General features: G+C 44.0%; 1 long non-coding RNA gene across 1 annotated transcript; it reads left to right on the top strand.

Annotated features, from left to right (window-relative positions):
• Window positions 1-19,187: 19,187 nt before the first annotated feature.
• Window positions 19,188-63,781, top strand: LOC115073166. Its single transcript, XR_003851941.1, has 3 exons — window positions 19,188-19,859; window positions 20,542-20,649; window positions 63,494-63,781. It is a non-coding gene; the product is annotated as an uncharacterized LOC115073166 (long non-coding RNA).
• Window positions 63,782-72,089: the final 8,308 nt, after the last annotated feature.

The raw sequence follows: 72,089 nt of genomic DNA, 5'->3' as shown, positions 1-72,089 counted from the left end.
TAGATAAGATCCCAAGCTGCTTATCCCAAGAATAAGCAATGGATTTCTGCAACTCCACCTTAATAATGGTTAATGGACTTTCCCCCCAGGAACTTGTGCAAACCTTTTTTAAATGCAGCTACACTAATAGCTTTCACCACATCCTCTGTCAATGAATTCCAGAGCTTAATTTTGCGTTGAGTAAAAAAATATTTTCTCTTATTGGTTTTAAATGTATTATCTAGTAACTTTATTGTGTGATCCCTGGTCTTTGTACTTTTCGAAACGGTAAATAACTGATTAACGTTCACTCGTTTCATTCCACTCATTATTTTATAGACCTCTATCACATCTCCCCTCAGTTGTTTCTTCTCCAAGCTGTTAACCTCTTTAGCCTTTTTTCATAGGGAAATTGTTTTGATCCCTTCTCTGTACCTTTTCTAATTCTGCTATATCTTTCTTGAGATGTGGTGACCAGAACTGCATACAATACTTATGAGGTCACACCATGGAGCGATACAGAGGCATTATGATATTCTCTGTTTTGTTCTCCATTCCTTTCCTAATAATCCCTAGCATTCTGTTTGCTTTCTTGGCTGCTGCTGCTGCACCCTGAGCAGAAGATTTCAACGTATTTTCAACGATGACACCTACTTCCTTTCCCTGAGAGGTGACTCCTAATGTGGAACCTTGCATTTTGTAGCTATAATTTGGGTTACTCTTGGGCATCGCTTCAGCCCATTTAAATGCTGGAGCCGGGATGGGGGTAAGAGGGGGGCCAGGTTGGGATGTCCCCTGCCCTGGTACTTGTCAAGAATCTGGCCCCAGCCTGCTCCAGGCAGGCCCTGGAGCTAGGCCTTGGCTCCAGGATAAACCATGGCACTGGGCCATCAGAGGCCCTTTTTTTAATGCAACAAATATGAGTCTAGTTTTGGTTCATTCCTCATTCATTGTTGGGGTTTTTTTTTGCATTCTTTAAATATGAATGCACATCCCTAAAATATATTGCACCTTATATAAACACACTTCATAATAGACAATAAAGGAAAACAGCCATAATGCCTGTAACATCTCTCTGTACGAAGAAAGTATTAGACAAATACCAGTGAATACTCTCGCACATCCACACGAATGACGTAACTTACAACTATATTAGCCAGTGCCACAGAATTACTCAATGCCAATCCTTTCTGAAGGGGGAAACCTAACAGGGTCTATTGCATTTTTAAATCCTGATGCATTTTGTGAGAAGAAAATACTGTCAGCTGTGCCAAGGGAGCAGTAACAGACATGATACCATTCTGAGATGCCATCCCAGTGGTGGCACCGTACAGAAGAATAAAAAAAAATCATCCAGTACCTCCTTGTGGTCAGTGCCTGACTGACTGCTAGCTGCAGCTCTGGTCTGGGTTTTGGTGCTTTTTTTTTGTTTTGTTACTTTCCTATTTTAGCCCAGCATGACAGGGTACTGGTCTGACTGGGAGCAAGGAGGAACAGAAGCTGCACAGAAAACTAAACAAGTGTAAAAATGAGAAATGTTTCCAAAACAACAACCACAACAAAAGCGATGAGTATTTTGGTTGATTTCCCTGTCTTGACTCTTCCTTTTTTTTTTATTAGGTTTCGTGGTGCGTGAGCTAAAGCGCCATGCATGGGTGCGTGTGTGCAACGTGGGTGCAGGCAGGGCGAGCGCACGGCAAGGCGCAGGAGCCCGGAGTGTGCCTGGCTGGCAGGGGCCTGTGTGGCTTGTGAGTGTTTAGCGATGCAAGTGCGCCGGGAAGTGTTGGCAGGTCAGTTTTGCAAAGAGGAGCGATGCGCTCGCAATCAGAGATCGCCGAACTACAACCTCGAGAGTGCAGAGAGGAGTGGATCTGAAATGAGATCTTGCAAGATCTCATTCCTGCCGCTTTTTTTTTTTTTGTGCTCCGTTCCAATGGCATACTGGCGTTAAGAAAAGAAGATGCTCCACACTGGTTTCCAGGAGTTTTACACTGGAAGAAACAAAACAATTTATCCCCCACCCCCCCACAGTGGGAGCTGCATGAAAAGTTACTTCATATATTTACTGGGAGACAAATGATGCTTGAGTGTGTGGGCAATTAACTCTGGATTGGCCAGGACAGGGCTGAAAATGGTTTCACTTCTTGTGCACCCCAAATATCTTTACTCTGGTTGTGGTGAATAATTATTCACTTGCCCCAGATAAACTCAAACCACAGAGGTGGGGTGAATCAATTTATATATTCATTAATATTCAGCAGCTATTCCTTCTCTTATTGCAAATCTCTTATTGCAGAATTAATATTTAATTGAAAAAAATATATATATCCCAGCACAGGATGTTAAACCACTCCTCATTAGATTTTAAACCACTCCTCATTAGATTTAATATTACTTGTAATTAAATAGGTAGGTGACGATCTGAATAAAGAAATGGAAAAAAAAAACTGAGTGTGCAAAAGGGAACTGAATTGAAAGTGGAAGTAATTTTGCTCTGTCTGAAGATGCCTGCACAGCTAGCAGGAGGATCCTGGGATTTTGGCCTGGGGCGAGTTGTAAGCACATTCAGAGCACTTGCGGAGAGCGCTTCCTCCATGCAGCAGGAGCAAGCGCACACAGGCGGTGGCAGCCAAATATCTCAGGCGTCAGCTCGAACGGTTTCTGTACTGGCACAGGGCACAATTCCGTGGGTGAAATATCTCCAGTCAACGCTCAGCGCCTCCCCCCCCCCCAAGAAAAATAAAATGAAGAAAACCATAGGTAGTTCAGGAGTTATTGACAGGTGCGTAGCTAGGAGTGGGGGACCTGTGTCCCCTTACGTTTGGCTCAGGCCTTCACCCCTTGCAGGAGAGTCATGTCCCATCTGATGCAGCAGTTAGGGGGCCTGAAGGCAGCGGACTCACTGCCCTGTCAATGACCCCGTGTGCCTATAAAGAGGTTAACTGGAATGGGAAACACCACTGCCCTTGGACTAGACGTGCAAACCTTTTGAGCCCATCCAAGTCTTTGTTTACTTGTGACAGGCGATTATTTATCCTCCTCTCAGCCCCTTCAAAGTTCAGGAATACCTGGGCTGGGTGGAAGCCTATTTACACAATTGCTTTTCAGCAGGCTGAGAGATTAACGGGTGTATAAAGTACACCGGTGCTGCCTTTCACAGAGGGAGAGTGAGAAACAGCAGAGGCCGACCACAGAAAGATTGAAGAGACAGAAGAAAAAGTGTTGCCAGAAATCAAAAAGGATTTGTGACCACAGCCAAGAAGACGGACGTGGGATGGGGGCAGGATGGGAGGAAATAACTCAGGTGGGCACTGTGTCCAACATTGAGACTCCCTCCCAAAAGAAATTTAGTTCTGGTTACACCCCTGCTTAACATAAGAACATGCCATTCTGGGTCAGACTAAGGGTCCATCAAGCCCAGCATCCTATGTCCAACAGTGGCCAATCCAAGTCACAAGTACCTGGCAAGTACCCAAACATTAAATGATTAGATCCTAAGCAACTAATCCTTATTGATTAATAGCAGTTTATGGACTTCTGCTCTAGGAACTTATCCAAACCTTTTTAAAACCCAGTTACTCTAACTGCCTTAACAATATCCTCTGGCAATGAATTCCAGAGCTTAATTATGCATTGAGTGAAAAATAATTTTCTCTGATTTGTTTTAAATGAGCTACTTGCTAACTTCATGGAGTGCCCCCTAGTCCTTGTATTATCCAAAAGAGTAACTAACCAATTCACATTTACCCGTTCAAGTCCTTTCATGATTTTGTAGACCTCTATCATATCCCCCATCAGCTGTCTCTTCTCCAAATTGAACAGCTCTAACCTCTTTAGCCTTTCTTCATAGGGGAGCCATTCTATCCTCTTTATCATTTTGGTCGCCCTTCTCTGTACTTTCTCCAGTGCATCTATATTTTTGAGATGCGGTAATCAGAACTGCACACTGTATTGAAGGTGCAGTCTCACCATGGAGCGATATAGAGACATTATGACATTCCCTTCCTAATAATTCCTAACATTCTGTTTCCTTTTTTGTCTGCCACAGCATCACTGAGCAGACAATTTCAATGGGTGGTAACTCCTAATGTGGAACCTAACATCGTGTAACCACAGCAAGGGTTATTTTTCCCTATATGCATCATCTTGCACTTATCCACATTAAATTTTATCTGCCATTTGGAAGCCCAATCTTCCAGTCTCACAAATTGCTCCTGCAATTTATCACAATCCGCTTGAGATTTAACTACTCTGCATAATTTTGTGTCACCTCACTCATTGTATCCCTTTCCAGATCATTTATAAATTTATTAAACAGCACTGGCCCAATACAGATCCCTGAGGCACTCCACTGTTTACCTTTTTCCACTGAATAATTACAGTAATGCAAACCAGGTTCTATGGTCCCTTTACCCTTCCCGCTGGCCTTTCCAAGAGGTCAGAGGGAGCTGTCTATGTGCACGTAGCCGAAGGAGGAGAAAAGAGCAGGATAAATAAGCAAGACCTCTAAATGGAGCCTGGAGACCTTCTGGAACACAAGTACTACAGTCATTTATCTCATCTATACCCTTTCTTTAAAGGAGAAAATAATCTGGAAACGTGTTTGAATGAGAACTCAGCTAAGTTGAACAATTTTGTATGTATTATATAATGTATAATAATAAATGTATGCACAGTTCTGCAACTTTATCAGCTCCCCTGGAGGAATCAGGGGGTCTTTAAATAGGCTTTTATCAGCTCTGAAAACATTACACAAAAAAAATGGTTACTTCTTGGGCCTTTCATGAGCACTATGAAGATGCGCTACAATCTCCTTGATCCCTACTCAGTCGAGAAACTGCTGAGGATTTGAAATAAAGATGTACATGCTTGAAAAAATCATTCTCAGTGATGGAAATGGAGCCACAGTCATAGGCAGAGCACCGTGGCATCCCCCCTCCTCCCCCGCAGTATACGATTTTAATCACATGCACTGGAGGAAATGACTTTCTTTGCTTCACCGAGCAAAGATAATAACCAGACAACGGGTCTTATTCAGTAAAGATCTTTTTCACAGGCACAAACCGAGGGGAATAGTCCTTTTAGAGTAAAGCCACCTAGTCCCGTGTCTCGCTTGGATGGGCAGTAAGCTGCCCTGGTGTATGTTGCTTCAGCTGAGGGGCTCCAGTTGCACATTGGCTTCTCTCTCTTATAGGGGTCACCAACAAGCTCAATGTCACAGAAAATAGACTGAGCCAGTCCTGGCTTTTACCTTAGTGTATGTGTTGACTTATCTTAAGAACATAAGAACATGCCATACTGGGTCAGACCAAGGGTCCATCAAGCCCAGCATCCTGTTTCCAACAGAGGCCAAACCAGGCCATAAGAGCCTGGCAAGTACCCAAAAACTAAGTCTATTCCATGTTACCATTGCTAGTAATAGCAGTGGCTATTTTCTAAGTCAACTTAATTAATAGCAGGTAATGGACTTCTTCTCCAAGAACTTATCCAATCCTTTTTTAAACACAGCTACACTAACTGCACTAACCACATCCTCTGGCAACAAATTCCAGAGTTTAATTGTGCGTTGAGTAAAAAAGAACTTTCTCCGATTAGTTTTAAACGTGCCCCATGCTAACTTCATGGAGTGCCCTCTAGTTTTTCTACTATCCGAAAGAGTAAATAACCGATTCACATCTACCCATTCTAGACCTCTCAAGATTTTAAACACCTCTATCATATCCCCCCTCAGTCGTCTCTTCTCCAAGCTGAAAAGTCCTAACCTCTTTAGTCTTTCCCCATAGGGGAGCTGTTCCATCCCCTTATCATTTTGGTTGCTCTTCTCTGTACCTTCTCCATCGCAATTATATCTTTTTTGAGATGAGGCGACCAGAATTGTACACAGTATTCAAGGTGCGGTCTCACCATGGAGTGATATAGAGGCATTATGACATTTTCCGTTTTATTTACCATTCCCTTCCTAATAATTCCCAACATTCAGTTTGCTTTTTTGACTGCTGCAGCACACTGAACCGACGATTTCAATGTGTTATCCACTATGATGCCTAGATCTCTTTCTTGGGTTGTAGCAACTAATATGGAACCCAACATTGTGTAATTATAGCATGGGTTATTTTTCCCTATATGCATCACCTTGCACTTATCCACATTAAATTTTATCTGCCATTTGGATGCCCAATTTTCCAGTCTCACAAGGTCTTCCTGCAATTTATCACAATCTGCTTGTGATTTAACTACTCTGAACAATTTTGTATCATCTGCAAATTTGATTACCTCACTCGTATTTCTTTCCAGATCATTTATAAATATATTGAAAAGTAAGGGTCCCAATACAGATCCCTGAGGCACTCCACTGGCCACTCCTTTCCACTGAGAAAATTGTCCATTTAATCCTACTCTCTGTTTCCTGTCTTTTAGCTAGTTTGCAATCCACGGAAGGACATCGCCACCTATTCCATGACTTTTCCTAGAAGCCTCTCATGAGGAACTTTGTCAAACGCCTTCTGAAAATCCAAGTATACTACATCTACCGGTTCACCTTTATCCACATGTTTATTAACTCCTTCAAAAAAGTGAAGCAGATTTGTGAGGCAAGGCTTGCCCTGGGTAAAGCCATGCTGACTTTGTTCCATTAAACCATGTCTTTCTATATGTTCTGTGATTTTGATGTTTAGAACACTTTCCACTATTTTTCCTGGCACTGAAGTCAGGCTAACTGGTCTGTAGTTTCCCGGATCGCCCCTGGAGCCCTTTTTAAATATTGGGGTTACATTTGCTATCCTCCAGTCTTCAGGTACAATGGATGATTTTAATGATAGGTTACAAATTTTTACTAATAGGTCTGAAATTTAATTTTTTAGTTCCTTCAGAACTCTGGGGTGTATACCATCTGGTCCAGGTGATTTACTACTCTTCAGTTTGTCAATCAGGTCTACCACATCTTCTAGGTTCACCGTGATTTGATTCCGTCCATCTGAATCATTACCCATGAAAACCTTCTCCATTACGGGTACCTCCCCAACATCCTCTTCAGTAAACACCGAAGCAAAGAAATCATTTAATCTTTCCGTGATGGCCTTATCTTCTCTAAGTGCCCCTTTAACCCCTCGATCATCTAACGGTCCAACTGACTCCCTCACAGACTTTCTGCTTCAGATATATTTTAAAAGGTTTTTACTGTGAGTTTTTGCCTCTATGGCCAACTTCTTTTCAAATTCTCTCTTAGCCTTTCTTAACAATGTCTTACACAGTTTTAAGTTTTAGGTTACATTGCTTCCTAGTCACTGCACTGCAGTAATACCTTTTGTTAGTTGGCAGCTTTCCTAGAGAGGGCCAGTTATAAAGTTCCCTGCACATCCCAAGCCTAGCAGAGCCCTGGGACTAGGGGAGTGGGGGAGTGAGGGGGGGGGGTGGGATGGGGGTCAGGCGGGGTCCTGCTGTATATAGAAACAATTTTGCTTTGTTTACTAACAAAATTGTCCCATGTCCTGATTAAGCAAGAATAGGATACACAGTCGTCTCTTTCTCTTGAATCTAGCCTGCGAGCGGATAATCTGTTGCATCCAAATCAAGGCCCTGCCACTTCGCAAAAGCCTCTTTTAAAAGTTGCTTGACATTGCCGAGGCTGTTCTGGCTGTTATGTAATCAAGTGCATTGCCCCTTATCAAAAACCTGCATCAGACCCCATTGGTGACAACCGTGTCCTGGCGGCAATGTTGAACCCCAAGTGTATTAAAAAAAAAAAAAATTCTTCAAGCAGCCTCAGAGAGGAACCCTGGCAGTGAAGCTCTCATTCCAAAAGTTATCTGTGGAAATGAGAATTACTGTCGAGCTGATACAGAAAACTTCGCCCACTCTCCTGGGCACGCGATTCAGGAATCCCAGGGATGCAAATTAAGGCCCGCAGTAAAAAGGAGGCACTAGGGACACAGTGCGTCCCTAGCGCCTCCTTTTTGACAGAAGCGACGGCTGTCAGCAGGTTTGACAGCCAATGCTTAATTTTACCGGCGTTGGTTCTCGAACCTGCTGACAGCCACGGGTTTGGAAAACAGACGCCGGCAAAATTGAGCTCCTGTTTTCCAACCCGCGGACTGCGGGCAGGTTTTTTTTTTTTTAAATCTTAGGGGCCTCCGACTTAATATCACTATGATATTAAGTCGCAGGGTGTAGAGAAAAGCAGTTTTTTCTGCTTTTCTGTACACTTTCCCGGTGCTGGCCGAAATTAACTCCTGCCTTTGGCAGGAGTTAATTTCTGAGAGTAAAATGTGCGGCTTGGCTGCACATTTTACTTTCTGTATCGCACGGGAATAACTAATAGGGTCATCAACATGCATTTGCATGTTGCGGGTGCTATTAGTTTTGGGGGGTTGGACGCGCGTTTTTCACGCGCTATTACCCCTTACTGTATAAGGGGTAAAAATAGTGCATCAAAAACACTCCTCCAAATGGGGGCTAATGGTGCGCTCGGCCTGAGTGCACTTTACTGCATCAGCCCGTATGTCCTGCTCCTGTTGCTGTTTCCCTTGCTTCCCATACTTTTCTTCTCCTACCACTGTTCCACTTAATTTCCGTCTCATTGACTGAACGCGTGCTTCCTGAAGGTTTTGCACAGGGTCAGTGCAAGCATAATATTTGGCGCCCGCCTGCCCAACGTAGCCTACTGGCTGCAGCTCCAGCACAGCGCTCCCTCCTGCCAGCGGCAGTGGCTCCAGCACTGGTTCTGGCACAGCGGCCCCTCTTGACCTTGTGCCAGTGAGATTTTGCTGCCCTCGAGCTTCTGGCCCTCTAGGCGATCGCCTAGCCCCGGCCCTGGCTTTGCACGGGGAGGGTACTTTTGTAACAGCCCGGGTAGGGCTGAGGTCTGCCTGCAGAAAGTGCACGTGGACTTCAGCCCGAATTTTCAAAACAGGCTTATGCGCAGAAGTCCGTGCGCACCCCTGTGCAGCCTACGCACATGAATTTATACCTGCTTGGGTATACATTACATGCCTACTTTCAGAAATCAAAAGTATGGAGGTGAATGTTCAAAGGAGTTACGCATGTGAATGTAACAAAGAATTGCAGCAATTTTCAAAAGCTCACGTACATGCGTAAAGTGCACTTACACGCATAAAATCCAGTTTTAAGTGTGTAAATCCTTTTGAAAATTAACCTCCATGGTTTTTTCCCGCCCCAGGAATGCTTCTTCGAAGTACATGGAAAAGTGCATGTGAAACTGCTTCCCGGGGTAATTTTCAAAAAGCCGTTTTGCACAGGTAAATGTCTTTTGGAAGTTTCAGGAAAACTCATCCTCACTGCAGAACGACTCAAAGCAGGCTCTGTCTTGGCGGTCCAGCTGCTACGAGCAATAGCAGAAGGAGAAATTAGGGATGGACCTGCATTTAACAGAAAATGGGTTTAAATGGGACAAATGGAGCTAAATCAGTAAAGGGTCTTTGGCAACTGACGGATGGTTTAGGGAACAGCACGCCTGTACCAAACGGAAAAATGTTTTTCAGAGAGGAACGGTTTACCTTACAAAACCTTTCTCACTCTCTGTCAGAAGCCAAACAGTGAGCCACAGGGGGAAAACACCAATAAATATTCCAGCAAAGGAGATGGAAGGCTGGAACGGACCAAGGCGGTGAGCAGCCACTGGCTCCTGCTGGCGAGGGTTATATATTGACAGCCTCTTGGCTCTGCACGCCTATTGCTCAATCGAGAAGGAGGAAAGTGCCATAACTTTTATGATTCTTCTGGCAGCTTCATTTAATGCTGTTGGCCAGAGAAATTTGTCAATATTTACATTGTCCCACGTAAATATCGTGGTGATGGCCTTAATGCATTCTCGTGTTTACTGAAACTGCCTCGATCCCGGGAGACTCTTGACTTGGCTCTCTCCGGTGCCTCTGGATAAGACCCGCTTACTACTGTGCAGGGGCAATGATCAAACTGCTTCAGAGAAGGGGAGCCCCCTACTGGCTGCACTCCAAAGGAATCCATTTACTTGACTTAATTAAAGCTAATTAGTAATATTTATTTATGGTGCACCATGACTATTTCCCACCTTAAAACAGTGTACATTTCTCTCTGGACGTACAACACTGATGTTTTGTTTTCTATTTGCACAGTTTCATGCTTGGTGTAATCTGAGTGATATTCACCTCGAGTTGTCTTTACAAAATAACAAGTTTTAAAGATTTCATTGTATGGCCATTTTGATTTCGAAGGAAGAGACGGGCAACCGAACACCGATGCACAGAAGCTCTTCAGACAGAAATATGTCACATCACCCAAGGCATTGGTAGCGTAATCTTCCGCTGAGTCATTTTTTTTAGGCTAAGGAGATTATGTACTGATTTAAGAGATTTTAAAGGGGGAAAGGCGGGGAGGAAGACTTTAACATGCATTTATTTTATTACTTGGGGCCTCCAACCGCTGCCAAAGCATTTCTAGGGACAGAATGATTTTGCTGCTTGAGGAATTTAACTTTTAACATTCCTGAAGTCACTAATAGGCATTGGAATGTTTTGCTGTTGCATTCTGTCTTTCCTATTCCGCCATGGTTGTCTTTTTCTCGTGGAAAGAATCAATCTTTGAGTACAAAAGTTCATCATATTTTTATTGTATTTATACTGTAGCTTTAACATGTTATTATTTCTATGTTAAATAGTTAAATTGTATATATTATACTCATATATTTATTTATTACTATGTTAAATTGACATTCGGTTATATTGTTCCATCTGTTCTATGGTTCCATGTAAAGCCCCTTTCTCTTCTGGGCAGTTCATCGTTTTATGTAAACCGGAGTGATTTGTGGTTCTCACAAGAACTTCGGTATATAAAAATGAAAAATAAATAAATAAATAAATAAATATTGCGGGAACCGAGAGATGGGCGCGCAAGTACTTACGCGCCTAGGGTGTACACCCAGGTCTAGGGCTGTGTAAGTTTACTTCTGCTATTGAGGAGGTGCAAGTCTAAATAAAACTGTTTGTAGGCATCTCTCAGGTGTTTGAGGGTTCCGGTTTAACATGGGGGATGCAGGCTAACGAAACAGGGGGGTTTAAAGGATGGCCATACCGGGGGTCCTGCAGTTCTTCTTCATAGTAATCACGCTTCTTATGGTTTCTGTTACTGTCCACTGAAGTCTCCGTACGTTTCTTGAGGTGATTTTCCCAAAACTAGACTCAGAACTTCAGCAAGGACCTTAGCAATATTGAGTACAGTGGGAGGAAATGGGGGGGAGGGGAATTACATCCCTCGGTTTACTAGAGATACCCCAGTATTAGCTCATCAGATTCCATTTCTAAGTCTGGGAATTCCAGGATTGCACAGCTGATAGCTCAGTCACATGCTAAGATTTACAGATAAGACTTCTGGCTTCAGGTTTTAACTGATAAACCCTGATAAAATACCCCCGAAGCAAAAAAAAAAAAAAATACAATTGGTGTTTATTAGATAAAGACCGGAAAACCACCCTTTCCCCTAGTAATCTTTCACTCCTCTCTTGCCTACTCTGGATCCTCTGCTTTGTTTTTGTGTTTTTTCCGTGCTAACGACTCCTCAGCTGCACAAATGTATATATTTCATTCAACTGGAAAAGGTACCAAAAACAATGATAAACACCCATTTTTGGTACTCCCAAAGAAACCCTAATTAGCTGGAAAATAAACACCTAAACTTATAATTTGTAAACACATAGAATCAGAAGCCCTTTTTCTAGATCTTCACCTAGTTATATATATAAATCTGTATTTAACACTGAAATAAAAGATCATTACTGTATCTAGGGAGAAGATGTGGGCCTGTGACTCACTAGAATGTCCGAGTTCTGAAATCAAATCCCACTCCAGAATGAAAGAGTCAGACTTAAAGGTCACCTACATACCTACAGCCAAAAGAAGCAACAAAGAAGTACTTATATTGTGAACTTGACAGAAGGAAGGCCATTTCTCAAAGAATGATAAGCACAGCAAGGAAGAAAGAAAAGAAATGTAGATGTCTCAATCCCATGTTTTCTGTTTCTAGACTGATGGGTAATTTCAAATATCGTGTAAACATCAACATAATCATTAGCAGTGACAACACTTTAGGAACTTGGCAGTAGAGGAACTCATCTTTTCCTGTAATGCAGGGCAAACTTTAAAAGTATTTTTTTGTTTAGTGAAGCTCCAGCACATAAATATGAAATTGCTTTACTTTCCGGAAAACATAGTGGGCCAGATTTTAAAAGGGTTACACCCGTAACCAGCCTTACGCGCACCAGGCCTATTGTAAAAAGGCCCGGCGACGTGTGTACAACCCCGGGAAGCGTGTTAGTCACGGGGCTTTACAAAAGGGGCAGTCTGGGGGTGGGGTGTGGGCAGGGCAGTCACGGAGCGGGGGCGGGACCAGAGGCCTCCAACATAGTGGCCATTGCTGCAGTGTTGGAGGATTGTGTTCTGGCAGGCTGCCGGCAGGCGCAAAAGGTTAGACAAGAGTTAGGGAGGGGGGTTAGAGTAGGGCTAGCGGGGGGGGGGGGGAAGGTTAGGGGAAGGGGTGGGAAGGTTAGGTTAGGGGGAAGGGAAGTTCCCTTCCAGGCGGTTCCGATTTTGAAGCGGCCTGGGAGGGAATGGAGGAAGGCAGCGCAGCTCGGTGTGTGCAAGGTACACAATTGTGCACCCCCTTGCGTGCGCCAACCCCGGATTTTATAACACGCATGCGCCTGCACACGCATGTTATAAAATTGGGCATACATGTGTGCGCGCCGGGTAGCACGCACACATGTAGGCCAGGCGCACTTCTTTTAAAATCTACCCCAGTATTTGTATTTATTAAAATTTCTTAATTGTTTATAACAAGGCCCTAAGCAATATACATAAAAACGTACATAATTAATAAAACATATTTAAAACACACATATACAAAGACTGTGATAATTACTATTAATAACGAAAATATCCATCTTCGTGTTTACATTTAAGTTGCCTGCAGAATCAGTAATAGAGTAAAATCAAAGAGTCAAACAAAAGCCAATCCTAGCAAAAATGACTTTAAGAGTATCTTAAAATTTTTTGTGCATTTTGTAAGTCTTAGGACTTCAGGAGTTGTATTCCATAGCAGGGGTGCAGCAACAGAGAATGCACAGTCCCTTGTCACAATCTTGCCGCTCTTACTGACGGGACTTCAAGGAGGCCTCTCCGTGGAGATTGAAGAGTTCTTGTGGGTTGGTAAATTCGTAACTAAGAATTTACCCATGGGAAGAAGCTAGCACTGAGCAATTTAGTAGTTGATGCTGGCAGAAAAATATCAGTTGGTCCATCCAGCCTGTCCAGTTATCCCTGTCACTTGTGAAAGGTTGACCCCTACATGATAAGAGGAACTTGGTTATTTCACGTGTAATGGATGATTTGTGACATACACGTTTAGCCAATAAATGTGCATACACATTTGAACATCACTAGGGTAGGGGCTTTTCAATCTCAGGAACTCACTTTCAGATGAGATTCGGACCATTGATTGTCAGTCACGACACTTTCAGAAAGGCACTAAAACATTTCTGTTTAATCATACCTATAATAAGAAGTGCCCAAGTTTATCTGCAACTGGGAAGGCCGCATATTGATGATAATAGTACTTGGCTAATGTGTTATGATGTCATGCACAAGGCTCGGTTTTTGGCAGCTGGAAGTTGTATATATGTTGTCCTGTTCATGTTTATTTTATTTTGTATGTACTATTTCATGCATGTTGTCTGAACTCTGTAATCCATCTCAAACTCATGCATTGTGATGAGTGCGGATTATACATTTTTAATAAACTTAACTACACGTGGATTGTTTGACACATCTGGGAACTGAGAAGCCTATCAGATGTTTGTTTGTCTATGGAATGTGCTGAAATGCCCATGCTTTATGGTACACAATGGTAAGACTTTTTGTATGCCAAAAATGAGGATTGTAGAATATAGATGTTCTTGAAGACTTTTAAAGGGCAGAGTACCTTCAAGATTTTCAAGAGCATTACCCAATGATATTCTCAAACAAATGTGTGTGCTCACATGCTGATGCAGTCCCATACTGACTAGTGAATAAAGATGAGATATATTTAAATGGTTCAAAATTTGATAGACTATGATAAAAACATATATATGGCTCAATGTGGCCATTTATTTAAGACTATGTGTTGATAAGGGGCACCTGGCTTTGAAGATCACCTGCCTAATATAATAACTACTCATTATTTTCCAGTACACTGGTATTATATAAATAAATCTTCACATTAAGGCAGTCTATCTACATGATACTGATGGGGAGTCTGAGCAGAACACAACAGGCCTTATCCAAAAAAAGACATATCCCTTTCTGTGCCTATGGAATTGGAAAATAAATAGTTATAAAATAAGGTCCTGTGGACTACATTCTGGCTAGTTGATGTACTGGTGGTCTCAAACTGGTCAACCTGACCAATGGACAGGTCAAAGATTTGCTGCTACTTGATTGGTGGCACTAATCCTGAATCGGAGGTCATGAGATAAGTAAAAGAAATGTCGAAGTGTTATTGTTTTGCTTTGTAAATATGTTGTTCATAACATTTCCATTTCATGATAAGAGTATTTGCCCTGGAAGCAGGCTCTTTGACCCTCTTCCTGGCCATCAATATTCCAGAAGATGGCCAACAGCACTAACAGTCAAATAGCTGAGCTCATTGCACTGATGATTGTCTCCAGATGCCATGGGCAGAGAGGACATAGCCTGGCATAAGCTACATAAACTGTGTTTGCTTTGCAGTATCAGAGTGTAAGACGTGATGTAACCAGGTAACGAAGGAAGTGTATGAGCTGGAAGTCACCAGAGCAGCCGAACAGTGGCAACTGACAATCTTCGTTTTACAAAAGAGAATTTCAGACGCATGGAAGCACCCAAAGGTCGTTTTGAGTGACAGGGTCTGCCTATGCCAATGTTGTAGAGGTCCAATGACCCGCTGGCCCCGCCTAGAATGACCACTTCCGCATTGTTTCCATTGCTGGTTGTTTTGCTATCTGCTTTGTGAAAACACGTCCTCTCTGCTGAACTTTTTCTGGAGGAGGGTAGGCATGAATTACAGCAGCGAGCACCTTGTTACCTACCCCTCCAACCAGCTTATGAGGCTCCAAGGATTTATGATTAAGGAAGAATGCACAGCAACTTTGACTTCCCCTGAAAAATATTTGCCCTCTGCAAGCTTTGCATGTTTTCTGGGCATATGCAATCTCTTTCATCATCTAGGAAAAACCCTGGTGTTAGTCAGAAGAGCAAAACTCTTTCATAACATCAGGAAAGAGACAATTATTTTCTTTTTGGGGGGTGAATTCAAATATCCAAAACTGCTTTAACATATGCAGTATTTCATATTTCCCTGCCAAAACATCACCGGATGCATCTGGAAGCTGTTGGTCCATGGTGCAACCCATAGGGCTCGCTGGGGCTCCTCGGGCAGGGAGAAAACATTGCTTCAGGGCCTTTAGGGATATTGTGACGCTCCAACATTCTTGAAATGAGAACAAGCCACACCAGACTTTGCTGTCTCAAATGAAATAGTTGGGTGGTGGATGGTGGATAGCATGGTGCAGAGTGATACGGTGACAGAAAATACACTCTCATTTGGTTATATCCAAGGAACGCTTTCACCGACATCATATGTACAGATCCAAAACATACAGGGTTCTTCCTTGACTCTAGTTAACCCTTCAGGCTACTCCTATCTTTGGCCTTTGGGCTCTCCTTCAGGCCTGGGTCTCCCTGACTCCACACCGTGTGATCCTCTTTCCCTCCTAGGATGCAGAAACTCCGGGTAATGTACAGGACTGGACACCCTTGATAAGATTCTTGCCCTTCTTTCTTTATATTCTCTCTCACCGCTCATCCAACCATCGACCGGAAAGTCTTCATGGGACAATACATTGAAATCCTCAGCTCAGTGTGCAGCAGCAGTCAAAAAAAAAAAAGCAACTAGAATGTGGGGAATCATTTGGAAATGAACAGAGAATATCATATTGCCTCTGTATTGATGCATGGGGTATTTTGATATTTTGATTCAGGGTGAGTTTTCAGGAGGTGGGTTGGGGTTAGGGGAGATGTTGTAACAGACACATTCAGAGGAATTCATTGTAAAATGATTTATTTTATTTATTTATTAGATTTGTATATACCGTCGTTTGGACTAGCCGTCACAACATCATTAAAGCATTTTAGACCTTATAAGCGATGAAAAGGATCCCCCGTAAGCTCAACCCACCTCCCGAACACTCCCCCTGAATCAAAATGTGCCCTTACAATGGTCAATATATTGCGTGTCAGGCTGAGCCTCATGAAGAGGTTCTCTCTCTCTCCCTCAGCAAAGTTATGTGTGTGCAAGACTTTTAAAATCTACCTCATAAAGAATAGGCACAAGGAGGGTCAGAGTTGGAGTTCTGTATGGCTACGAAACAAAATGGGATTTTCCAATCGGGAACAGGTCAGGCAGGAGTGACTAAGGATTGATCTTGCCCCTTTCTACATCAAAGACCCACATGGAAGGGGTAAATATAGTTCATGGTGATTGGGTTCTTATTATTACTTACATTTTAATATTTTGGTTCAGCATACAAAACAAATCAACATAAACATTAAATAATCTGAAATCTGAATTTAAAATACAAACAAAATAACATTTTTTTCCTGCACACATCCCTATTCTTGAATCAAATGTCTCAAGGTCAGCTCCTCCTGGCTCATTTCTGAATGGCACACGGAAATTTCAAATCAAAGGTTTCCGATGCTTCAGCAGGGTCACTCCTTGCTCTGATATGGATCTTCTTCATATTTTCTTGTGCAGATATATAATATACACACCCAGCAGCGAGAGCAGGCCAGCTTTATGGAGAGAAGCAGGCATTGTTGCCTAACTTGTGATAGATGATCATTTTCTCTCTGACTAGAAATCACAGGAAACTGGTCATAAAAATGCATTATTTCAACATATATATATATATATATAAGTTTTATTTATTTATTTATTTATTTGTTTGTTGAGTTTTATATACCGTCATTCGTTGAAGCCATCATAACGTTTTACAAAATTTAAATTGTAACTCTCTTAACAATTGTGTAAAAGTTTAACAAGGTGCATCAAGAGGGTAAACATTATTAGACCAGAAAGTATTATTATGTGGGAGGAGGAGGGATTGTTTGTTCTGGTTGGAGATAAGTTATTTTGAGGTTTTTGGATGAGAGTTCGATTGGGAGTTAGGATGTTCTGAAGTATGAATGTCAGGGCAGAATTTGCGAAACAGCCATGTTTTTAGGTCTTTTTTGAAAGTTTTGAGATTAGGTTGGGTTCTCAGATCTTTAGGTAGGGAGTTCCAAATTTTAGGGGAGGCAATGGAGAATGCTCTTTCTCTGGTTGTTGCCAGATGTGCATCTTTGATGGGGGGGATATTTAAGCGTCCTGAGTTGTTTGAACGTAGGTTTCTTAGAGGATTCTGGTGGGTTATGTTTAAGCTGTTTAGTCCTTGATGTTCATTGTTTAGAATTTTATGCATGATGGTCATTGCTTTGTGTTCAATATGTGCTTTAATTGGGAGCCAATGAAGTGAAATCAATATGGGCGTTATGTGTTCATTTCTCTTTGTTCCTGTCAGAACTCTGGCTGCTGAATTCTGCAGAATCTGGAGCGCTTTGAGGTTAGAATGAGGTAATCCAATTAGTAGGGAGTTGCAGTAGTCGAAGGTAGTGAAAATGAGTAGTTGTAAGACAGTTCTGAAATCAAAAGGGTTAAGAAATGGTTTTAAATGTCTTAGGGCTAGAAGTCTGTGATAACCTTCCTTAGATTTGTTTGATAACATATATAACATAATAAACAAGCTAACTTGTTGGGGGGAAGGGATTTGTAATTTTTGGTCCTTGCCTGATCCATAAACAGGTCCAGTTTTTACCTTAGGGAGAGTAGACTGCTGCCGAGTGGCACTTTCTGAAGGGATGCGTCCTGTTGCGTACACCCCCTTTAAAGGTACAGGGGGGCTAACACTGTAACATAGTAGAGGAAGGGGAAATAAAGACCAAATTGTCCCATCCAGTCTGTCCAGTTGATATTCTTTCACTTTGTGTAAATGAACAAATCAATTTCCATATGCAACCCAGAATCAACTCTTCCCCCCACCCTCCCCCGTCTTTTACCTGACCTCTCAACCTTTTCCCCACCACTGCCCTCCATGTCTACCCCAAGCAGGCCTGAAATATGCTAAAAAAAAAAAATATATATATATACTGGTAGGACATTTCCGGCCTTCTCATCTTCAACTTTGAGTCTTAGAAGAGCAAAACTCTGGCCTCATCGTGGTCATTGAAGTTTGGGTTTAACCATGGTTCCTTCATGCAGATTACGCCAGCCTTCCTGGAAGCCTGGCGCCGTTCCTTTTAAGGCTGTGATCACTGCTATGTGCAGGCTGCCCATATCCATTCTTAGAAGCCTGATGAAGTTGTATTTGAGGATCAGCATCATTAGTCCCATAAAAAAAGAAATACCACTGACTCACCCCTGCACCTTTAAGGGAAATAGTGCGATGAGACACCAGTGCTCAGTGATAAGGCATCCCTTTCCTCACAACACACATCTAAGCAGGCAGAACTACTGCATTTCTCCCCTGCCCCATCCAGCTCCTACATTGTGGGAGGGGGTACCATCTCCTGCTCCTGCATCTAGGGGCACCTGACAGGTAAGGCTGGCCCTTAATCTCATGTTCATGTGTTCCCAGAAGGTCGGACTCCTTGTTTGGGCATAGGCTGCCTCATGGCACTGTGGCTGGCGCTGGGTTGAAAGGCTTATCCAATTCCCCGAGTAAAGCTTACAGAGAAACAAAAAAAAAGACAGAGGGAATAATAAGAGAGATTATTAAATAGTTCTGGTATTGGTAAATATTTTACTTAGCACAGAGCCACATTCATGGGCTGATCAGAATCCTGGATTACCTGGTCACTGTCACGTCGGCACTGATAAATTGCTCTCATTGGCCATCGGGGACTGGAAACCACCTCAGTGACAGCGAGTGAGCCCTAGGATTCGAGGAAGCCAGGGAGCTGAGCCATTGTTTTTAACACGCTTCAAAAACTTACAATGAGCAAAGAGAAGAAGAGGCATTCAGAAAGGTCATTAGCAGCTCAGCGGACAAAGAAGTGACTCAGACATAAAATGAAGCAAGAAAGTGAGAAGCGGGCAGGTATCTCTGGAATTTCGGGTTGTGTACGATGGTGGTTTTCTGCTGGCAAGAAACGCGGTGAGGTGAGTTTCCAACCCAAACAGGCTAAAGTTTGCACACGTAGCCCTTGCTGAAGAAGGGGCGGGGGAGACTGGCTACTGTGCGCAGCCGACGCGGCCGATTCCTTTGTCCCACTTCACGCTACACTCAGGCTTCTTGGCTCATGTTTTTACCTTTAGGAATAGAATGTGCATATCAGAGCTCTGTCAGCATCACTGTAACAATTATCGTTAGCGTTAACCCTGCACAACCCAACCTGTAGTTAAAGGAACTCAAGAGCCCCTAGAAAATATTATCTATTTTTAGGAATCAGTTTGATTGTCTGATTTTACGCTTTACACCACAGTAACACAGACAGAGAAGTGGGATAGAGATATGCCATAGTCACTGAGGCCTTCCCACTGTGAGAATGGGCGACTTTGTTTATATTGGTGTCACACCCTTCAGAATGCTTCAGTTGACTTGACAGTGACAGCTGGGTGTGAGCTGAATCTTGCCTAGGATGGCTCACCACAATTCAGAGGACTCCACTTTGATGTGAAGCCTGGATGGGTGAGCCACGTTGAGGGGGCACTGAACTGTGGACACTCCTTTGATGTCTAACTGCTCCAAAATCGCCTCTCAGATTCACAGGCTACACAAGGTAAGCGAGAGATCTGTATAAACCATTGGAAATCATCCTGCCTTTCCTTCTTCAGAAAGGAGGGTAAATCTGAGTTCATTAAGGATTGATAAAACAGTTTGGGGCCGTCCATAAATGATGTCACACTCTGACGGGGGGGTTACCGCTTATGTGACAAGGGGTTTTGGAGATTCGTGACCAAGTGTGATGAAAGGGGAGTGGGGGCTGATTTCATGCCAAAATAGTGAGATGTCATTTATGGAAGGCCTCTTTAAAATATTCAAATAGGGCTGCCACTTTAAGCTTTAAACCCCAGGTACTAATAGTTTCAGGGAAATCCAAATGGGTTCAGTCAATACCTTATGAGGGTCCTCAGGGTCTCCAAACTCAACATGCTGATCTAGTCCTGGTTTTACCCCATTGCATGCATATTTATTTATTTAAAAATTTTTCTATACCGTCATTAAGTTAAATACCATCACAACGGTTTACAGAAGGGCACAATAAAGAGAAATATGGGTGGTATAGATTACAAATTACTCGTGTGCCATCATAGTACGGTAACAATGTAAAATAATAAACTAGGTGTGTAAATTAAACCTAATTGTTAGGAACAAATTAGGCAGTTTGATTTTAACATTAATATGCTTATGTAGGTTACTAAAAACTTCTAACTTGGTGCATCCTTATCGCTCAACTACAGCTGTACTTCTGATCGTCCCATTGATGTCCCTATGAAAATCAGAACTACAACTCCATGCATGCAGTGGGGCAAAAGCAGGACTGGATCAGCACATTCAATTGACCTGAGGTGAATGGCAACTCTTTTCTCATACTAAGTCAATCATGTTGTTATTATTTGTGGTAGTTGTGGGTGGATCCTTGGGCCGGGGGCAGATGACCACGCCCCCGGGGGAAGATCCCGAGAGGGACCACCGGTCAGGCACAGAGTATAGAGACTGACACACACACTAGTTCTTTTATTAAACAGTATATTGAACCACCAGAGGTGGCAATGGTGAGCTGGAAGCGCCCGGCTGGGCTGTAGTCCCTCAGATACTGGAACACTGAGCCCAAGATGGCTAAGTTGTGGAGAAACTAAATATAGTGAGTAGGCAGGGTATGCAGAGTTCCGGTACCGAACCTTGATGGTAACACTCACACAATAGTCTCATAGAAGTAGCCCAGGTGTTGGAATGAGTTAGGACCTCGAGGAGCGAGAACCTGGTTCCAGGGAAAGCTCTGAGAGAGAGATGGTGACTCACTGATGAAGTAGGCAGCGATGACTTCCAGGCAGAAGTATTCAGCAACCAGTCCGGGAACATGGGCCCTCGAGGAGCGAATACCGGTTCCAGACTGTGATCTGAAAAACAAAGAGAGAGCGAGGCCCCCGAGGAGCGGGTACCTCTGGTAAGTCCGAGGAGGCAGAGTAGCTTAGGTAGAGTAACCCCTTATCCTTGCTAACTCGATTAGTTAGCGATTTCAAATACCTTATATATCCGGTATGGATGACATCATCTCAGGGGGACGCCCCTGAGGTTCGCGCCACTGCTGGTACATCAGTCGGGGCTGTGCCGCGCGCGTGCGCGCCCGTAGGCCCTTGTGAATCATGGCGGATTGCAGCGTCGAGCCACTCTGGGGACGCCGGAGGAAGACGGCAGAAGGACGCCGTGGCAGCTAACCTTCCACTTTTGCAAGAGGGAGTCGCCAAGGAGGTAAGGAGGGCGGAGTGGAGACGTCGGGCAGCGACGGTCGCAACACATGTTCAGAAAAAAACCCAAGGTTTTCATTTGAAGCAGATTACCACCAAATTACAAATCCAGACAAGACTTCAGCTGGGATGAGCCAATCCAAGCCCAAAATACTGTCAGCTCATCTATCCTGAAAGCGACCAAAAGACAGAAGAAAGCGATGGATTATTGTGTCTACCCATGTCATGCTAACAAAGAAACACTGACACCAAAGGGACTTGCAGCCTACTCCTAGCTCTCTATTTCCAGGTTTCCTCCTCCCATTCCTCTATCATTTTACACCTTGGCCAGGGCAGCTCCACGCTTGCAGCTCTCCGATTTGCCTCCAATAACCCACTTTCTGATTGGAGGAACTATTTTCTTCTTTCTTCATACATAACTCCTTGCTTGCATATCAGTCATACTGGTCCCAGATTCCTGTGTCTTTCTCTATATCTGCCCACATTTGTATTATTGCCTTCCTGTTTGCTCCTATTTTGATTGCCCTTCACTAACTTCATTGTTCTTAAAAAAAAAATATAATAAGGGAAGCCAGCATAAGCCCAGGCACGTGGCAGCCACCCATCCTACTGAATGATTGATTCCAGGGCTTGTGTGCATAGACTGCTTAATGATGCACCGCAAGCAGCAAGAATGCAAAATTCTGCGCAAAACTGTGAAAGAATGCAAGAAACGAGCCCAGGTATTCACCTTGCTACTAAATGAATATGTGAAGCCATCCATATGGAATTCAGGAAATGTTGGCTCTCAGTATTCTGGGAATTAAACCGCTCCGTATATTTGCTCGACGGATGGAACTTTGCAGTCTTGAGATTTAAACCAACATTAATGGAAACTGCGTGTTAATTGACCGCACGAGTGCTGAATTTTATGGTGTTCAACAACTCGGTAAAAAGAAAACCCCCTAAAACAAGTCAAAGACATTTTTTTTTTTGCACAGCTAATCATGGCAGAGTGCTGCAGTCAGGCAGGTCAGTCAAGTCTCCCATCCCTGTGAAACTACTATTGCAATGATTTGATAGCATCGCTCAACTCATTCTGTATGGGAGTGGTCTGGGGAGGGGGTCTATGGTTATTTAAAGTTAAGTAAGGCAGAACTCCCACAGAACCCCCTGCTCTTCCAGCTCTGTAAGAAAGTTTCAAACGGATCTAGCTGGCCAACTCAAAGAGTTAGCGGGCTAAGATTAGTCCCTATTAAAATTTCCCGCTGTTGCTGAGCAGCCACAATGTAGAAAGATCAAGCACAACAGATCTATAGAATTGCAGCTGGAATAAAACTGGCCAGACCAGGAGGCCTATGTATTAAGGGATGGATTTTCAAAAAGCTTAGTCTGCTGGTTAAAAATCCCACTTCCCCCTCGAAAAATGGAGAAATTGACTAAATGAATAATAATAAAATGCATAGTTGGACAATACTTTGCTTGTGGTTGGAACAGGTATGGTAGATCACTCAGCAGCCACACACGTTGATTAGATCGTGTATGACTGGCTGCCTCCTAATAACATGTCATGCTACCTGATACTGACATCAGAACAAATAAGGCATTTATTTGAATGTAAAACAAGAAGGCATCGCAAAACGTTCTAATCACCTTATCCTCTACCTTATTGGTACCGTCTGGCATCTGCTGGCAGGAAAAGAGCATGGACTTGAGAACCTCACCGGGTAATGTCTATAGAAACGATGGCAGGAATCCACCTGACTCATAAGCCAGGCTATGCTGGATATGATCTCGGTTTCTGAAATTCACTGCTAATGCTTTTCTTAATGCTTACATAATCATTCTAATCTCACATATCGGAGCAGAGCAGCGTCGCTGCCAGCAGATGGCACTAGAGGAAGAGAAATCAATGCAGTGAAGCTGGGGGAGCCCCTTCCTGCCTCCCTGTGTTATAGATCCAGGAATGAGCATTCAGATGATCAGAAAAAGAAAACTGAAATGAATGCATCAATTTTCAGTTCATCTCATTGCAAGGGAACCATTAATGTAATACCTACTTTCCACTAATCAATGTTAATATTACTTACAACAAACAGACTAACCTGACACAGATATAGCATAGACAAATAGGAAAACATGTAGTTAACGGAAGTGCAAAGGAACAGGCCACATGCATAGCATGAACAGAAGAGAAAACACATTTTGGGTCATTCATTTTAGCAGTTTGTGTATGCAACTTTCCAAAACAAATGACCTGAATAATCCAAAGGAAAATCTCCCAAAATGAAATTCAGCCAGAAAATGCACCAAAAATAAAAGAATTGAACTGAAACAAAGCCCATACTTGGGAATTATTGCCCAACGCTTAAAGTGATGGATACCTTCATATAGCTGGGGGGAGCCCCTTCCTGCCTCCCTGTGTTATAGATCCAGGAATGAGCATTCAGATGATCAGAAAAAGAAAACTGAAATGAATGCATCAATTTTCAGTTCATCTCATTGCAAGGGAACCATTAATGTAATACCTACTTTCCACTAATCGATGTTAATATTACTTACAACAAACAGACTAACCTGACACAGATATAGCATAGACAAATAGGAAAACATGTAGTTAACGGAAGTGCAAAGGAACAGGCCACATGCAGAGCATGAACAGAAGAGAAAACACATTTTGGGTCATTCATTTTAGCAGTTTGTGTATGCAATTTTCCAAAACAAATGACCTGAATAATCCAAAGGAAAATCTCCACGAAATGAAATTCAGCCAGAAAATGCACCAAAAATAAAAGAATTGAACTGAAACAAAGCCCATACTTGGGAATTATTGCCCAACGCTTAAAGTGATGGATACCTTCATATAGACCTCCAAAATATCCTTCTAAGGTGATGCTTGTGCTGAAAGGGGAAGAGGAAGAAGAAGAGGAAGGAGAAGGAGAAGATATATATAGAGACACAAGACTGGAAGAAAAAAGAGACGGAAGGGATTGAGGTAAAGGATACAACAGGTGGAGAATTGAGAATGAAGGGGCATCCAGAAAAGATTTAAGGAAATAGAAAAACAAGGAAAATAAAGATGAGTTTGAAGAGAAAGAATAAAAACAAGAAAATAAAATGGACAAGCAAGATGAGAGAGAAGCTACATATGGAAAAGTAAAGGGGAGATGGGAGAAACAGAGGTGTAGGAAGGTTGGAAAAATATTTATTTAACCATTTTTGTAGCTTAAACTCTATCTAAAGCCTTCCCCCATCTGCTGAAAAATAACAAAGTGGTAAAATAGTCCCGACTTGACCACCGCATTTATAAGGAAAGTCTGGATCGAAGAGTCAGCTGTGTCCTGGCCTTTGACCCTCGGCCTCGTCTGCTTTCACAAAGGAAGAGGTCCACTTTAACGCTGACTTGTCAAGGTACATTTTCTCACAGATACATGGGTGGCTAGGATTTAGGAAAACCAATGGTTTCTTGAGACTAATTATTTTCCATTTACCCAACAGCCATCGCAGGGACGGAAACTTTCAGACGGGTGGGCGGGCGCACGTGTACGCGAGACTGTCGGCATGCCCCCCCCCCCCCCAAGACGCAACAATTTTATATTACGCATGCACATACGCGCACATGTTATAAAATAGCCCAGGCGCGCGTATGTGTGCGCTCGGCAGCGTAAGGTCAGGTTTGAGCCGCGTAAGTGAGGGAATTTTATATAACAGGCGTGCATCCAGTTTCACCAGATCATCCACCAGTTTGTCCAGTCTACAGCTCCAAACCACCCTGGTGCGTTAGCTTGCACCCCCCCACTTCCAGTTAACCAAGACCCCTTAAATACTTCCTAGATACCTGTAAATGTAATAATTCAAACTTACGCCTCATCCATAGCATAAGAAAAGCTACGCAGCCCAGGCGTGTAGGCACTTGCGCACACATCTCTTCGCCCCATCCCCCCCATATTCTGTCCTTTTTTTTTTACCAATGTGAGATATTCGCCCATCGGGACTTGTGCACACACACGTGAGGCGGCCTTTAAAACCGGGTGGTCACGTTCATGTCCTGCCAATCGCGCATATCTCCCAATTCTGGCGCACGTCCAGCTGTTAAAATTCACCTTTAAGGGAATAATCCAGGGGGTCGGTAGAAATCTCACTGTGAAGCTTAAACCAATTTCGCAGCACGGTGAAAACCATTTCATCCTGACCCCCAGATACAGAGGATGGGTGGGGGGGGGGGGGTAATTTTTAAATCCCATGGGGAACTTACTCCTTTGATTGGTCTTTCTCATTCATATCCCATTATACCGTCAGGCTGTACTACATAATATAACTAAGATTTCATTTACCTCATGCCTTTCCACTCGCATCCCTAAAGCACGTCACAACAATCCACAAAAGAGGCAAGCAGAAAAATCAAACACAGCATAAAATCATCAAAATCATTTTACAATTAAAAAAAGATACAGTTAGCTGGCCATTCAAATTAACTAAACCATAGGATACTAATAAAATCACAACACCAGACCCGGAACGCTGAAAACCAGGAGGCCAATTTTTCAAAGGATTTAGGCACTTAACTATGGAGTTAAACTCCTAAATTGGTCCTTTTGAAAATTTACTATAGCTGAGTGTCTACATTTTTTACCCTAAACGTTGGGTTATCTGGCTAAGTGGATGATGCTGAATAACCAGCTATACTACTTAACCGGATAAGTGATAATCCATCTAAATAGTTAGCCGTATAGCCAGCAGTGGGCGTAACTGGGCAGTGCTACCTATCCGGTTAACTTAGCCCAATAAGTAGCGATATTGAGCCTTATCCGGTTAAGTGGTCCATAGCAGGCCCAAAGTTATCCAGAGATAAGTTTATCCGGCTAACTTTAATACTTACTCGAGTATATTCAGTGGCATTGCCGGATAAGTCTTATCCGGCTAACTTACATAGCTGGATATATTTTGTGATGAATAAGTTGAAATCTGTATTGAAATAATTCAGTATTTGTGAAAAATTTCTGTGATAAATATGGCCAGCACAAATGATTAAATGGAACTGAAAATATGTAATTGGGTGGGAATGTTTACATTGTATTAATAACAATAGTATTTCATGCATATTATGTATATGATGTTAAGGGGAGGTTTTAGTGTGTATTTATTACATGTTGTTTAGAGGAATGAATGAGAGGGTGAATGGTAATTTAGGGTGTGTAATGTATGTTTTTTAATGAATATTGTAATAAAGTATTTAGATGATTTAATGAGGAAATATGGGTATATTGTGTATAATTCTATGATATAGGACACCTGTAGTGAACCCATTGAAGGGAGATATATGTTTGACCATTATGAATACCTGTGGCTGAACAGGACTGAGCCTGGTCATGGCAGGAATAGGAGTCCAGCCATGACGATACAGATGTGCCTGGGCGAGTTCACGTTTTTACCTGGACAATCCAAAACATCCCACCATCAGTTCGGCCGTCCCCTCCTCATAAACCGTTTCACTGTCAGGTAAACAAGGCCACCCAGAGATCAAATAAGAATGTGGAGACATAAAAAGTCGCTGACTCATTCCCCTCGCCAGATCACACACAGTCTCCTGGCCCTGACAATGCAGCTTGCAGCCAGTTTAGGAAGGAGCATTTTATGCTATTGCCTATTTAATAAATAAAGCAGTTGCCAGGGTTACTGTTTGGTTGTGATATTTTTCATTGCAGAAATAAAAACCAAATATCATTATCACCGCCTCTCCCTAGTATTTACCAAATGTATGATTCTAAGATAATTGTTTAACACGTAGCGTGAAATTAAATAGCATACATGCCTTGCCCATCAGGATTATTGTACAGGCTGCATCCCAATCAAAACACAGAAACTGATGGCAAATAAACCCTGAAATCCTACTGTGGTTTGCTTCTTTTCCCTACTAGCTGCAGTTCTATAGGACCTTACATGCTCTCTGGCTTTATCCCTAATTCGCTGCAACAACAAAAGATCCTCTGTGCTTATCCCATGCCTGCTTGAGTTCAGATATTTAGATGTCGCTATCATAATCCTCTTTGTTTCCATCCTTCATCATGCATGTAATCCAGGTCCTTATGCCTAACCTCATAGGTCTTCTGGTACAACTCATCTGGATTGCTCTTACTTTGTTTATATCCTTCTGGAGAATCAACTTCCAGAAATGGATCCAGTATTATAAACGAGTTCTCATTAACAATTTACACAGGCCCTACCAGGGCAGAGTTAGGGAGGGGTAAAAGATAGGGGCTTAGCACTGATTTTCAGTGGTAGGCACCTAATTTAAGAACCTAAATCCAGGAAAACGAATTGCAGGCCGAAGTTTTAGGATCCTATATTTAGGTTTTTCAGCTGAAAGTTTAAGCTTCTTTTTCTTTTTCTTTTTTTTTTAATATTGGCTTCTTTCTACGTAGCCCAGTTTTTCACTGACTCTTCCCACGGCTTTCTCCTGCTCTTTGATCACCTTTGAGTCAGCAGTGAAGACAGTTTAAGCAAGAATGAGAGACTAAAGACATTTTAGGGCATCTTTTGGCCACCCAGCATCAATGGATAGATTTTCAAAGGGCCTAGCCACCTAACTTTCAGGCCTATACAGTATAGTGCACTCCGGCGGAGCGCACTATTAGCCCGCTTTTGGCCGCGCGTTTTCGATGTGCTATTTTTACCCCTTATACAGTAAGGGGTAATAACGCGTCGAAAATGCGCGGCCAACCCCCCCGAAACTAATAGCGCCCGCAACATGCAAATGCATGTTGATGAGCCTATTAGTTATTCCCGCACGATCCAGAAAGCAAAATGTGCAGCCAAGCCGCACATTTTACTTTCAGAAATTAGCGCCTGCCCAAAGGCAGGCGTTAATTTCTGCCTGCGCCGGGGAAGTGCACAGAAAAGCAGAAAAAACTGCTTTTCTATACACCCTCCGACTTAATATCCTAGTAATATTAAGTCGGAGGCCCCAAAATTAAAAAAAAATCAAAAATTTTAAAAAAAAATTTTAAATCGGCTGGTGGCCCGCGGGTTGGAAGACGGACATTCAATTATGCCGGCGTCCATTTTCCGAACCTGTGGCTGTCAGCTGGTTTGAGAACCAACGCTGGTAAAATTGAGTGTCGGCTGTCAAACTCTCTGACAGCCGCCGCTCCTGTCAAAGAGGAGGCGCTAGGGATGTGCTGGTGTGTCTAGCGCCTCCTTTTACCGCGGGCCCTCATTTGCATACTCGATCGCGTGCCCAGGAGAGTGGCCTGGGCATGCGTTGGGAGAGCGGGCGCTCGCCTCGGAGAGCCTGCTCTTCCACGAATTTTACTGTATCGGCCTTTTTGGGAGTTAGGCAGCTAGATTGGCCTCTTTGAAAATCTGTCACCACTGAGCAACTAAATATAGCTGCATAGTTTCACTAGGTGACTAAATTTAGCTGCTCAAATTCTGGGCGGTGTTATTTAGGTCGGGAGACAAAATTGGCTGCCTAGTGCTAATTTTCATGCTAACCACCTAACTTATAGGTGGATTTACTAAGCCGCAATAAAGCAATCTCACATTTTAATGCTGTTTATCGTGCAATAGAGCAGATTTCCTCCTCCTATGGAAATAAGCCACTTTGCATGCGTAAGCATGCATAAAACTTCCTAATGCATGCAAAGCAGCTTATGCATAGGCAATCCTTTATTACCACTTTGGTAATAAAATAACCCAGCTGACTTTGAAAAAAAGTCAGCCCAATTATTTTAACGTGTTTTGAGGAATGTGTAGTTATTTTCCCGAGAGAGCATCAGGGTCTGCGTGGGTCCCCGGTGGTCCCATGGGAAAATTAAAGGTTCAAAGTGCCCAAAACACCCCTCCCCAAACCAGCAAAAAACCACCCCAGGGGCCATTGGAGACCCCTGCCACCTTCCAAGGCAGTTCTGGCACCATGAAATAAATAAAAAAAATAATGAGGTCATTCACGCTGCCACAGCCTGCTCCCTTCCCCTCCACACCCCACCTCTTCCGCTTAAACAAAAAAAAATGGCCCATTAGCAAAAAGATCCCCCTCCCCTCATTAGGCCAATCCCTTCCTTCCAATCCAAAGAAAGTTAAATCCCTGGGATCTAGTGATTCCCCCCAAACTCCAAGCCCCAACCCCTACCCTCCAACCCTTAAAAAAATAACCTTGGTGGTCTGCAGGGGCAGGCGGATCCCAACCCCAGCCCCCTAGTCCCCCATACCTCTAAAATGCATCTTCAATAGCCAGTGGGGACGACATGGCGTGTCCTCTTGCTCCGAGCCCATCGAAGCCATTTTTCAAAATGGTGTCGACCTGACCTTACCCTTATTGGGTGATGGGGCAAGGTCTGGGGATCGGACCCTGACCGCATGGTTGCTAGGTTGCAGCTAAAAATTGGTCTAAGATAGCCAGTTAAAACATAGCCAACTATCTTAGCCACTTGGCTGCAGGCTGAAAATCAGAGCCTGCGTTTTTAGGTAAGAGCAATAAAGACAACATTAATGTTTGCCCCAACACAAGGACATAGCATAAATCCCGCAGGCCATTTTGTTTTATAAGATCACAGACAAATCTTGCCTAACAATGAGTTTATTTAATACTTTCAGGCTTATCCATCCCTCCCCACCCCTTCCCAACAAAAGTTGATATAAATAAATTTATTAGGAATCTACAATTGAAGATTTGGCGGGGTTTTTTTTTTTTTTAGAAAAATGTTAATTTGGATGCCACAATGCGCTTCACACTTCTCAGGTTTAAATTTAAGTTCATGCCGTGATCAGATCCAATAGAGAGTCAGACTTTGGCATTTCAAGAGCTGGTTTTAAAGAACATCAAAAGCAGAGCGCCCGGTTTCCTGTGGTAAATATTTCAAGATACTGTGGCATGAGTTGGCAAATTCTGAGGCAGTTTTTTTAGAATTCTGTGGTACATTTGCATAATTTTGCATAAAGATTCACACCTCTGACTATGCAAAAGAAAATCATTTTTTTTAATTGAAAACCTTTGTTTTAAATGGATTAGAAATAAAAATTGTACTAAGTACAAAAATCCACAGTTTATCAGATTAAGATGTGTAAGTTACAAACTTTTAACTGTGAAATGTCACTTTTGTTTTGAATTGAAATACTTTCTATATTTTCTTGAGAAAGACCTTATTATCTTTCTGAGTATATTAACTCATGTCTGCCAAAAATGCTGTCAGTATCATGCTGTTAATTACACAGAAAAATATGTGTGCACAGGGACGGAAACTTTCAAACGGGCGCCCAAGCACACGTACACGTGTGCGTCGGTGCATGCCCAGAGACGCGACAATTCTACAACAAACACACCCATATGCACATATGTTTTACCCACCATAAAAGTGAACCATGATGCACATAACTCCCAGAGGCCTTCCTGAATAATCTCCGCAAGTTAGATCATAGCCACTCCCCTACCTCAGCCACCCTTTTGGATGAGACCTAGAATGCAGATCTAAAAACAAGCATGGGTGGGGGAGATATTCAAAGACCAGCCAGCTAAGTAATTTAGCTGGATAAACCTTATCTGGTTAATTTACAAGGTTATTCGGCAGCATGGGTATACCACTGAATATCCGCCTGCAAAACGTATCTCAATATCGCCACTTAGCCGGTTAAGTTATCCGGCGAAGTAGTGCCGCCCCGATCCACCCACTGCCCGCCCCCCAAGTTAGCTGGCTAGCCACTGAACATAACCAGATATTCAGCGGCCACAAAATAGCCAGATAAGTTCTACATATCCGGCTCTCCGGTTTCTGAATATCAGGCCCGCTGGATATACTTGGCCCCTGTAAAGATCTGCCATATCAAGAACACCCAGCCCATTCCCAGAACTAAAGCAAATAAAGCAAACTAGAAGAAGACTCAAGTGGAAGTGGTGGAAGTCATCGTTACAGGCCGAGAGAAATGACTGCAGATTTCAGGCAGCCTATGGCAGAGCTGTGACCAATGCAAAGAAGCCATACTACACTTAAACAATTAACCCAGGCAAAAAACTCAATCCTGACCATCAATAAGCTCCTCCATCCTCCTCCTCCCTATCCCCCAACACTGACATCAGAAATTCACTTAATAAACTAGCGAGCTTCTTCACTGATAAGATTACATGCATCGGGTCTGAAGATGGCCTTCCACCAGCACAACATGCAGTCTCTCTCCCACACTCTCCCCACCTTTTGCACTCTACTAGAGAAGGATATCCATGCCCTTCTCTCTGATCTCAAAGCTACAACGTGCCAGGAAGACCATTATCACAGAAACCTTCCCAAAATGTCTCTAAACTTTCTGTGCATTATAACGACCATGACAAAGCTACTTCCCTGGTGCTAGGCTGAAAACAAGGGAGGCGAAGTTGCTAGGACATGAAAAATGTCTTCAAACAGTCATTTTTATGGTGAGTCATGGTCTTTATTAGATGCTGAACGAGAGTCCAATCATAAAATAAAATTCTGCCTTGATGAATGCTTCCTTTGATGCAGAAATGTTATCTGTGTGTTTTGGCCTACACCCAGCAATACCCTGAAAAAGAATCCTACAGCAGCATATGAAGCCAAAAAAACAAAAATGCCTTCTAAGGAAGTCATGAACGCCGGAGCAGCATAAAGCAGAGCTTTGGTGGGGGTTTCCTGCAGCACTATGGTATAATGCAGCACTATGCCTAGATGTAGTAAGGACTACTAAATTAAATCTGTGATCCATAATTTAGTGACCTCTCCCCAGAGGCGTACTATGGGCGGGGGCGAGGGGGGGGGGGGGGCGGTCCACCCCGAGTGGGAACAGGACGTGGGGTGGCATTGCCGTCGGCAGGAAGGTCCTGCGGTGGCACGGAACAGTGACCTGGCGGGGGGGGGAAACCCCGCGAGCAAAAGCAAGGACCTGCAGTGGCAGAGGCCGGTGGCGCCGCCGGCATTTCCTGGAGCCGGTGCAGTGGCAAAGAACAGGGCCACAGACATCCTCTCTCCCCCTTAACCTCAAAGAGGGCCAGCTAATTAATGTTTATATTTCCATTAACATATTTCTGTTATAGTGAAAAATTGGGCATTTAAACACGAGACCTCCATGTAAGCTCTCCTAACAGAGAGGAGGTAGCCTAGTGGTTAGAGTAATGGGCTGGGAGCCAGAAATGAGTTCCAGTCCTGCATCTACCACTGCCAATTCCTGCCATCCCAGGCAAGTCGCTTTCTCTCTCCTTGTTACTAGTGCCTATTTCATTATATTTATAAGTAGCCTATCCTGCTTTAGGTGGCATACAACATAAACAAGAATATAATTTAAAACATCCATACCATGGCGACATTAAAACAGAAATATAAATAAGTAAAACAGTAATACTTAAAATACAAAATTGTATAAAACAAAAATGAAATAGCTTAGACCATAAGCTGACGGGAACTCACTGCACCTCCATGTAAATTTGTTGAGGGCAGTGTATAAACGCTGAAATAATAAGAAGCACATGCTACTTTTCTATACTTGGGGAGGTGGGGAGGTCACGTATAGTCAGACAGCATGGAGTAGTGGATTTATTCTATGGTAGGACTGACTGGGCACATATCTTCCTGTAGCACAGGGAGTTCCTACGGTGGAAGAATAGTAGATAGTGCATTATCCTAATGCTGCAGGGATTCAAAGATATATTCTGAGGTAAATTATTCAAATGCTTATTTCAACTCTTGTCAGCAATGTTGCTTTTATTACACAAAAGTTATCATCTCATGGAAGGAAGAGAGTAATGTGGGTAAGAGTCTGGAAGACAGTTCTTTGGCCGTTATACAAGAGGACCTTTGTGTAATAACTTTTTGTAATTATATAGCAAATTTTAAGCAGCAGTAAATGATTAAGTAAACATTTTTCTAACTTTTCTTTCTCATTAACTCAGGTCTTCTTCTCTTCTTGTTTACTATTTTTTATTCATTTTTTCCTCTGGTTTTACTTGTTCTTGCCTTATTCTTTTCTGCCATTGCTCACTACCCTACTCTCTTTCCCCCTCTCCAACCCGTTCCTCTCTTTCCCATTTTTACTCCTTCCCTCCAAAGCCCTCTCTCTCTTTTCAAAACCCTCTCCTCTCCTCTTTTCCTTTTCCCATCTTTCTGTTTCTCTCCTGCCCCCTCTCCCATGTCTTTCTCTTCCAAAAGTCCCCATCCCTGCCATTCCTGACTTCCCCCTTGCCGATATCTGGGCTCCTCTCTCCTTAGGCACAGCGAGTTCCTCACCCCCCAAGGTTCCCTGGGAGACGCCATCTCTCTCCGGTGCCATCTTAAAGGAAGACTGCAGATAGTCCAGGAGGGGGGGGGTCCTGGAATGGCACCCAGAATCATCACATGGAAGATGCAGGAGGGTTAACCAGCAGAACCAAGAGAATGGAGAAAATTTTGGGATCTTCCCTAGGATTCTGGAAGACATGACGTGCATGTCATTGTACTGTACTGTACTTAGTTTAGGAAATCAGTTTGGAATTGTAAGCGGAATGCACCACGAAACCAGCACCCGTGGCCCTTATCAGTGAAACGCTCTCTGTACTACGCTGCTGCTACGGTCTTAGTTTACACTGCTAGGCAAGTGAAACCCGGGCCTTTTCCGTGCAGTTCTAAGTATAGTGCAACCTTGAAAAAACAGAGAGGGAAAGTTTCATGTGACTGGCAAGGAATCCATCGGTTTGGCTGTCCAAATTACGGCATAGGCAAACAGGGAACTGATAAAAGTAGCCTGGCCTAGCTTGAGGCGCTCACATCATCGGTCGGCGTGCCGATTGGCTGATTTTGACAGGAATAAATGTATCTCGACACCTTTGTTGCCATTGGTAGGGATGTAAACATATCTCAGTTCCCCATTTGTATAGGACTACTGGCTTTTTTTTTTTTTTTTTTTTGAAGGTGGTAATTAGATGTGGTTTATAATGTAATCCTCGGCTTTGTGCTGTTTACTTTTATTTCTTTCCATTTCAAATGTTCAGTTTGCTTTGGTTTACTGTGTTGTTGCGTCTGGTAAAATTGTAATAAGATCTAGCAGTGGTCAGGAAGGGTACGCATTACCGCATGCGGCTTTAACAAAAAGATTCCCGGTTGTGATGAGGGAACCACAGGCCGAGATGCACTAATGCGTGGCAGAAGCTAATAGGGGTATCGTTGATCTTCAGGGAAGTTCACTCTGCTGGTCACAGCCCGCCTGCAGACCTAGCCGGCACCCTGTATGCCCGTTTTCTCCCTCCTGTACAGGCGGCTGCCTAAATAAGGTAATATTGTGTGCTCATCAATCAGCGAGTCAATATTACACATTCATAGAAACCTAATGAGCTGTGAATAATAGTATCTCATTTAACAGTGATTGGGAATGGTTGGCCATGACTCAGCTACACCCTGCCTTTGCTTATTAGCCTGGCATACCTAATACAGTTTGACCGTGCTGAAGAAGACAGAGTATCTTCGGCCATAAAACTTTTTAAAAAGATTTGAAGGCCTTCTTTTTTTCAACGAAGCTTTTGTAATTTTGTGTACTGTTGGTGCTCTGAGGAGAATGGTCTCTTGAGTATCAACAGAAAATAGTTACAGCGGGGTCCTTGTCTGCATTTATGTTTTATCTTATTGCAAATATGTGGGCTTTTATCGTAAGCCACCCAGGACTATGGATTGCACAGCCTACAACTATTTAAAACACATAACAAGAAGTATATTTCAGTCCCTAATTAAGAACTGTGCTATTCAGAATAGTCTACTAAGCATGGGGCTACAGTATTTGTCTGAGAAATCTCATTTTGACTCACTGAAAAGATGTAAAATAAATACATAAACAGACGTTTGGTTGGGTAATATTTCAGGAATTTTCACAGTAAATGACTTGAAAACCATGACTGGCAAAAATCAGTACCACTGGGCTCCATGGCTTTTCAAAAAGCTGCTTGGCAGGGGAGATTACAAGTTCATTTTAACTGGTTAACTTCACGTGGGTATTCAGCTACATTTATCCAGCTAGTTATAGGGCTAAATATCTGGCTAAATCTATCCACTCAGGATTTGGATAGGTAGAAGATAGCAGCATAAGCTAGACGTGGCTCCATGCTGCTCCTTGTATTTCAAACAGAAAGGGTAGGGTGAGAGTGTTTCCCTCCATGAACGTTTTTTCTCCAGTTCAGCGTTCCATCACGGAGTTTGCGTCTTCCACGTCCTCTGCCGTGCAGGCTTCGAGCCCTGTTGGTGGAGCAGAGAGAGGGGAGTCCTGCTTTCGCCAGGGGAAGTTTCACTCTGCCCACTGGACGGTCGGCCACCACTGCCTATTGCCTTTGCAGGAAGATGCAGTATTGGCTCGGTCGCATAGCGATGATCTCAATGGGGATACCCGTAGGGATTGCTGTTGGCCATCGTTTCTGGGTTGGAGCTTAACTCTTCTTTCCTGTGTGGTGACGTTTGATACTCCATGGGACCTGGACATTAACTTGTCTCAGTCTTTTACGGCACATTTCCCTATAGTGGGGGCTGTTTCTTCAAGGTTGGATTCAGAGATTCAAGACCATCAACATATTTTCCAGGAACATGTAGGGAGATTTCAACCCATTAAGAAGGAAGTACAAGATGTTCAAAATGTGAACATGGTTATTATTGGTGAGCAGGCCTTCCTAACTAGGAGAGTGAATATGGAAAATCAGCTTTATCACCTAAACTTAAGACTAACTTTCCTAAGAGTACTTCCTTGATTAACTTTACGGAAATATTTCATAGAAGTCTTACAGATTTCATCAGATTAGATTCCCGTTCTCAATAAGATTTATTTTCTTCCCTATAAGCTCCGAACTGACCAGACGGGACCATCTCAACCTCCTATGAATTTAGGAGATTTGTCTGCATTTTTGTAGGCTTCTACCTGTGAGATTATTGAGAGGGTTACACTAATTATTTCTTTTATATATGATCAAAGTTTAAGTTTTGTAATCAAAAAGTATTTCAAGCAGATGAATGTGAATTTCCTAGATGACTGGGTTAGGATCTGTCCAGACCTGGCCAAAGTCACTCAGGAAAGGAGGAAGGGTTTTTGAGATGCGCCAAGAAGTCCAAGATCTTGGTGCTTTCTCCCTTCTCAGATGTCCCTGTAAATGCGTAGTAAAATTGAATGCAGACTGTTTCATTGCCTTAGCTCCTGAACAGCTTAGGGTTTTTTTGGATGCTAGGGCTCGGAATTTGCCTCCAAGAACCTAAGGCTTTGAACGAGTGTATCTGTCCATTTTGAGTTATAGGCTGTGGATAATGTTTGTGTTATAGTCTTTTCCTTGAATTTTTGTTATATTTACTCCTCATTTTGCCTATTCCTTCCCCAGTTTTGAAGGACCAAGTAATGAAGATATTCTTGGTTTGTTTGTTTTTCTTTTGTTCCATGTTTTTCATTGGAAAATTGTTTGTTTTTTTTAATTGCTCTCGTGTTGTTTCTGTGCAGTTTGTTCTTTGTATTTTATTTTGGAAACTTAAATAAATAAATATAACAAAATGTGGGCAGGTAGATTTAGGCCTGCTATTTGTGTGGCTAGGGCTACATGGATTATCTCCTTAGAACTGTATGCATCACATGCTACAGCAGGCATACCATATATAGTCTAAGCATGCATTGTGTATGTCGTCTCTTTTTATTTTATTTTTTTAGCATGCACTGTACTTACCTTTTAATGAGTGATATTGTCTCTATTTTATTATTTTAGCATGCACTGTACTTACCTGTGTGAGTAATTGTCTATGCTATGTTTTGTTAACTGTTGTGATGGCTACACCGAACAACAGTATATAAAAATCAATCAATAAATAAAATAAAATAAAATGTTGCAGTACTGTGGCAGACATGTATTTCTGTGTGGGGTGGCTGAGAGAACTCCGCCACAGCAAATCCTGCCATGTTATCAACATGGCAGAGATTTATGGTGGTGAAGGTGAGTTAAGGGTCAGTCCCTTACTGGTAAATCATTAACCGTCGCCCATAATCCTCCCTACCATTTTGTGTTTGTTCTGTCTTATCTCTCTTCCTGAATGCTATGTTTACTCAATTTAGTCATCAAAACAAGATGTTTTTTCTATGTTTAGCCCAATTACATCAAGTAGGGCTTCAAGAACCAGGTTTATAGGATTCCAATCATCATAACTTTATGACTCCAGTATTTTTTGACACCAGAAAACCACAGCTTGACTTGCTGAATAACTAACGGCTGAATCCAGGAATTGATAGGAGTCAGGAGTATTCCTGAAGCATTACATTGGTTCCACTTGTCCTCTTTTTCTTATGGGTATGGACTGCTATTCTGTAAAATCTGGAGGCATGCAAGCCATTTGTGAAGTAGAGAAAATCTCCACAGGAGAACCTGGCTAACTTTTGTTTTAGTTTTGAATTTTATCCCCCTTTTGATTCTGCCCTCTCTGGACTATTGCCAGCAGAAGGGCTAGTGGGGATAGGGGGGGGGGGGGGGAGGAACAGGGTCTCCTCCGAGGGGCACCCGCCACGGCAGTACCACTCATGGGCTGACAGGGACTGCCGCACTAGTGACATCCACCTTCCCTCCCCTCCCCTGGGTACGAGTTGCGGCACCTCCAAGGCGCGGTCAGGCGCAGCCAGCCCCCACATACAGGGGATCCAAACCAGGATCTCCTGAGCCACGGCGTGAAGCACTATGGCCTACATCACACTGCCTCAGCTTTAGTGCAGACTCTTCCCTTCAGTTTTGTGGAGTTTAGGATTCATTCCCAGTGGTACATGGCGCACTGCCCCACATAAGAGGCATGGACTTTGGAGTAAATTTTCAAAGCGGGTTTCCACATAAAAACAGTATATAGGTGCATATACTCACCGATATGCTATTTTATAAAGATAAAGAGTACCCATGTATATTCGATTTCACGCATATATTTTACCAGCAGAATTTAGGGACAGGTTAGGAGCGTTCCAGGGTGGGGGGGTCAGAAGTATGAGCGGTAATTGCTATTTTGTAAGAGATACACACAAGGACGGTAACTTTTAAACTGGCGCGCGGGCACACATTCGCACGTGTGCGTCGGCCCATGCCCAGGGACGCGCCTAATTTATAACTTGCGCACGTATGTGCACACATGTTATAAAACAGCCTGCCTGTGCAAACGTGTGCGCCAAACTTTAGGTGGCTGCATGCATGGCCGCACAAATCCCATTTCTACTGCATAAGTCGGGGAATTATAAAAGGGGCGCGCGCCCATTCCCAGTTTACCAGTTCGTCCACCAGTTCGCCCAGTTAACAGTTAGGTCCTCCAACTCCCCCACCCCCCCCATTTGATAGCCTACACCCCCCCCAGTTACCGCAGACCCTTTAAACCCCTCAGAAATGGCTCAATCTTTTTATTTTATAACTTACACGTCCTCCACAGCAGAAGTAAAGTTACGCTTTTTGGAAATTTTTGAGATGTGCTCACCATGACATTTAGATGCGTATATGGGCGCTTTTTTGAAAAAACGGCTGGCGCGCATAAGCCTGACTTCTTCGCCCACCCCCAAATTGATGTGTGCGCCGGGCTTTTAAAATTCACCTTATGTATATTACTGAACTTATTCATGCACCTGCTAATTGACTGGCAATAGTGAAATCAGACTTGTCTGTTGGCTGCAGTTTTTGGGCGGGAGAACTGATGGGGGCTGAGGGTGACATGCTAGAGGATCTAGATGAATTAGAGAGGGACTGGGTGAACTGGCAGAGGTATCAGTGAACTGGTGGTTCCCAGTAAGCGTGCAAATAATTATTTTCAATATGGTATATGCCCTTACTTTATGAAATACCTGCCTCCGCCTATAAATAGGGGTTATTGCACATGCATGTTATATTGTTTTACTCAGCTAAACTATACTCATGTATGTTTATTAAATAGGGAGAGAAAGTAAGCATTTTCTTGCATCGGAAGTATTTGCCTATACTGAAACTTGGAGGGTATTTACGGAGCAATATTTTATAAATTGTGCAGCTCCCACTGCACAAACATAATTCTTTATGTGTCCACTTACGCACACAAATGCTGGTCTACGGATAGTTCTGAAAGATAGGCTCTGTGTGTTTCAAAGTATACTAATGTAAGTGCATGCGTGAACACAGGCAAAATATCTGCGCAATGCAAGTGGAGGTAGATGCAGAACCTCCAAGAGAAGGAAAGCCATCATCAGGCATCAACGGGAGGCATCACAGACTGAAGGTGAAAGATTTAGGAGAGGAAAACCACATTTTCTTCCTGTAACTCCTTTCTGAAAATAATCATGTTCATGGAAACACGACATCCCACACATGTCCCCCTCATCGCAAGCGGCTGACAGCTCCCCTAGTGCTTGGGGGCTCTCCACTCTGAAACATCAGAAGAGTGCCTGGCAATGCTGTCTTGATGCTGTCTTGCACCGCAGTCTGGAGTGACGGTTTCCACAGGAGGGTATCGGGTGTTACTTCCTTCATTCCTGAGATGCTGAGCAGGGCTTTCCCCCAAGAACTCATCTGCTGGGAACAAAGAGGCTTCGCTGCGGCTTGCGACCAGACGGCGGCATTGAGCAAGGGACGGTCTGCCTGTATCGTTCTCTCCCTGCCCTGCTGGCTCAGGGCCAGTATACTTGGGACTGGGAAATATTCCTTTGCAGCCTGATAGACACCGAACCTTTGTGCGGGCTCCGCACTCTTCATACATACATGCACCCACTCTCAGGCCCGTGCAACAAGACGCGCGGAAAAAACCCCAAAACGGGCACTCCATATGAGCGCACGTTTTCCTAACGCGCCCGCATCCGCATCCCCTGTGCGCCCGATGCAAGTATCCTAATGAGAAAGAAACCGAAGCGGCGTAGAAAGGTGGAGCACTAGGGAGAAATGTGCGCTTCTGATGCTCAAAAGTACATTGCATCGGGCGCACAGACGTCTAAATTGTTCATTCCTTGCAAAAGTGCATCGCTTACATGAAGTTCAAAAAATTGCAGTTGTGCTGTTTAACAAAAGGAAAGGAATCACCCGCAGTTTTCAAAGGCGTCCTTCAGCCAATCATCACGCTCCACACCACTACTCCCTGTACACATTTGTTTTAGTTTTTGTTCTAATCCCACATAACTAAACCTTATACTAATCTCTAGAAACAGCCCAACCTGACAAGGGGCACATTTTTTAGGTTTCTTATGAGCCCTTGACAGCGAGTAAACTTTACCTCAAGAGCTGGAGTTCATTTTCCAGTGTAAAAAACATGCGTGTTGGGCGTCCAGCCTTTGAGCGCTCTTTCCTGCATTGGGCGGTAATAGCTAATGTCTTTCTTTCCATAGAATTTACATGCCTTGGGCGCTATCGGGGTGCGTGTTGGTTAGGGCACGCATTTTGGGGTAGATCTTCAAACCTGCGCACGGGCGTAGATTTGTTTGCGCAACCCGGCGCGAACAAATCTACGCCCGATTTTATAACATGCGGCCTCGGAGGGAACTTTCCTTCCGCCCCCCCCCCCCCCCCCCCCACCTTTCCCTCCCTTCCCCTATCTAACCCACCTCCCAGCCCTATCTAAAATCCCCCCCTACCGTTATCGTTGAAGTTACGCCTGCCTCTTTGCAGGCGTAACTTGCGCGCGCCAGCCAGCTGCTGGCGCGCCATCCCCCAGCACGGCGGCTGTTCCGGAGGCCTCGGTCCCCACCCCCGGAATGCCCCCGGGCCGGCGCCCCGCCCCCGCAACACCCCTTTTTCGAAGCCTCGGGACATACGCGTGACCCGGGGCTTGCGCGCGCTGCCGAGCCTATGCAAAATAGGGCAGATTTTCAAAGGCTATGCGGGTAACCTGAGAAAATCTGCCCCTTTGGATGCGCTAATCCCCTTACTGCATCAGATGCTATTCTTATGCGCCCAAAACACGTGCCCATCTACAACTAAATCTGTGCGCTAGGCTGGGCGCATCTTATTGTATCTGCCTGACAGAAAAGCAAAAAGGGAGCAATTTAATAAAAAGTGCCCAATCCCTAAATTAGGTGCTTAAATTTAGGGAGACTCTCAGGTGAATTTAGGTACCTAAGGCATGAATTTAAACACGTTACTCGCATTAAAAGGCCGCGCATGTGCAATGCGTATTTTAAAAGACGCAAATTAAGTGCATATAAACACATGTACGAGTAAAAAAAAAAAAGGGGTGGAGTTGGGAAGTGTCAGGGGTGTTCCAGGATGGGGACCCAATTTGTGTGCAGAAATCCGTATTTTAAATCCGGCTGTCGCGCATGTTTACTTCTGGTCTTGATGAGGTGGAAGTCTGCATAAATCTCTATTTAGGTCTATAATGACTGGGTGAGGGGTCTGGATCAACTGGGGGGGCATGCAGGCCGAAGAACCAGAGGGGTCTGGATGACCTTGAGATGGACTGGGCAAACTGGTGAATTAATTGGTAAAACTGGGATCGTCCTTCACGCGCGCATGTTTTACAATTTGTTTGCCCGTGCATGTTAAAGCTGACCAAGACCTAATGAAGAAATGTGAAATACATTTGCTAGAGTAACCACTTAAAATTAGGGGCACACTTATGCGCGGTAGGCGTATTTTAAATAATGTGTGCGCAAATGCACGCACAGTTTAAAATTCCAGCGCATGTGCTCTAGCGGCCCATATATGCATGTATGGGCTCCCGTGCACTCATTTTAAAGTTACCGTCTTTTTTTTCAACTGAAAACTTATCTAAATGTAGACAACTAAACCTTAGGGACCTAAATTTAGAGACGAAATTAACTGGCCTAGATTTAGGCTCCTAAGGTAGGTGGCGCCTCACTAGTACTTCCATTTGCAGCAATAATGATAGAACCTCTGCTTTACCATTACCAACACAATGTCTGCTTCAATAACTGACAGATGAGATTTAACGTGGACAATGCATTTCGGGCACCAGACTAGGCAAATCGGAGCGGCCTCGGAGGGAACGGAGGATGGCTGCATGGCTCGGCGCACGCAGGCTGCCGATTTTGCGCAGCCTTACGCCCGACGACCCTGTATTTTATAACATGCACGCAGCAGTGTGCACATGTTATAAAATCGGGAGTAGATTTGTTTGCGCCGGGTTGTGCAAATAAATCTACTCCCGTGCGCACCTTTTAAAATCTACCCCTTAATTTGTAACCTATCATTAAAATCATCCAATGTACCTGAAGATTGGAAGATGGCCAATGTAACCCCTATATTAAAAAAGGGATCCGGGGTGATCTGGGCACTATAGACTGGTGAGCCTGACTTCAATGCCAGGAAAAATCATGGAAACTGTTATAAAGAATAAAATCACAAAACATTTAGATAGACATGGTTTGATGGGACACAGCCAGCATGGATTTACTCAAGGGAATTCTTGTCTCACAAATCTCCTAAATTTTTTTGAAGGGGTGAATAAAAATGTGGACAAAGGTGAACCGGTAAATATGGTGTATTTGGATTTTCAGAAGGCGTTCGACAAAGTTCCACATGAGAGCCTTCTAAGAAAACTAAAAAGTCATGGGATAGGAGGCGATGTCCTTTTGTGGATTGCAAGCTGGTTAAAAGACAGGAAACAGAGAGTAGGATTAAATGGTCATTTTTCACAGTGGAAAAAGGTAAACAGTGGAGTGCCTCAGGGACCTGTGCTTTTTAATATATTTATAAATGATCTAGAAAGGGATACGACGAGTGAGGTGATCAAATTTGCGGATGACACAAAATTATGCAGAGTAGTTAAATCTCAAGCAGATTGTGATGACTTGCAGGAAGACCTTGCAAGACTGGAAGATTAAGAAAATGCCATACTGGGTCAGACCAAGGGTCCATCAAGCCCAGCACCCTGCCTCCAGCAGTGGCCAATCCAGGCCACAAGAACCTGGCAAGCACCCAAAAACTAAGTCCATTCCATGTTACCATGCTAATGGCAGTGGCTATTCTCCAAGTGAATCCAATAGCAGGCAATGGACGTCTCCTCCAAGAACTCATCCAAATGGCTTCCAAATGGCAGATTAAATTTAATATGGACAAGTGCAAAGTGATGCATATAGGGAAGAATAACCCTTGCTGTGGTTACACAGTGTTAGGTTCTATTTTAGGAATTACCACCCAGGAAAGAGATCTAGGTGTCATAGTGGATAATACATTGAAATTGTCAGCCCAGTCTGCTGTGGCGATCAAAAAAGCAAACAGAATGTTAGGAATTATTAGGAAGGGAATGGTGAATAAAACGGAAAATGTCATAATGCCTCTGTATCGCTCCATGGTGAGACTGCACCTTGAATACTGTGTGCAGTTCTAGTCACCGCATCTCAAAAAGGATATATCTGCAGTGCAGAAAGTGCAGAGAAGGGTGACCAAAATGATAAGGGGCATGGAACGCCTGCCCTATGAGGAATGGCTAAGGAAGTTAGGGCTGTTCAGTTTGGAGAAGAGACGCTAAGGGGGAATATGATAGAGGTCTACAAAATCATGAATGGACTTGAACAAGTTAATGTAAATCAATTATTTACTCTCTCAGATAATAGAAGGACCAGAGGGCATTCCATGAAGTTTGCAAGTAGCTCATTTAAAACAAATCAAAGAAAATTATTTTTCACTCAGCTCATAGTTAAGCTCTGGAATTCATTGCCAGAAGATGTGGTTACAGCAGTCAGTGTAACAGGGTTTAAAAAAGGTTTGGATAAGTTCCTAGAGGAAAAATCCATAAACTGCTATTATGGTAATTAATAAGCATTAGTAGCTTGTGATTTATCTAATGTTTGGGTACTTGCCAGGTACTTGTGACTTGGATTGGCCACTGTTGGAAACAGGATGTTGGGCTTGATGGACCCTTGGTCTGACGCAGTATGGCAATTCTTATGTTCTTATGTTCCCATCTCCCATTTCCCCAGGGGGCAAATGCTGGAGAAGGTTGGGAGGCAGGTGGTAAGGTTCCTTCCAGTTTCTTAGAAATATCATTAGCACTCTATCTGCCACTGCTCTGGGAATCCTGATCTCACATCCCCCTGTTCCTTTGCTTTCTCGCTGATTTGACCTGGGGGGTGGGGGGTGTTCGCTATCTCTTTTCTGGTTTCAGGCAGCAGATTATCTTGAGGCACCTCTGTAAGGAATGCACATCCCTATTATCTTATTCCATCTTCTCTAGCTCATAGCATGCACCCATGGTTGGTACTATCTATCAACAATACTCCTTGGTTATCCTAAAACTCTTAAAACCGACGCACGTTATGATTCATGACTCACTTGTACTGCCTTCTCATTGCACTAGGTAGTGCTACTATGTGCAGTCCTCTGTCTAGCAAACAAGCAGTAGCACACTTATTTTATTTGCGATATTTTTCCAGAATGCTTTAAAACACATAAATTAACCATTGAAAAAAGCTCTCACATTATTGCCGTTTGTTAAATAGGCCCTTCTGATTGGCAGGTAAACCTCCCTACAGCAGCCATTAGGAAGAAAAGGTTGGCATCCCCTACATTGCACTGGGTTTCTAATAGTCCTTGGAGAGCTGCAGGCTTCACAAAGACCATACGACAACCTGCTAGATGACTAGGACGGAAGGGAAAAGAATAGTGTTTAAAGAGCCGCTTTATATTACAGTAAGACATGTGGCTGGAAAACATTTGAAACAGTTGACTTCATTCACCCAAGCCTGCTGGAGGCACTCCTCCTGTAGTCTTCTTCTGCCGGGTGTCACCACCTAGCTCGGTCTTGCTTGAGCTTGTCGTGGCTCTGGAATGTAGCTGAAGGCTCCGCTATTTACAAGGAAAGTGTAATGAAAAATTAATTAAGCTGCCTCCAAGCTCCCAGTCACTCAGAGTAATGGTAATAAAAGCTGGCTTAAATGCTAGAATCATGCAGTGAGGGAGAGCTATCAATTCAAACCTTGAGATATCCCAGAACAAAAATGTGTAACTCCAGGATGCCTCCGTTGGCAGCTGCCCATGCAGGCAGAGTATTGCTTGGTGGAGAGCGGAGAAGAGGCAAATGGGAATTAGAGCAGCAGGGCAACAAGCAGGCGAGCTCCGTAAAATGTGCTGAGCAAGAGCCCTTTGTGTTATGGGACTGCCGGGAGATGGAGACAGGTGTGCAGTGCCGGAGAACCTCGCACCCCTGCCCCCCCCCCCATCCCCTCTAACAGCACCGCGCTCAGGGCAAAAAAATCACACTCAGAAGGTAGCGAAGGCCTGCGGAATGAGCTGGGCTGGGAAGGAGAGCAGAGGGCCTCAGTCTGCATCTGCCTGCTTAGATCAGTGGTCCCCAACCCTGTCCTGGGGGCCCACCCCCCCAGTCGGGTTTTCAGGATATCCACAATGAATATGCATGAGAGAAAATTTGCATGCACTGCCTCCATAACATGCAAATTTTCTCTCATGCATATTCATTGTGGAGTTCCTGAAAACCCGACTGGCTGGTGGGCCCCCAGGACAGGGTTGGGGACCACTGGCTTAGATCATGTTCAAAGGCAGTCGCTTGTTTTCCTCTGATCTACTTTCACACCCCCCCCCCCCCCAACCAGAACGTTTTCTGCAGTGGCCAAAGCAGCCTGCTCTGAATTGCACTTTCTGTAATGTCTTACAAGAGACAGACATATATCACCCCTTCCAATGAGGAGCTGCTGCTAACACGTATGATGCGTTTAAAATGTGCCGATGCAGAGAGCTCTCCAGCCTCACTGATAGAACACCTTCTCTTCCATCCTTGCCTTCAGCTTCATTCCTCCTCCTGTTTACCTTTCTCCTACCACTTTTGTTCTCTCTTCAGTACATGTGGTGGGTTTGGCCTCTCTCTCTCCTGTTTTGTTGCTTATTTTCTTACAGATGGTCAGTTTCCCTTGAGGGATATGCCTTCTACCTTGTTGCAGAGCCCAAGAAAAAAAGACGATATCCTAGTAGGAAATCTCCACCTAGCACAACTGGTCGTTATAGGCAGAATAGAAAATATTGTAAATAATAAATAAATAAACCTGGCAATGTAGGCACAGCGGGAGCGTGAAGGTGCAACTCAATGTGCAAGAGGAGAAAGATCATTCGTCTCTGAGGTTAAGAAGGTGCCTGAGACACTAAAATGGATCATTAATCTCTGAAACACGGAGAGGGATTAGTAATCCCTGAGGCAGGGAGGTGTCTGATACCACGAGATGGATTATTAATCCCTGTGGTTGAGAAAGTGCCTGCAGCCAGAATATTTAGCAAGCTATTATCCCTCTCCTGATCTGTAATCTGCCGTCCCTAATTCTGAATAAGTAATTTATATCTTGTACAATTTTGTGAGATATTTTTCTTTTGCCTGTTTTCTCATGGGTGTCTGAGGGCATTAATTTTAGTGAAACACTTGAGGAGAATATGAGAAAGCTGAGGGGTTAGGAGAGGTGTTTGTGCAGTACAGAGAGGGTCAATATGAACTTCAAAAGCGCTTTGATATAGATTCTCTTTTTATTTTTAATTTTTTCCTTCATGTTTTCCTCTCTAAAATTACATTCTGCTCTATAGCTAGAAGTATCTACACACTCTCTCTACACTTTCCAGTGGGTGGGGCCAAGCTGCCTTATTACTCCTTTCCACGTGCAAGCCTCATCAGTACATCACACGATGGGGTAATTTTCAAAAGGACTTAGGCATACACATGCCCAATTGAAAAGTATATGCGAAACATGATTTCGTATGTGCATGAATGCGCAAGAAGCCTAACTTTCAAACCTATTCACAGTACAGCATTTTGCACGTGTTTTTATGCTAGTATTTTATGAACAGTATAGCGGGAGATGCAAAGTTTATAAAATACTGTGTATTCTGCTCTGAATGTACATGCGTATCTTTCAGTACACACAAGTATCTCCAATGCAAGAAAATGCATATTTTCTCTGTTTTATAAACAGTAAATTGCGGACCTCTGTTGGATACTATGCTTTGCGGAAGACCATGGGCCCGAAAGATGTGATGCGTGAATAGGATCGCTAGTTCAGGCGCCGAAGGCAGTTTGGGCAGCGGTACCAAATGAACCATTTTAGAAAAGCGATCCACGGTGACCCATATCACTGAATTACCCTCAGATGGCGGCAGGTCCACTACAAAATCCGTGGCGATGTGGGTCCACGGTTCAGTGGGTATGGGTAGTGGCTGTAGAAGGCCCCAAGGTCGGCCACTAGGAGGTTTCTGTCTTGCACAGACCGGACATGAATCTACATACAGGCGTACATCTTGTCGTATCTTGGGCCACCAGTAGTAGCGGTTAAGAAGATTGAGTGTCCTTTCTCTTCCGGCGTGACCCCCGGAGAGGGAATCGTGAGCCCAGGCGAGGACTCTCTTGCGATCTCTGCGAGAAACCACTACTCGCCCTAGAGCAGACACTGTGGTACTGGCGACTTGGATCTTGGCAGGATCAATGATGTGTTGAGGGGAATCTTCTCTTTCCTCCCGCACTTCGTAACGGGACAGGGCATCCGCCCGGACGTTCTTCGAGGCTGGACGATATTTCAAGACGAAATCGAACCGGTTAAAGAAAAGTGACCAACGTGCCTGTCTGGGATTAAGTCGCTGGGCTTGATTCAGGAACTCTAAATTTTTATGATCCGTGTAAATGGTTACAGGGTGACGAGACCCCTCCAGCCACTGTCTCCACTCTTCCAGCGCCAGTTTAATTGCTAGCAACTCCTTATCTCCTATTCCGTAGTTGCCTTCAGCTGGGGTAAACTTTTTGGAGAAGTAGGAGCAGGGTAGTAGGTGTCCGGAACTAGAGTTCTGAGATAGGACTGCCCCCACGGCTATATTAGAGGCGTCTACCTCGACAAAGAAAGGCCGTGTCGGGTCCGGATGTCGTAAACAGGTGTCCTGGAGGAATGCCTCTTTTAAGTCTTCAAAGGCTTTACAAGCCTCTTTAGGCCATACTCGAATGTCTGCGCCCTTCCTGGTCAGGGCGGTTAGTGGTGCCACCAATCGGGAATAGTGAGGAATAAAGTGTCTATAGAAGTTTGCAAACCCTAGGAAGCATTGCAGAGCCTTCAATCCCACCGGACGGGGCCATTTCCTGATGGCGGACACTTTGCTGGGATCCATACGAAATCCGGTTGCTGAGAAAATATACCCTAAAAAGGGCAAAGACTCTTGTTCAAAGAGACATTTCTCAAATTTTGCATATAAATGATGATCCCGCAAGATCTGGAGCACTTGTCGAACGTGTTGTCGGTGGGAGGTCAGGTCTGGAGAGTGAATGAGGACGTCATCCAAATACACAATTACGCATGTGTGCAGTAATTCCCGAAGAATCTCGTTCATTAAGTGTTGAAATACAGCGGGGGCATTGCACAGCCCGAATGGCATCACTAAATATTCATAATTCCCATCCCGGGTGTTGAAAGCAGTCTTCCATTCATCCCCGGGACGGATACGAACCAAATTGTAAGCCCCACGGAGGTCTAGTTTAGTGAAAACTCGGGCTCCTTGGAGTCTGTCTAATAATTCAGGAATTAAAGGAAGCGGGTAGCGATTCTTCCTAGTGATGGCATTGAGCCCATGGTAATCTATACACGGCCTCAAGGAACCATCCTTTTTTGCAACAAAAAAGAAACCCGCCCCTGCGGGAGACTTCGAAGGCCGGATGAACCCCTTAGCGAGGTTCTCAGTGATATAGTCCGACATAGCCCGGGTCTCGGGCTGAGACAAGGGATATACTCTTCCCCGAGGAGGAGTGGAGCCTGGAAGCAGTTCTATCGCACAATCAAAGGGGCGATGCTGTGGTAACAGTTCCGCCTTCTCTTTGGAAAAAACATCTGCGAAGTCTGCATACGGAGTCGGTAATAATGGACCGGTATGAGCCAGCGGAATCTGTTGCCCGTTCTTAGGTTGGATGCAGGAGCGGAAACATTTGGAACTCCACCGGGTAATTTGAAAGTCCTTCCAGCGGATTTCAGGGGAGTGTTGCTGGAGCCAGGGTAATCCAAGGACCACAGGATGTACCGATTTTTCCAGAATCAAAAATGAAATTGTCTCGGTGTGAAACAAGCCAGTCTGGAGGGTAAGTGGTGCGGTAATGGTGGTAATGCTGCCGGACAGGGGTGTACCCTGGATTGAAGTAACCCTTAAGGGGGGTTCCCGAAGTTGCGTGGCGAGCTGTAGCTGTTGCACCAAGTCCTTCGTAATAAAGTTCCCTCCAGCCCCAGAGTCGACGAGGGCTTGCGTCTGGAAAGAACCACCGGGATATTTCAAAGTTACCGGTACAGTACATTGAGGAGCTGCAATGAGACAGCCTAGGGAACACTCCTCTCTTATACCTAGGCGCGAGAGTTTTCCGCCCGTTCTTTGCACTGTGCGAGGAAGTGACCCTTACCGCCACAGTACAGGCACAGCCTCAGATCGCGACGGCGCTGCCTCTCTTCGGGTGACAAGGATGATCTCCCCAGCTGCATGGGTTCCTCAGTGGAGGTCTCAGCCGGAGCGTAGGTATCACGAGACCCCGAATTCGCTGGCCTGGTTGGCTCAGAAGACAAGGAGACCAATCGTCGAGGAGGACGCCCCTCCTTAGCTCTTTGTTGAAGGCGCCGATCAATGCGCCCTGCCAAATCGATGAGGGAGTCAAGGTCCTCCGGGAGGTCGCGGGCTGCCAACTCTTCCTTAATCCTGGCTGCTAAACCCTCCAGGAACACGCCTCGTAGAGCATCGTCTTGCCAGCCTACTTCCAGGGCGAGCGTGCGAAACTCCAAAGCGTAATCTGCAAGGGTCCGTGTTCCCTGCCGGAGCTGGAGCAGCTCTGAGGTCGCAGAAGTCTGACGTGCAGGTTCATCAAAGGCTGACTTGAAATCCTTCACGAATCGGTTCAAATCACTCAACGCCGGATCATTCTTCTCCCACATAGGAGATGCCCAATTCAGTGCCCGCCCATCTAGCAGCGAAAAGATATAAGCCACCTTGACGCCATCCGATGGGAACTGATTGGGCAGGAGAGCAAATCGCACAAAGCATTGGTTTAAAAAACCGCGGCAAGCCTTGGAATCCCCAGAGTAACGGGATGGAGCCGGAAGCTGCATAGGCGAATGGAGTGTCACCACTGGTACCGGTGCGGGTGCAGGTACAGGAACTGGTGCGTGAGGTTCGGCATCCATGCGCGCAGCCAACCATTCCACGGTGGCCGCCAAGGAGTCTAACACCTGTTGTTGTTGAACCAGACGCTGGGCCAGGCCCGGGATGGCCTGTAGGCCGGCGAGGTCTGCCGGATCCATGGCCTTGCAAACTGTTAGGATCAGGAAGTGGATCCTTAGGCCGACCGTCGTTGGGAAGCGGTCGGGAGGCAGATACGCACAGCCGAAGACCAATCTTCACCTGGAAACCCGTGACGCCCCCAGAGGAGCTGTAAACGCCCGGGTCGCTAGGACTTAGGTGACTTCGCCCTGGAAGTCCGAGGTACCCTCAGGAGGAGCCCGTAGGGACCTGGACCGCTGGGACTTAGGAGAGAGGCTGGCGTGGAAGAAATCCCGGACCGGAACTGGAACAGAACTAGAGGCAGAAGAAAGGGTGAAGACGAACCGTGGACAAGGCAGGCAGCTGGAGTCAGAAGCGAGAAGACAATCCGTGGTCGAGGCAGACAGCAGGGATCAGAAGCGAGAAGACAATCCGTGGTCGAGGCAGGCAGCAGGAATCAGAAGCGAGAAGACAATCCGTGGTCGAGGCAGGCAGCAGGAATCAGATACAGGAACGCTGAAACTGGCAAGCAGGAACAGGGGCACCTGGAACAGCAACTAATCCTCAATGAGTGACCGCGTTGCAAGGCAAAGCAGGAAGGGCTGGTGCCGACTTAAATTCCCCGCCGGTGCTGACGTCAGCCAGGGGGCGGTTCAGCACATCCGGGTGCTGGACCGTCAAAAGCCCGACCCTCGCGCGCGCGCGTTCCCCTTCGAGGGAGGAGTCATCCGCAGGGCTCGGCGGCGTTGTCGGTGTCTCCCACGAGGCCGTCGCCATGCGGCCAGGCCGGCCCCGGATCCCGCGGCTCGCGGCAGGACCCCGGACCCCGCTGAGGAGGTACGGTCCCGGCGGCGACCGGGACCGTAACAAGATGAAAGAAAGAAGGAACAGATAGACAAAAAAAAAAAAAAAGCAAGGAGAAGAAAATAAGATATGGAGATGTAGAGAGGAATTCAGTCTACTGATGATCTGGATTAAGGAGAGATGTGTTCTTACAAGTCTGGAAGTACCCAACCTTGTTCTGTGGTCTCTGCACTGTCTCTGCCCCTGGACACCCTGTACCTTTTAAGACCCTTTACAGATGTGGTTTTCATTCTTCTGTCCCCCTCCCCCCCCTTGCCAAATTATGGGGGAAATTTATCTCCAGCATATAACAGTGAGAAGACAGAGACAGAAGACAGGAGGCTAAATCAAACCATCAAACCTAGAATATAATACCTGGGCAGGATGGTTATCAGCAGAAGGATAAATCAGCAAATGCAAATGGATGTGGGTAAGGCAATTATTGTCTGCTCACATCAGATCCAGTGACAGACACGTTTTACTTGCCCCAGCATTTCTGCAGTTTCCGGACCACCTGCCAGAACTCAGTGCACACAGTAGAAAGAGAATACTGTTTATCAAGTCAAGAATTAATGCCGACGTGTCTATGTGTGTCTGGTTCATTTTTCGGGGGGGGGAGAAGGGGGTAAAGCAGATCCTGTGCTAGGAATAAGCAGACTAAGCAAGTTCAAGGAGGCCCCCCCACCCCAAAACTGATTTATAATTATTATTTCCCCCACTGAGACTTCTGCTCCTTCATCCTTCCCTCCACCTAACTAAGGGCTTTCAATAAGACGGGTGCGAAGGATGCTCTCAATCATGAGTACTTGTGCATGCTATAAAATAAATCCGGCTTGTGTATGTGTGCATGCGAGCGCAGCAGGGAAATTGATCTGAGACGCGCAAGCGAAGGAATTTTATAGCAGGCGCATATCCAGGCCCTGACCAGTTTAACCAGTTCATCCACCAGTTTGCCCAGTCTACAGCTAGGTCCTCAAGCCCACTCTGGTTCTTTAGCCTGCACTCCCCTCCAGTTACCCAGACCCTTCAAGCACTTCAGATGAGGCTAGAAACTGTTTTATTCTGACTTGCACCTCAAGCTATAGCAGAAGTAAAATTGCGCTGAAATGGGCCTGGATGCGTAGCTGCATGCACGCATATCTCTTGGCCTCACCACGGAATTTCCATGCCTCACTCACATTCCACCCCTTTTTTTCCCCGATACAAGATATTTGCGCATTGGTACTTGTGCGTGCATGTGGACGGTTTATAAAATCAGATGGATCAGTGCATGTGCTAGATGCACGCTCATCTCTCGGATTTGGCATGCGTATGGCTTTTAAAATTCATCTTAAAGCTAGCACTGTACCTAGAGGGATAAAGGTGGCTTACAAAGGTGTAATGCACATTTCTAGTACCAGATTTTTGCAGGTTGTGATACTATAGCCCAACAGCTGGAGGGATGTGCAAACTCAATGTACAGGGAAGGAGTCTTCTGCTTGCATTGAGCATTTGTCACCTGTTTCCAACCCAAGAATGCCAACACAATAGGAGGGTTACTTGACTATCCATATAACCATTCTGGGGCCAGTTCCTTGATCCCATACAACTACCAACACTGGATCATGAAGTTTCTGGATTCAGATGTGAAGCATCCCATTTGCCGGCGCACGCACGTAAGCGCGCCAATTTTATAACATATGTGCATATATGCGGACATGTTATAAAATTGGCTATCCGTGCGTACACGTGCACACGTTTTTATATTGATGCATGCATGTGTGCACAAATACCGTCTCGAGCGTGTAAGTGGGGGAATTTTAGTAGGTACGCGTGGTGACGGAATAGGCCTTTTTCAAAGTTTGCTCCCAGTTCATCCCAGTAAAGGAGAGGACTTCCTAAACCCCCTAGCTAACTTGCCTCCCTTTCACCCTTTTACCTCCAACCCTTAAAACCCCGCTGATTAGCGTATTTTTTTTTGTTATATGATTTACATGCCGTCCATAGCAGAAGTACATTTTTGCAGCAGGGGACCCCAGCTGGATTCATGCTACAGACCCGGCCCGCCCATGCTCATGCTCTACCCAGACTACTCCCCTTTTGGTGAGAAAAACTTGATTGCGTGTATCCGCGCTGGTTTTAAAATCCATGCGGCGCACGCCAGGCCGAGTCAGGCACATATCTTCTGGCTTTGGCACGAATAGAGCTTTTAAAATTCAGCCATATAAGTATATTTACTAAGCCGTGTTAAGCATTTATTGCACGAAAATGCTTTATTGTGTGAGAAACACCTATCGTGGCAATATCATGCAATATTTCACCCAAAATAACATGGGTATGTTAATGAACTACTTTGCATGGATAAGCTTTGCAAATGCATGCAAAGCAGCTCATTATTAGGCGATTTTATGTAAATACAATAATGTGGCAGCCTTCAAAAAGTGCAAGCTGTGTTATTTTTCTGAAAGTTAACTGCAACCCAGGAGTTATAGCTAAATTTTCCCGAGAGCATCTGGACACTAACGTGCATCCCGATGCTCCCAGTATGCATCTTAAAGAGCCACAACATTCCTAAAGACGCCTACAAACATGTAAAAGACCCCACCCAGGTATCTTGAAAGTTGCCGTGCGACTTCTACATTTAGGGGTAGATTTTCAAAGGATTATGCGTGTAACTTTCGCACGTAACCCCGAAAACCTGCCCCTGCGCGCACCGAGCCTATTTTGCATAAGCTCAGCGGCGCACGCAAGCCCCGGGACGCGCGTATGTCTTGGGGCTTTGAAAAAGGGGCGGAAAGGGGGTGAGGTCGTGGGCCTGGTGCCAATCCGGGGGCAGTCTGGGGGCGGGACCGAGGCCTCCGGCACAGCGGCCGTGCTGGACGTTTGCGTGCCGGCAGCTGGCTGGTGCGCATAAGTTACGCCGGCTGCACACGCATGTTATAAAATCGGGTGTAGGTTTGAATATCTGGCCCATAATTTTCTGACTTTTATCACTTACAGGGCCTGTAGAGGCAGCAGGGCTCTCTCAAGACACCCAGGTGGATCTTTTACACAATGAGGAGGAGGTCATAGGACCATTGTGGCCCTTTAGAAAAATGGCGGCACCTACGCAAATTTTATTGATTTTTCCTGTGGTAACTTTTTCCCTCTGAATTTTTCTGCAGGTGGAAATATTGCAGTTTCCAAAGCTGTGGTACCCAATACTCAGTACCGCAGTACTGGAAGCCTCCGCTGTATTTTTCTACTATGTGGAAAAATCTCACAGGATTAGTAAATGACTCCCTTAGGCTGTATGACCTACCAACTGTACTTGAATTTGTAACTACCCTTCAACTCATATTTGTAAAGGTGAGAAATCACATGCAATCCAAAGCCAAACCGAGAACCTGAATTACACTGATCAAGCTCTCTCGACCTTCACTGTTTCGACTGGTTTCTGGGAAGCTCTTGCAAACACTCCTGCTTCTTTATGTCTCCAACTAGAGGTAACTCTTTAGAGATCAGCTTCTGTAGCTTTTTCACTCTCGGATGCCTGTAAGCCACGTCTTACTCTGCATTGGAAAATTTCTCCAACAAAGAAAAGAAACAGCTATGAGACCATTATGGCCCCTGGACATGATATAAGTGGCTGAATTTGAAAATCTTTGGGTTTATTCTTTTTGTTTTTGCTCATCCTCATGACTTTGGAGACACTATACTGTCACGCCATACCATGAATTTATCATCGGTGGAAGATACATTTCTAAATGCTTTTGAGTGCTTGAATACCCAAGGCCCATTTAGATACACCAAGCATCGCCTTTCTGGATATTTTGATTACAAAAGCGGGAAAGAGATTTGTCACTTCATGATACAAGCAGCCCACAAATAAAAGTAACTCACTCCACTATGACAGTGACCATCCTAAAGCCTTGAGGGGCAATATCCCCTTTGGCAAATCTTTAAGGTTGAGAAGGCTTTACTCATCAAAATGATTGCAAAGCAACTGCAAAAGAAATGTCAGAGAAACGTATGTAGAAAGGTTATTCATCTAAAGTCATCAACACTGCTTTCAAGTGTATATTATATATTAATTAGGGCCTTTTATTTATTCAAAAGAATAAAACACAGACAGAGGGGATAACTTCTATGCATTCATATTCTAAAAATAAACAACAGCCCTATCTCCGCTTTTATCTCCCACAAACATAATCTTTATTGTATGTAATATAAATTTATGAAAGGTCTGGTACAGCCACCATTGCCTTTAGACAGTTTTAATTATTTGCCTCAAGTCCACATTTTTATTAATTTTCAATATGTTGTGCTTCAAAATGCAAATTAATTATGTGCTTCAAAAGCAAATGAATAAACATTTTTTGTTTCCCAAATCCAACAGTGAGGAAAAGAACAAAGGATTTCTGTCTGTAGCCAAATCGGCAACAGTGGACAGATCCATGGTATGATTGCACCTGATTAAGTGCAGTTCTGGTTGTCCCATCTCAAAAAAAAATAAAAAAATAGAGAAGAACTAGAAAAGAAAAAGAGAAGGGCAACAAAACGGATAAAGGGGATTGAATGGCTCCTTGTATGAAGAAAGGCAAGTTACGGTTCTTCATCGTCGGGAAGGATACGACAGAAGTTTATAAAATCATGAGTGGGGTGGAACAGTAAATAGGGAACAGATGATTACCCTTTCAAAAAGCAGTAAGAGTAGCAGACACTCCAATAAACTAGCAGGTAGCAGATTTAAAACAAAACTGGAGAAAGTATTCTTTCATGTGCACAATTAAGCTGTGGAATATGTTGCCAGATGTGGTCAAGGCATCTTGTGTGGTGGGGTTTAAAAGGGATTTGGACAAGTTCCTGGAGGAAAAGTCCACAAACCATTATTAGCCAGGTGGAGAAAGCCACCGCTTTTAATACCTGGGAGTGAGCAACAAAGAATGGATCTACGCTTTGGGATGCGCTGGGTACTTATGGCCTGGCATTAGATTGGCCACTGTTGGAGACAGGATGCTAGCCTTGATGGACCTTTGCACTGACTCAGCAAGACACATCTTATGTTCTTAGCGAAAATATTTCCTTCCTGACTCGAAATATGGCAACCGGCTGAGAACTATGGAGTCATACTTTGCCCTAGCAGGTAGCTATAGCATCAAATCCACCACTGTCCATCTATTTTTATTTATTTATTTTCCGCTTTGCAGGCACTTCAAAGTGGATTACATTCAAGTTCTGTAGGTATCGTTTTCTTTCAAAACCTTGCCCAGTTTGCTTTAGAATTGGTTTAGGGTTATAGCTACTTTTATTGGCAAAATGTCCCATAGTTTTGCCATTCTTTAAATAAAACACCGCTTCCTTTGATGATGACATGTATTATCCCATACTCTTGGAAGACGCCCCTTGTTTCCACAGACTGGACTCCTGTATTTGTTTCTGGCGATCGTTCATCATTCTACGTGTTCTTTTAACCTTAATTGCCTCCATGATGTCTCTGATTTTCCCAAACCTGAAACCTCACCCTCTTTTTCCTTCTATTCTTACATCTCTTGTCCCTGCCGACTCCTTGACATTCATTGTATAGCAGCAAGGACGTGCTGGAGGGAACTTCTGGGATCCGTCAGGAGTCCCCGGTTCAATTATTATTTTAAATCTGAGTGAATCACCGAGTGAAGCAGAACTGGCAAGGGCACCTCAATCAAACACTGGCAGGGCATTGCTTTATAGCAGCTGTTTCTTTTTTTCTCCTTGCAATCTACAAAGTCCCTTCCTTATTCCTGATCCATCTAAGTAACGTAACCCTCTCCTGATTGTTTTCTGTGTCCGGCTACCAGTACGACTTGTTTCTATAACCCTACTAGATGTACATAGCATTGTATAGATACACATATGGGACAGTTTCTATTCTGTGGAATTTGCAATTTTGTCAAGGCACTGAGACAAGGCAAATGAGAGGCTTCAGAAAATGTATTAGAATAATAAACATAGTTAAAATCGGCAAAGTTATGATGGGGGAAGAGCCACAGTTTAAGATCTGAAAGCAAAAGAAAGAATAGACTCCATTCTCATCTTTTCATACCTTTTTCTCGTTTCCCCTCAAATCCCTACTCCCCCCAACACTCATTCAGAGATGACCCATTAAATCTGAAGTGACTTAGTCATCCCTAACGTTCTCTATTACTAGCTGAACAAGGTGACTGCTAAGTGAGTCTTCACAGCCTCCCAACCTGCCCCAGTCACTTATAAAAATACACACTCTGAAAATGTCGATAAAATGCCTGTCATTTCAGCAAGTGCAGAAGGCTGGGTTGAACAACATACTACAAGCTTTTTATCCAGTGCTGCCTGGGAGTGCTTCTCTCACCACTGACCTGCCATGCCTACTTCTGACCTGCAGTGGCTTTGACTCAGGAACTAAACGCAAAGTAAATCCAATTTTAAAAAAGGGGGTTTAAAGAAAAGCTTTTCCCTTCTCCCCCATTACGAGAGGGTGCAGAAAGAAAGGGAAGATCGAGCCTCTGCACGTAAGAAAGGATTTGTTCCTTCTCCCAGAAAGGCGCTGCTCCATGTGCACTGTATCCCTGAAGGTCAGAGGGAAGGATAAATAATGCCTGCACGTGATCCTGTGAAATGTCGGAAATTGCCAGGACTTGGAAGGTGTATTGCCAAAGAGCACTGAGCACTCCTGGAAGTGGTATTGGGGGTTCAACAGGGGACACACTTTCCTCTGAGCTAGCACCGATCCAATGCCCTAGCATGGTATTAGGGGGCACTATACTGCTAAGGGCGGTGTCTTTCAAGTGAAACACTAAACATAGGTCATGTCTACTCTGTGGACCTTAAAGACACCAAAGCACTGTTTGTAAGAACAGGGATGTTAATCTTGGTATTGTGGCTAAACTCCAACAACCCTGTAGGTAGGTGGCCTTTGAAAATCCACCCATTTATCTTAATGAATTTCTCTCTATTAAAGGTCAAAGGAACCAAGGTAGACTCAGCAAAACTGATCTTTGCCTTTTCTATAAATTCTCTTGATTCAGGTGTGCTGCAGATGGACCAACTGTTTGTGATCCTGTATCCAGCCCATTATTCACAGTCTTAGGGACGAGTTTTATTCTGATCATGATGTTGGCTTGGCCAGAATATCATCTAGGTGATTTTCTGAGATCAAATAAATCCAGACCCAGTTCATGGTCTTCTTTATTGTGACATGAAATTGTGACAAAGGGCCATGGGAAATCCTCCCATCTCTACAGTGTATGGCATTGGGCAAGCAAGTACTATGGAAATGAAATCAGAACTATATAAATGCACAAATATCCAAACCGGGTTATTGATTAGAAATGTACAAAAAGTAGATTTCTTCTTGATTAACTGTGACAGAATTCAAGCATTCTTAGGATGGATGCTGAGAGTAGCATCGATAGAGATGGGTATCATGTCCGCCTCTCTGGCCATACTGAAATCCTACCCAAAAAAAGCCTACCTTTTTGAAGTTGCCTTTTAAATCATAAACCCCAGAGGTTCTTCAGCATAACCATGTTTGCTGTAATAAAACATTTCCTGAAGTCTATTTGTCTTGCCTGTGTGTTTCGCCTAGACTGTAAGTTTCCCATAGCAGGGACCATTTCTGATGTGTATCAGATAGAGAAAAAAAAATCAAACAGATCAATCAGGGATTGGAAGACCTTGGCTTATGAACGAATGCTAACAAACATTTAAACTAATTAAAAACTGAGGTACTTATGGTAGGTAAAGATCTGCCATCAAATGTTGAAACTGCATTGAAAATTGATGTTGTGGACCTTCAACTAAAGAACTCGGATGAGTCTTGAATGATAAAAAACTGACCATCAAAAACCATCTCTCTGATATAATAAGGAATATAAAGCTCACTCAGATCCTTGAGGCAGATGCTACCATTCTCGTACATGGATGACATGAAAAGCCTGACGCAGGTGCTGAATACTGCATGGAAATTACTGCATTGAAATATTATTTATCTTAATAATCATTTATTTATTTTATGCTTTTCCAATTATTAAACCTCAAAAGCATATTTCAGCCTGTTTAGGTCTACATTCAAGTACATGAGGTAGGCACAGTAGATAACAGCTACGTTCAAAGTACAAGCATTCAAGATAAAGAATTTTGGATTACCTTCAATTATTTATCCTGGTCTCCTGCAGATTGCAATTAATGATTGGCTATGAGAATGATCTTGGCCAAGAAATGGTCTGAGCAACTCTCTCCATATTCTCAGATACCAGATTGACAGCCAATGATTTGGCACTCCCAGTTAGGAGTTGCCTTGTTTATCCTCACTATATCATAGTGATCTACTAATGAGATATGTTTCAGCCTGGTTATTGCGATCAACTAAAAATGGTCTTCTGCAAACTCCAGCCTTAAAACAGGACAAACTGGGCTACACTGAGGTAACTTGCACAGAGCAGCAGTTATCCTAGTATCACGGCATAAAACAGCAGTGATAAGAACATAAGAAAATAAGAAATTGCCATGCTGGGTCAGACCAAAGGTCCATCAAGCTCAGCATCCTGTTTCCAACAGAGGCCAAACCATGCCACAAGTACCTGGCAAGTACCCAAACACTAAGTAAATCCCATGCTACTGATGTCAGTAATAGCAGAGGCCATTCCCTAAGTCAACTTGAATAATAGCAATTAATGGACTTCTCCTCCAAGAACTTATCCAAACCTTTTTTAAACCCAGCTACACTAACTGCCCTAACCACATCCTCTGGCAACAAATTCCAGAGCTTTATTGTGCGTTGAGTGAAAAAGAATGTTCTCCGATTAGTCTTAAATGTGCCCCATGCTAACTTCATAGAGTGCCCCCTAGTCCTTCTATTATTCGAAAGTGTAAATAACCGATTCACATCTACTCGTTCAAGACCTCATTATTTTAAAGTCCTCTATCATATCCCCCCTCAGCCCTCTCTTCTCCAAGCTGAACAGTCCTAACCTCTTTAGTCTTTCCTCATAGGGGAGCTGTTCCATTCCCTTTATCATTTTGGTTGCCCTTCTCTGTACCTTCTCCATTGCAACTATATCTTTTTTGAGATGTGGCGACCAGAATTGTACACAGTATTCAAGGTGCGGTCTCACCATGGAGCAATACAGAGGCATTATGACATTTTCCATTTTGTTAACCATTCCCTTCTTAATAATTCCTAACATCCTGTTTGCTTTTTTTTGACTGCTGCAGCACACTGAGCTGACAATATGTTATGTTAATTTACATTTCTAAACCAGCTTATTTGTACCAAAGTAAAACCCAAAGCTGTTTACAAAGGAAAAATAGTACAATTATAATATACATTAAGAAACTAATACATCAGTCAAATAAATATAAAACAGTTAATATATCAAAACCACATCAGTATATCAAATTGGAAACAACCTAAACTTGTATTTACTTCCTAGAAGGCATGGGGTAACTTGCCGGGAGCAGCAATTACAACTCTAAATGACACATGGAGAGAGGGAGCGACAGGTTCCATGTAGTAATTTGTATGTGCATCTATCCAAAGTGGACAAATCACTACTGGGCAGGTTGGATGGGCTATATTTATTTAATTTTATTTAAAGAATTTATATACCGGGGTTCCTGTATAGTATACATATCACCCCGGCAGATAAAGACCATATGGTCTTTATCTGCCATCATTTACTATATTCCTATGTTAGGCATTCGTTCTTTTGTGTTTTCCTGCTTTTCCCCAACTGCCCGGAATTCACGACCATTAAACATTCACTTTTACCCCCATTATCTTACAATAAATCCTAATAAACCCTAATCCATTATCTTACAATAAATCAGACTTTGCCCTTACAATGGTAATTAATATCCCTACCTCATAAGGGCTATTCATCATTGCTTTAAGCACAATGACTGGCATTGATTTTCTCCAATTAAACCCCTGCTTCTTTTCTACGATCCAAGTTATATTACTCCCCTGTTTTATTGTAACTGCATTCCTTAGCCTCCTCTTGTTTAATGTTTTATTACTACTATTATTATCATTATTCTATTATTACTAAGATCAATGTTATTTGTTGCCTCTTGTTCCTTATCCACTTGTTAATTGTAAACCGACATGATGCAATATTTATTGTGAATGCCGGTATAGAAAAACTTAAAATAAATAAATAAATAAATAAATAAATAAATAAAATGTCAAAATTCAAACAAATGATGATAATAACAATAACAACTCTTTGCTCCAGTGGTATAAAGGGTTCAGCTTACAGCTTTAGTGCCAGTTTTCAGTTTTTGCTAACTAGACTAGAACATATTACCAATTTTAGGGGCTAACCACACCCTCTCCATCTCCCCAGTTCAACACAATATTTACTACCTTCTCTCTCTCCAGCCTAATCCCAGCACTCTCTCTTCCACATTCCCCACAGCCTGACCCCAGCAAACTCATCCTCACTTCCTCTCCCGGCCACCCACAGCACTCTTACTCCATCCACACCCCAGGCCATCCTCAGCACTCAACCACCTGTCCCCAAGCCCAACCTAAACATTATCTCCTTTTCCCCTATCATAAATGTGAGGCTGCTGCTTAGAATCTCTATGGCTTTCATAAGCCGTTACGTCTGACTCCTTGTGCCCACATAGATGTGAAGCCATGCAACTTGGCAAATAGCATACTAAACAGTTTAGAATATAAGAACACAAGAAATTGCCATACTGGGTCAGACCGAGGGTCCATCAAGCCCAGTATCCTGTTTCCAGCAGTGGCCAATCCAGGTTACAAGTAACTGGCAAGAACCCAAACATTAAATAGATCCTATGCTTCTAATGCCGGTAATAGCAGTGGCTATTCCCTAAAGGGTAGATTTTCAAAGGGTTATGCGCGTAAGATACGCGCGTAACCCCCGAAAAGCTGCCCCTTCCACCCCCTGCGCGTGCCAAGCCTATCTTGCATAGGCTCGGCGGCGCACGCAAGCCCCAGGATGCGCGTAAGTCCCAGGGCTTTCCTGGGGGACATGTCAGGGGTGTGTCGGGGGCGTGTCGCGGCCAGGGCGTCATCGGGGTCGTTCCGGGGCGGGGCCGCATGCGTGGTTCCGGCCCAGGGGCGTTCTGGGGGCGTGGCCGCGGCCTCCAGACCAGCCCCCGGACCGGAACATGGCGCGCCGGCGCCCGCAAGTTACGCCTGCCTCAGGCGTAACTTGTAAAATAAAGGTAGGGGGGGGAATTAGTTAGGGCTGGGGGGGTGGGTTAGATAGGGGAAGGGAGGGGAAGGTGAGGGAACGGAGGATGGCTGCGCGGCTCGGCGCGCGCAGGCTGCCGATTTTGCAGCGCGTGCATGTTATAAAATCAGGAGTAGATTTGTTCGCGCCAGGTTGCACGAACAAATCTACTCCCGCGTGCACCTTTTAAAATCTACCCCTAAGTCGCTTGATTAATAGCAGTTTATGGACTTCTCTAAGAACTTGTCCAAACCTTTTTTAAATCCAGCTACGCTATCTTAATCACATTCACCAGCAATGAATTCCAGAGCCTAATTGTGCATTTTTTACTGCAGCCGCACACTGAGCTGGGGATTTCAATGTATTGTCCACTAAGGCATCTAGATCTTTCATTATGTAACTACAGAGTGGGTTACTTTTCCCTATGTGCATCACCTTGCATCACATTAAATTTTGTCTGCCACTTGGATGCCCATCTTCCAGTCTAACAAGGTCCTCTTGCAATTTATCATAATCTGCTTGTGATTTAACTCTGAATAATTTTGTGTCATTTCCAAATCTGATCACCTCATTCGTTCCCTTTTCCAGATCATTTATAAATATATTAAAAAGCACCGTCCCAGTAGAGATCACTTTCACTGTTTACCTTTTTTCCCACTGAGAAAACTATTAGTTTAGATTAGTGTATAACACCAAACGATTTGAACATATTTCACCTGTTCTGCTTCACTTAAAATGGTTATCAATCTCGGAATGTATTTGTTACAAAATTGCGATGACTGTGTATAAATTACTGAATCCAGAATCTCCCCCCTAGAAGAATGCTCTTCTCAGAATCTACCAACCTACTCGGCAATTAAGATCATCACAACGTGGTCTACTGGAATTCCCTTCTGTCCGTCATGCCCATCTCGCGTTTACACAAGAAACTGCTTTCTCTGAAGCAGCTCCCTCGACCTGGAACACTTTACCTTTCGAGGTACGAATTCAGGAAAACCTTAAGAAATTCAGGCTTTCCCTAAAAAGCTTCCTCTTTCAATGCTCATGATGTAAGGGTTGAATCTCTAATGCTGGCAGTTCTATGATATATTTGAGTCTGATGTTGTTGTATGTGATATTATTGTTGTTTTGTTTTTGATATAATTTTATGGATGTTCCATTGTAAATCGCTTGTGTTGTGTTTAGCGATTAATAAATTTTAATAAATGAAATGAAATGAACTATTTAATCCTACTCTCTGTTTCCTGTCTTTTAACCAATCTGCAATCTACGTCACCTCCTATCCCATGACTTTTTAATTTTCTTAGGAGTTTCTCATGGGGGACTTTGTCAAATGTCTTCTGAAACTCCAAATACACTACATTCTCTGGTTCACCTTTATTCACATGTTTATTAACCCCTTCAAAAAACTGTAGCAGATTGGTGAGGCAAGACTTCCCTTTTGTAAATCCATACTAGCTGTGTCTCATTAAACCATGTCTATCTATGTTTTGTTATTTTGTTCTTTATAGTTTCCACACTTTTTCCTGTCACTGAAGTTCAGCACACACAAAATTGTTTTAGCTCATGCTATTTGATTTATAATATGCATATTTTACAAACAGTGCAAGCTATCTGCAAAGTTTACACGTTGTAAAGCAAATAACATGGGCACTGCAGAAACAGCAAGTCCCGACAATTTCTCACCCTTTCTATGGATTAGGGTTGCCAACTTTGAACCATCAAATTTCCAAACTTTTGGAGATACTGTTTAATATTTTTGCTGGTAGGGTTTATGCACATGCAACTTTTATTGCCATGCTTCACCATTAGAAAAACACAGAAACATTGAACATAACATGTTACTCCTATATCCATCTTTTTTTGGAACTTCTTTATTCTAAAAATGGTTTGGTTTTACCATCCTAGGTGCCAAACTTCTGTTTTATAAAATTTTTAATCCTCTGGTTAAATTTGGACTGAACTCTATGTTACAAAAAATAAATGTATCCAACGCATAAAAAATTCATAGAGTAGCTACCAAATCGCACTCGGTACCGTATGATCGCAGTGGAGGCTCAGAGAATCCAAGCTGCAGCTGGAGGGCTAAACTCAGGACATTTCTGAAACATTTTAACTATCCCTGTTTTTTCTGAACTGCAGCATCTCAAAAATCTGTACAGTTCGTAAAAAATCAGGAAAGTTGCAATAGCGCTACCTAACATGTGTATTCTCAACATTTTTTTTTTAAACCTGTCCTTTACAGAATCTCAATGTTTCAAATAGGCAACCCGATTTATCCTCCCCAAGTGCAGCCCAGACAATAATTTGCTCTGCTAGAGAACCACGCACACAATCAAGCCTCACCTCTATGTTAAGTCACTTCTGATTGGCTCACAAAATACCTGCCTGCCGATTGGATCTCATCCAGGAAACTGATCGTTCAGCCTTGTGTCGTTCACGCTAAGCATACAGGTGAGGATTGAGGCTTTGCTGGTCATAAATTCCAGTCTTGGGATTCCAGAAAGACTAAAAGAAAAAAAATAGCATTTTACACCCACATAAGTGAAGGGGGTAAGGGACTACATACGTGACATATCTTTTCTCAATAGAGGAGGTGACGACAAAATAGTAACAATGCAAGAAAGCCTGGAAAAGGGACACAAGTTGCAAAAAAAAAAAAGAAGGGAAAACGAGAAATTATTTTTTGCTGAATTATTTACTCATAACATCAATTTATAAGCATATCTAAATGAGAGGTCCAGACGGGACTATGGCACTGGAAAGGGAAACAAATGGGGCAGACACTAAAGGGGCTCACAATCCTGATCTGCCGTCATAAGTCTTTGTTTAATGGGTTTATTTTCTCAGCCCTACCCGTAATATAAGAAAGTAAAAACTATCAAAAGCTACGCTAATGCCCATTAAAGCAGAAAGGCTGGCATTAGCTATAAATAGCATTCTGAGTGGCTTTATAATCGGTTCATTTGTTACAGTAAGTGTACGCTACAAAGCCTGGCCTTGTTCTATTGTTTGCAAAATGTCACTGTTTCTGAAACAGTTGAGAAGAAATCCTCTGTCTCCTTCCTGCAAGGACATATTCACTGTGAGAAATATTCAGGTCAATCTGGCTGATGGTATACCAACATGGCCAGCATTTGTAAGCATTGTCCCCTCAAGCCACTCCCCTGTACTGTACCCATAGGGACAGCAAACACGAGCACCATGTCCCCAATGCCACAGTGCTGCCCACCACCTTCACTGGTAGGTTTCTCAGACCTTGTCATGTTTCTCTTTGCTCCTTATAAAACCAATACTTAATCCAGTGTCCAGGCCCCTTTAAATTGTGTAATAATCCACACAAAAATATCCGGCCTCCTTGTGCTCATTTCTGCTCATATTTTAAACATGATCACTCCATGCAGATTACCCCAACCTCTCTCCCTTGTACTGTACCCATAAAGGCTCCAGTCACAGGTACTGTATTCCCACTGTCTGTCATTCTTCTGTATTGTGCCCAATGGGCACTAACCAGGCACTGTGTTTCCCACTGTCTCCCCTGTACTGTACCCACAAGGGGGGGGGTCAAACTGTGCCCCCACTTTGGACCTTTCATAATACATTATGGCAAATAAAGACCAATTGGCTCATCCAGTCTTCCCAGTTGAGATTCCTCCTCTGACTTTCTCCCACTTTGGGTACAGAAGCATTCAGATTCCCATACGTAAACCAACACCAGCTCTCCTTACTCCTCCCACCAATGCCTTCTTCCTGACCTCTCAATTCCCTTCTCAGCACCGCCCTCCTAAATGTGATTGATTGACTTTAACATTCAGGTTCCTGTCAAGTTAGGGCCCCTCCCAGACACAGACACGGTTCTCATTATTCAAATGCAAAGGTTTTCTTTACAGAACATCAGCTTCTTTATAATTGGCACTGGACCCGTTCCAGCAATTCATTACGTTCTGAATGTTAGTGCTGGTATGGTCATACCAGGCTACTTCACTGGTATTTGAATTTGAGCCTGGGCATTCTCTGCAGCCACAATGCCTTGCCTTCCAGCTCCTCCATGCAGCCTTCAGCCATTAAGTTGCCCAAACACTGGGCCTTTCCTAGCAACCCCTTTTTGAGCCCTCAAGGAGCAGTCCGGGTCCCCTGTGGGTCAGGGCCATGTCCCTGGCTAACACTGATCTGAAGCTGACTCCGTCACTCTGTGGCCTTTCTAGCAAAGCACTAGCCTCCGACAGGGTCCACCCGGGTTTAAGGTCCGCAAAGCACCTTTCTACCCTGTACCCTTCCATGTTTCCTGACTCCTTCCCAGGTTTGTAATAGTCCCCACAGCCTCCCCTCCCCCCCCCCCATTTAATGAAGCTATTATCCACATTTTCTAGCTTCCCTATGCTTGTTTATATTTGGGTTTTAACCATAGTCACTCCATGCAGGTTACTCCAACTTTCTTGGAAGTGCAATGAAGCCATTCCACTACTATTGTAACTGCTGCTCTGTGCAGGTTACCCCTCTACTCACAGAGGTGGCAAACAGAGGTACTGTGCCATTGTCTGTCATTACCGACTATTGTACTCATAAGGGCAGAAAATAGAGGCATTGTGCCCTCGCCGTCAGCCACTTGCCTTTCCTGCACCCACGGCAGCACCAAGCAAAAGTACTGTGTCTCCACTGCCTCATTCATTCTATGTTAATTTCCACTAAGCTGAGCTCTCCTGAGTAATACGGCCTCCTGACACTCTTGTCTCCTCTCAACACCTCAAAGTGGTGCAGTCCCATCTCAGAGTATCCTATTGTGTTCCTAGAAATTTCTTGGGGGCCTTTCTCCTCTTTCCCCAGCATACCAGAACTAATCACTGGACCCATGGTAGTCCCAATTACTATGCCTGGAATAGAAAACAGTAGCCTTGACCTTTTATTTGCATCTCCTTCTATGTCTTCTAGCCCTGTGTGGATCCCAGGGCATTCTCCTGCCACCAGACTGGGATGCGGTGCCAGAACACATGTTCCATCATGGCTGCAGATCAACTATTCCAGACACAGGTTTATCTGATGCTGACAGACCAAAAATAAACCCATTAGAAATTAACACATTTTACTAACACTGTTGTCTTTGTTCAGGGGGGATGATGGGCCCTAGGGGTGTGTATGTGGTCACTGTGTACAGTATATTGCTAGAATTAAGGTGAATAATGTACTTGGCACCTGGCAGTAGCATACCTGAAATGGTTAGGTCAACAACACATTCCATCCCTCCACACTACATCAGCTTAAAATCCTTCTTGTGAGCAGGAAATAACTTTCCAGTGAGTGCCTCACTGATTAACCTGCAGTTTGTCCAGTACTCTTTGGTGCACCGGTTCCATATTCCAAGACTTCAGGGGAAATGCTGCGGGACCTCTGTCACTCTAGCAGTGATTTGTCCCTGCATAACTGGTAATCCCACCAGACCACTTTTTAGCTTGCCTGGACTCTCTGGTAGGTTCAGTCCCTGGAGTCTGGTTTGCTGTAGTCTTTTTAGCATTTTCAAGCCCTTCACTCTGCGCTTTGCCGGAATATCTGGTATGTTCCTCATCTGAGTACCAGCAAGATTATTAGATCATAGAATCTGAAAGGGATCTTAAGGGGGTGGGGGAGGTTATCTAATCCATCCCCCAACTTCCAGACAAGACCCATTTTCCCTTAGCTAGCCCAGACGAATTTGTGTTCAGTCATGGGGATTCCATCATCTCGCTCCAGCACGTTACTGCTCTCCCAGTTAGGAAATTGTTTCCTAATAGCTAACCTAAATCTCCCCTGCTGTCATTTCAGCCTAATACTACTTGTTCTGTTCCTAGTGGAGATGTAGAACAATCACCTTTTGTATTGTAGACAGAAAGTCCCCCTCACAAAGGTCAATCCTAACAGGCTGATTCAGTTCTGGTTCTATGCCCGTTGCATGTATGGATTTGCAGTTCCGATTTCTCTAGGGACAAGTCTAGAACTGGATCATCCTACAACAGGGGTCAGGAACCTATGGCTCGGAAGCCAGATATGGCTCTTTTGATGGCTGCATCTGGCTCGCAGACAAATCTTTAATGAAAAAGTAAAAATCTAACAAAACTCCCCACCCTCCTGATGCCCCCCAAGACCTCCAAAATTAATTTACTACAACCCCCACCCTCCTGACCCCCCCCCCAAGACCTGCCAAAAGTCCCTGGTGGTCCAGTGGGGGTCCGGGAGCGATCTCCTGGATTTGGGCTGTCGGCTGCCAGTAGTCAAAATGGCGCCGACGGCCCTTTGTCCTGACTATGTCACAGGGGCTACCGCCGCCATTGGTCGACCCCAGTGACATAGTGAGGGCAAAGAGCTGTCGGCGCCATTTTGACTACTGGCAGCCGACAGCCCAAGTCCAGGAGATCGCTCCCGGACCCCCGCTGGACCACCAGGGACTTTTGGCAGGTCTTGGGGGGGTCAGGAGGGTGGGGATTGTAGTAAATTAATTTTGGAGGTTTTGGGGGGCGTCAGGAGGGTGGGGATTGTAGTAAATTAATTTTGGAGGTCTTGGGGGGCGTCAGTAGGGTGGGGGTTTTTGTTAGATTTTTACTTTTGTATTAAAGATTTGTTGCGAGCCCTGGACCCCCGCTGGATCACCAGGGACTTTTGGCAGGTCTTGGGGGGGGGGTCAGGAGGGTGGGGGGTTGTAGTTAGTATGGCTCTCACGGAATTACATTTTAAAATATGTGGTGTTCTTGGCTCTCTCAGCCAAAAAGGTTCCCGACCCCTGTCCTACAAGGATTCCAGCCCAAAGATTGCAGGATGGCAACTGGAATTGTAACCTTTCTTTATATATTTGAAGACTGTTATCAAGTCACTCCTCTGTTTTATCTTTTCCATCCTTCATAAACCCAGCTTCTCTAACCTCTTGTCAAAGACAACAGTATCTAATTCTTTAATCTTTATTTCTTCTCCTCTAGACTTTATTTGATATTTTCCACATCCTTAACATAAACATAGAAATGACAGCAGAAGAAGACCAAACAGCCCATCCAGTCTGCCCAGCAAGCTTTCACACTTATTTTTTTCTCATACTTATCTGTTACTCTTGGCCCTTATTATTAGTTTTTGGTTCTATTTAACTTCCACCCCCGCCATTGATGTAGAGAGCAGTGCTGGAGCTGCATCTAAGTGAAGTATCTAGTTTAATTGGTTAGGGGTAGTAACTGCCGCAATAAGCAAGCTACTCCCACGCTTATTTGTTTACCCAGCCTGTGCAGTTCAGTCCTTGTTGGTTGTTGTCTGAGTATAAATCCTCTTTTCTTCATTCCCACTGCCATTGAAGCAGTGAGCTGTGCTGGATATGTATTCCAAGTGAAGTATCAGGCTTAATTGATTCGGGGTAGTATCCACCGTAACAAGCAAGCTACACCCATGCTTATTTGTTTACCCAGACTGTCAGTCTATTACCCCTTATTCAGTAAGGGGTAATAGCGCGTCCAAAACGCGCGTCCAACCCCCCCGAACCTAATAGCGCCCGCAACATGCAAATGCATGTTGATGGCCCTATTAGGTATTCCCGAGCGATTCAGAAAGCAAAATGGGCAGCCATGCCGCACATTTTGCTTTCAGAAATTAGAGCCTACCCAAAGGTAGGCACTAATTTCTCCGGGCACCGGGAAAGTGCACAGAAAAGCAGTAAAAACTGCTTTTCTGTGCACCCTCCGACTTAATATCATGGCGATATTAAGTCGGAGGTCCCGAAAGTTTAAAAAAGTAAAAAATAAAAATTTAAAATGGGCCCGTGGCTGGTGGGTTGAAAACAGGACGCTCAATTTTGCCGGCGTCCGGTTTCCAAACCCATGGCTGTCAGCGGGCTCGAGAACCGACGCCGGCAAAATTGAGCTTCGGCTGTCAAACCCGCTGACAGCCGCCACGTCCATAAAAAAAGAGGCGCTAGGGACGCGGTAGTGTCCCTAGCGCCTCTTTTTACCGCCGGGCCTAATTTTAATAAATCTAAATACTGAATTGCGCGCACAGGAGAGTGGGCGCTTGCCTGCTCTTCCGCATTTTTACTGTATCGGCCCTTATGTAATTCAGACCTTGTTGGTTGTTGTCTGAATATAAATCTTCTTTTCTTCATCCCCCTGCCATTGAAGCAGAGAGCTATGCTGGATATGCATTGAAAGTGAAGTATCAGGCTTATTTGGTTTGGGGTAGTAACCGCCGCAACAAACAAGCTACTCCCCTACTTTTTTGTGAACGCAAATCCTTTTTTCCACATTTCCTCTTACCATTGAAGCATAGAGCAATGTTGGAGTCGCATTAATCGTGTGTATGTTTATTGAATAAGAATATTAATCTCCAGGTAGTAGCTGTCATTCCCGCAAGCCACCCCCATGCCTCTTCATTCACATCCTCTAGACTTTATGGATCCACAATGTTTATCCCACACCCCTTTGAAATCCTTCACAATTTTGGTCTTCACCATTTCCTCCGGAAGGGCGTTCTAGGCATCCATCACCCTCTCCGTGAAGAAATACTTCCTGATATTGGCTCTGAGTTTTCCTCCCTGGAGCTTCAAATCGTGATCCCTGGTTCTGCTGATTTTTTTCCAACGGAAAAGGTTTGTCGTCTTTGGATCATTAAAACCTTTCAAGTATCTGAAAGTCTGTATCATATCACCTCTGCTCCTCCTTTCCTCCAGGGTGTACATATTTAGATTCTTCAATCTCTCCTCATAAGTCATTCGATGAAGACCATCCACCTTTTTGGTCGCCCTTCTCTGGACCGTCTCTATCCTGTCTCTGTCCCTTCGGAGATGCAGTCTCCAGAACTGAACACAGTACTCTAAGTGAGACCTCACCAAGGACCTTCTTGACCAATTGGTTCCTTCTTGCCATTGGGTTCCAGTGGAGCTCCTGAAAAACTTAACTAATATCTTTACAGTAGGGGATAAAAAAACTGAACTTTCCAACCCTGACCTGGTGACACCACAACTAGTCGGGTTTTCAGGGTACTCGCAATGAATATATGCTTGACATGTGCATTAGAGAATTTGCCTGTTCTTATCATCCTGCCAGACCAGTCCCGATGCATGCATCTCTTCCTATCAGTAGGCAGAGAAAAAGAGGCAATTTTGTTTGCTGGCATAATCTCTAATATAAGAGCTGGTGCAGCAGACTGCCTGCCCTGTATTTCTCCATCTCCAGCAGATGGTGGATGATGCAGCAAGATTTGGGATAGCTGATTGAGCTAAGGGGACAAGGACCAGTCAGAGTCAGTGTGTGAGTAATTAGATGACCTTGATTCAGACATGGCAGTTTTCAGGAGAGCTCAAGGGAGTGGTTGAAAGAATTTTTATTATAGCAACTTTTAAAGCAACAATACTGGCTAAAGACCTCAGAATATCAAGTTGCTTATTTCTTGGCTTTATTGCATCCTTTTTTGCT

The sequence above is a fragment of the Rhinatrema bivittatum genome, chromosome 11 (assembly GCF_901001135.1).
Source record: "Rhinatrema bivittatum chromosome 11, aRhiBiv1.1, whole genome shotgun sequence".
In the NCBI taxonomy this organism is placed as follows: domain Eukaryota; kingdom Metazoa; phylum Chordata; class Amphibia; order Gymnophiona; family Rhinatrematidae; genus Rhinatrema; species Rhinatrema bivittatum.
Note: the sequence above shows the minus strand (reverse complement) of the source record. Positions and strands in the feature narration are given on the sequence as shown.